The sequence below is a fragment of the Nicotiana attenuata genome, unplaced genomic scaffold (assembly GCF_001879085.1).
Source record: "Nicotiana attenuata strain UT unplaced genomic scaffold, NIATTr2, whole genome shotgun sequence".
NCBI classification, from domain to species: Eukaryota; Viridiplantae; Streptophyta; class Magnoliopsida; order Solanales; family Solanaceae; genus Nicotiana; species Nicotiana attenuata.
This window is the reverse complement of record NW_017672649.1, coordinates 97,275-169,363: the sequence shown is the minus strand read 5'-3', so window position 1 is coordinate 169,363 and position 72,089 is coordinate 97,275. Positions and strand designations below refer to the sequence as shown.

The 72,089-nt window shown below is 38.3% G+C and overlaps 3 protein-coding genes across 6 annotated transcripts; 2 read left to right on the top strand and 1 right to left on the bottom strand.

Annotated features, from left to right (window-relative positions):
- Positions 1–3,161: 3,161 nt before the first annotated feature.
- Positions 3,162–15,000, top strand: LOC109213959 (zinc finger CCCH domain-containing protein 19). Of its 2 annotated transcripts, none has more exons than XM_019377807.1 (10): positions 3,162–4,919; positions 5,032–5,111; positions 6,338–6,522; positions 7,154–8,072; positions 8,207–8,334; positions 10,560–10,619; positions 10,696–10,746; positions 11,742–11,812; positions 12,423–12,559; positions 12,662–15,000. In XM_019377807.1, exons 1-10 carry the CDS (start codon positions 3,400–3,402, stop codon positions 14,746–14,748), a joined length of 5,238 nt encoding a protein of 1,745 aa, XP_019233352.1. In that variant the 5' UTR covers positions 3,162–3,399; the 3' UTR covers positions 14,749–15,000. The 2 variants fall into 2 exon arrangements, with proteins under 2 accessions (XP_019233352.1, XP_019233351.1); XM_019377806.1 differs by having other exon boundaries at positions 3,163–4,919; positions 12,423–12,574.
- A 1,126-nt stretch (positions 15,001–16,126) lies between these two features.
- On the top strand, positions 16,127–20,321 carry LOC109213960 (pentatricopeptide repeat-containing protein At2g22410, mitochondrial). Its single transcript, XM_019377808.1, has 2 exons — positions 16,127–18,578; positions 19,533–20,321. The coding sequence occupies exon 1, from the start codon at positions 16,223–16,225 to the stop codon at positions 18,434–18,436; it is 2,214 nt and encodes a 737-aa protein (XP_019233353.1). The 5' UTR covers positions 16,127–16,222; the 3' UTR covers positions 18,437–18,578; positions 19,533–20,321.
- A 5,614-nt stretch (positions 20,322–25,935) lies between these two features.
- Positions 25,936–33,490, bottom strand: LOC109213963 (E3 ubiquitin ligase BIG BROTHER-like). 3 transcript variants are annotated; one of them, XM_019377811.1, is made up of 9 exons: positions 33,309–33,490; positions 31,873–31,967; positions 31,634–31,788; positions 30,745–30,982; positions 28,986–29,020; positions 28,529–28,573; positions 27,572–27,699; positions 26,839–26,947; positions 25,936–26,756 (listed from the first exon to the last, which is right to left on the bottom strand). In XM_019377811.1, the coding sequence occupies exons 3-9, from the start codon at positions 31,772–31,774 to the stop codon at positions 26,697–26,699; spliced, it is 756 nt and encodes a 251-aa protein (XP_019233356.1). In that variant the 5' UTR covers positions 31,775–31,788; positions 31,873–31,967; positions 33,309–33,490; the 3' UTR covers positions 25,936–26,696. The 3 variants fall into 3 exon arrangements, with proteins under 3 accessions (XP_019233356.1, XP_019233357.1, XP_019233358.1); XM_019377812.1 differs by lacking the exon at positions 33,309–33,490 and adding an exon at positions 33,184–33,278; XM_019377813.1 differs by lacking the exon at positions 33,309–33,490 and adding an exon at positions 32,120–33,127.
- Positions 33,491–72,089: the final 38,599 nt, after the last annotated feature.

Sequence of the window (72,089 nt, the reverse complement as noted above, 5' to 3'; positions counted from 1 at the left end):
TATCGTTAAGGCAATTGAAATATCTAGAAGCTTGATAATCTTTTGCTTTCATTTTGGGGTAGTTTTCAAGCTCTGGGATAAGTGAATTGTGTTAATGTTTACCTAAAATGGGAAAGTTATCTTTTTATGGGTTTATGCACAGTTACATGGGATTGAAATGCACTGTAGAGAATTTATTGCGAGTCTGCATGTACATCTTTGTGTGTTAAATTGGGGTGTATGTTGCATGTATCTCTTTAGCAATCAGAATTTATTTTGATGAGCCTATAAAATTTGCTACATCGACCATATATTAAAAAATGCTATCCAAGGTTTGCACGAACCGTTGTGCCATGATTTTAACTTAAGTCTGCGTTGTTTATGTTAATACCGTAATTAGCAAACTTAGACTCAAAATGCTATTCAAGTTTTGCACGAACAAAAGCATCAATAAATGTGATCTTAGTTTCTGGTGAGAGTTCTGTCTAAGAAAATGACTAGTGAGAAATAGTTTGATAATCTATCTTGGTTTTGAAACTATGGAGTTTCTTTATAGCAATACTATTTTCCAATCAATGATTGCAAAATTATTTTGTCTTTCTACTCTTGAAATAAAAAAGCGTATTATTTAATTAATCTCCCAGAGTAGCAGAAAAGATCTTTTCCCCTAATTTTACAAGAATAAAAATGCTATGTCAGAAGATTCATCTGTTTCTCTATACAACTTATTGGAATATGAGATAGTTTCATATGAGCTACGTTATAGAACTTGCTGTAACTCTTCTAGCAAGAGGATCAAAGCATTCTTACAAAGTGATCTATTTTGTGACGCACCAGGGATAGCCTGAAGTTATTAAACTTAGTACTCTACTAATTAACAATCAGTCCAAGTCTATAAAAAAAAAAAATGGGAAAAGTACTTTTTTATTTTTATAAAAAAAAAATAGAATTAGTCAAACAATAAACTAAATTTTCAGTTTACATAGATAGGAGACTTGGTTATCCTTGCGTAGAAAGGATTATGAAAGAGGCGATCATAATGGTGGTACTCGAATTCATTTACGATCTCGAATTTCCAAACACAATGAGCGATTGCGACAACTACGGACCCCTTAACTAGGTTTTTTTCTAATACTAACTAATAGGCTTTCAGAAGCTTTTCCACACAAAGAGTGGAGGAAGTGCTTCCAGCATGGGATAATTTCAATGGCCGATATGAAAGAAGAATAATTTGGTCAGTTCAACGTTTTATACTATGTATTCAAATTAATCATTATTATACACTGTCTGTGTTCTCTTATATTATTTATGTATTGAAGTAAGGCCAAAAAAGATAGAAACAACGTATTATCTTCTTATTGCGAGAAATTTATATTTTAAATTATTATCATCCTCTTCAATCAAGCTATTATCCCAACTAGTAGTTTTTTTTCTTCACGCTATATGATTGGATTTTTTAATATTTTTCGAGAAGACTGCTCCACTAGATCTAACTCATGTTCTTACGATTAGAATCAAAGTCAAACCTAGAATAACTAATCGGAACTGAGTGTCATTAGCGTAATATACTATAATCAATTGACCGAATTTATTAGTTTAAACATATAGTGTGCGTGAATGGGGAAAAGAAGAATTTGTTTTTAGGTGAAAATATTTGCTTAAAAAGGTTTATCAAATATTTATAATAATATTGGAAAATTGAACAATGTTTGCAAGCGTATTTGCGTATTAAAGATTGATAATAAACTCTAAAAGAAAAGATAAATAACAATTTAATGTTGGCTAGAGTAATGACAAAAAGTTAAAAGTTTATACAGTCAGACATTTCTATAACAACATCCTTATATAACAATACTTTACTATAAATATCAAGCTTTTCCGGAACCAATTTTCATGTTATGTTATAATATATGCTTTCTATAACAGCACTTCGCTATAACATCCAAAAATATTCGGAACAAACGAAACTGTTATAGAGAGGTTTGATTGTATAACTCTAAAGGAAAATGGCTTCCACCCTCATAAATGAGGAAAGTTTATTTTTCTTTTTTGGTAGAAAAATATTAGGAAACTTACGAAAATATACCAACAAAAGACACTATTTACCAACAACTAGCCATTTTAGTTATTCCACCAAAAATAACCCAACAAAATTACGAATAATATACAACATTCAGAAATATAGGCAATTCTTTTTTTCAATAGTGTTATTATGATTCGTTGAAAACATATAGATGAGGAAATATACATAATTTGAGAAAGCTTGAAGGTAAGCTAGACTAGTTTGCAAATTCATTACCAATGATATACAATATTAAAAAATTAGGGAAAAGATTTTTTAAAAAAAAACGATGAGTATGGTTGAAATTCGTTGAAATATGGATGAGGCAATATACAAATTTTTAGCAAGATTGTAGGTTACTTGGACTGGTTTAGTATCAAAATTCATAGTTAAAATCGAGTTTAAAAATTATTCTGCGACACATATATCTCGCACACAGGTATATATGGATATACATGTGATACGTATTTAATATACATATGATACATATGTAATACATAAATGATACACAAATCATCTTTTTCCATGTTCATCTTCTACTTCGAATTTTCAATTCAAACCACCTCAAAACTCCACTAAATCATCCTAAAACTGAGATTCAAACTTCTTAAGATGTATCCAATATATTCCAACAACATTCACTCAAAAGAAAGCAAAAAATAAACCCTTTTTGGCTACAAATAGCTAATTGGTTAACATTTAGCTAATATTGATAATATTTTATGAATTGACTAATGTTTGTATTATTTTGCTTATGGGCTAGCTTAACTGGTAATTTCTCAAAAATATGTTATGACCACCAAGCGCAAGAATTACCTACTTACCAAACATAAGATTTAGAAAAAAAATTAACCTAAATAGTTGCTTACCTAATATGTAAACTAAAAATAGCCGGTCGAATGTATAACATATGAATAATCCATGTATGATATGTGTATAATCACGTATAATCTAATTTATGTATATACCGGCTAGAAAAAGTAAACACTTAATTCAGCAGGCTATTTGTGTAAAGATCACATTTAAGAAATACTCCAAGTTGGGCCTTCAACTGGGCTTCATCTGTCCAAGTCTAGTCCATTTACATTTTCTTGTTTAGTCCTTTAGCCCAAACTCCATAGCCTTTCTCCCTCTCTCCCTCTATCAAGAAAACAGTTCTTCATATAACGCCGATACAAAGACAAACCAAATTCACTTTTTTTTTCAATACAATTAAATCCGATTTTATACATTCATAAACATATATGTAGTACTCTCATCAGCAGCAATTTGTAATATTTTTTTCTCTATTTAATCACAGACAAAAAAAAAAGAGTAGAAAAAAACCTAGGGTTAGGGTTTGGTTGTAATCCGCTTTCATGGCGGAAGATGAAGAATCAATTTCCAATGTTAATAGCCCAATCATGACGGACGAGCTAAAAACCGAATTTGTTGTTGAATCGAGTGCCACGTCACCGACACCGGTAGTTGAGAGTAATACGATTTTGCCGGTGCCGGAGGTGGACCCACAGGTGGTAGAATCAGAGGTTACCGGAGACAGTCGTCAGCACAGTGGCGGTGGTTATGCTGATGTGGCAGTAGCTGAAAATGTGGAGAATGGCGAAGCAGTCGTAGAAGGAGAAGTAGTGGCTGAGGCGGGCCCACCTATGGAAGAACCAATGGTTACAGGGACGGAAAATGAGGAGAACAAAGTAGTGGGAGAGGAAAATGTAACGGCGTTGGTGAAAGATGAGGTGGTAGAGGCAGTGAATGCGACGGAGGAGGATGCTAGCAGTTGTTTGCCAGCTGGTACTGTTGATGAGACAGTGGTTATGACGAGAAATGAGAATGAGAATGATGTAACAATGGGGGAGGCAAATATTTCAATTGTTGAAGACAGAAAAAAGTTGGAGGACGCGGAGAATGGTGAAACAAAAATTGTGAGTAGAAATGATAATATGGAGAATGGTGAAATGGTGACACAGGCAAATGTTTCAACCGTTGAAGCTAGTAGTAGTCTAGGGTTAGGGAAAGATGGAGAAATGGAGGCAATAAAGAGCGAGGAAGTGGAAATTCCTCCTGTTGTGTTAGATGATTTAGGAGGGGTCACTCTAGAAAAAGAAGATGAAACAATGGATGCTGATGATGAGAAAACTGCTAATGAGGAGAAAGTGGTTGTGACTCGAAATGAGGAAAATGATAAAATGGCATCAGGGATAGATATTTCAGCTGTTGGAGCTGGAATAGAGTTGGAGAAAGATGTGGAAATGGGTACAACAAAGCATGACGAAGGGACTGGTGCTGAGGGTGAGGCTGCTACTGGGGAGAAAGTGGTTGTGGCTCGAAAAGGAGATAATGAAATGGTTACACAGGTAGATACTTCAGCTGTTGAAGCTAGGATAGAGTCGGAGAAAGATGTGGAAATGGATACAATGAAGCATGAAGAAGGGGAACCTGTTCCTCTAGAGGAGGATGAAGGGACGGGTGCTGAGGACGATGCTGCTAATGGGGAGAAAGTTGTTGTGACTCGAAACGAGGGAGATGATGAAATGGCATTAGGGGTTGATATTACAGCTGTTGAAGCTAGAATAGAATCAGAGAAAGATGTGGAAACGGATGAAATGAAGCATGAAGAAGTGGAACATGTTTCTCTAGACGAAGAGGAGGACGAAGAGACGGGTGCTGAGGACGAGGCTGCTAATGCAACTACTACTGAAATAGAGACTGAAACTGATATGACAGAGTCAGGGAAAGCTTCTGGAGGAAAGAGGAAGAGAAAAATTACTAAGAGTACTGGGAAGTCCAAGTCTGGAGGAAGAACTTCAAGTAAGAAAGCTATTGGAGAGGATGTTTGCTTCATTTGCTTTGATGGAGGGGCTTTGGTGCTATGTGACCGTAGGTAAAGATTGTCTGTTTTAGAAACATATGTATGTTAAAAATATGATTTTGCTTTGTTCTCATCTCATGGAATTTGCTCACGTGGTGCCTCTTTGGTGCTCTTTACTTTCTAGGGGTTGTACCAAAGCATATCATCCTTCATGTATTGATAGGGACGAGGAATTTTTCCGTGCCAAGGGTCGCTGGAATTGTGGTGAGTGCTCTATTTTACCTCTTTGCTAAACTCATCTGACTTTATTGAGTAACATGTACCACAAAGTTCTCTTGTATTAGTTTTGTAAATATAGAAATACACATTGATATGTATTTCGCACTTTGATATATTTCCAAAGTCTTCCCTAGAAGCTGAACATCTAAGCAGACAAGACTCAATATTTGGAAATTACATATAAATGCTTTGTGGAATAACTTTTTCGACGACAAATCAAACTTCATTAATTAATAACGTACCAAGATGGTGCGAAAACTATATACAAGTTGTGAAAGTGAATCTTTTCCCCTTTTTTTCTTGTGGAGTTGTGAAAGTGATTTAACCACAAGTATCTGTCAAACTATCCCAGTCATTTATACATGTAGGAATCTTCTGCGCACCTAGAAATATATGAACACAAATACAGAAGATTGGGAATGACAAAGAAAGAGAGGTGGTATTTGGTGTCATATACAATAGAATAGAAGGGAATGAACAAAGAGAAAGGTGGATTTTTCCTTCGACAGAGGATTGTGCAGTTGCAGCTGAATCCTGTATATGATATAAAGGAAGTTTGGATAACTGATACACTTAGGATGCACTAATCAAATATCTCCATTTTTATACGAGGTGATTGTAAATATCTTAAGATGGAATGGAGCTGTCTTGAAGTTCATTAAACTAGAGTGGGGCTAGTGTCAATTTTTAAGCATAGCTGGGGTGCTATTTACTTCCGCTGGGCGGTGAACAATAATGGTTACTCTGAGTCGAGTAGAGAAATGATGACTTTTGGCAACATGTAAAGTTGTTAGAGTTGTATTGTTCACTTCTTCCATCTGGTTCATAGCTTTGCGTTTCTGTCAGTTGACAGAAACTTCTGTTGGCTTGTGCTTTTTATAGTACTGTATGAAAACAATTCATTAACACGCTATTAGATTGAGAAGTTCATTAGAAAAAAAGTTCAATCTTTGAGAACTAAAATATCACCTTTAGTCTTTCTTTATTTGTACTATTCAGGATGTGAAAGAATAAACTGCTATCTTCTATCATAGTTTATTAGAACTTTGATACGTGTTTCTTCTTTTACTTGCACCTTCTTATTTATACTATTCAGGATGTGAAAGAATAAGCTGCTATCTTCTATCATAGTTTAGTAGAACTTTGAAACATGTTTCTTCATCTACTTGCCTATTGCTTTTACATTGCAGCTCTTTTTGTACTTTTTTCAGGTTGGCATCAGTGTACTATTTGTCAGAAGAATGCTTACTATATGTGTTACACATGTACATTTTCATTATGCAAGGGTTGCATCAAAGACGATGTCATCCTATGTGTAAGAGGAAACAAGGGTTTTTGCAAGATCTGCATGAGAACTGTCAAGCTAATAGAAGGCCTCAGTAAAGAAGAAAATGATGTATGTAGTTCTACTATACCTTGCTATCATCTTGAGCTGTTGATTGGATATAAGCTATTCACAACCGAGGTCGTTGCACACCCTATGGATGTGCATATTTTGACGTTGTTTAACGTTCAATTTAAATATTAGTTGCTGTAATTGGAGTGCTTAAAGAAAGATTCGAAGAAGATTAAAGAACATAATGATTGGCGACATTGGTTAAAAAGTAAGGAAGTTGGGCATGGGACAGTTAGCCCTATCATATCCATTATCCGAGCCATTTAAGTGCATAGAAACTTTGGTTATAAACTTTTATGCTACATCGAAATAGTAATGAGAGACCAAGTTAATACTCTAAGTGGGGTTGGGTTTATGAGTGGTGTAGTAGGCATATGGTGATATAGATATTGAGACCAATTTTGGTTTGTTTGATTTAATTAAATATCTAAAATATCATCTAATATATATAAATAGAATATCAAAGTTCTCTTTTATATGGTTGCTAGCAACACGAACAATTCTGTGTTTCTAAATTTCTGTTTTTCTAGTGGTAATTGATTGATGATTCTAATTTGTTCTTTAAAATGGTGGTGATTTTTAGTCTAAACCTGTAGCACAGTTCTGATCTTGTTACTCTTTGCTGGCCCAGGGTCCGGTAGATTTTGATGACAAGAGCAGCTTTGAGTATCTGTTCAAGGACTACTTGGTGGATTTAAAAACGAAGCTATCTTTATCTTCAGATGAAATAGCTGATGCCAAAAGTCCTTGGAAAGGGGCTAATGTGTCAGCTTCTAAACAAGAACTGGTTGAGGCACAATTTGACAATAATGATGATGCAGGTTCTGGTTCAGATGCTTCTGCTGAGACATTGGAAGCCAGTAAAACTAAAAGAAGAAAGCTAAGAAAGCATTCAAAATCTGTCAGAAAGGAAGAGGATGCAACAACTACGGCTGCCACTCTTAGCGAAGGCTTCTCCACTGCTGGCACCACTGAGTGGGCATCAAAAGAGATGCTTGAATTTGTTAAGCACATGAAAAGTGGTGACACTTCTGTTCTTTCTCAATTTGATGTGCAAGCTCTGTTGCTCGAATATATCAAAACAAACAAACTGCGTGATCCTCGTCGTAAAAGTCAAATTATATGTGATTCAAGACTTGAAAGATTATTTGGAAAACCACGAGTTGGGCACTTTGAGATGTTAAAACTACTTGAGTCTCATTTTCTTATGAAAGAGGATTCTCAGACTGATGATGTTCAAGGTAGTGTAGTTGATACAGAATTTAATCAATTTGAAGCTGATGCAAATGCTGACACTCCTACAAGGGCAGTCAAAGACAGGAAACGTAAACGTAAGAAAGGTGAAAACAGGGGACCTCAGTCAAATCTTGATGATTATGCGGCTATTGATGTGCATAACATCAGCTTAATTTACCTACGACGGAAGTTGGTGGAGGACCTCTTTGAAGAGGATGACAAATTCCGTGATAAAATTATTGGAACCTTTGTGAGAATACGAATTTCTGGTAACGTTCAGAAGCAGGACCTTTATAGGCTGGTGCAAGTTGTAGGTAATTACATGTAGCTTTCAGGACATTGCTTGCTTGTACCTTTTTTGTTCTTTTTGCTTTTATGTTATCATTATGTACATGCATTTTATTTGAAGCTCAACTTCTTTTTCTGAACAATGTGGTTCTGGCTGCAGGTACAAGCAAAGCTGCCGAACCATACAAACTTGGGAAGAGGACAACTGATATTGTGCTGGAGATCTTAAATCTGAACAAGACAGAGATTTTATCAATTGATACAATCTCAAATCAAGATTTCACAGAGGTGATTGAATATGCGCTTCATGTGCTCCATCATGAAATATAGTTTAGAACACCTAGTTTGGCATTATGAAATTGGTGAAGATGAGAAAAGCCGTGGGAAAGAAACACATCAAAATAAATGAAATCCTGATAAATAATTCAAAAGAACAAAGAAAGAAAATTTTCACGAAATTGTTTTTCTTATTTTCATATCACAAGGCTTTCATTACAAATAGAGTAATTAGAAACACAATTTTTGGTAAATTTTGGGCTTACTACAAAAAATTCCTTAAGTTGGCTTAGTTTGCGTTGCCACAACTGAATTATGTGAGGTTTTGGTTATCCCCTTAATTACAATTTCTAGTGTCTATTTTCGAAGAGTGGTTTCAGTTCTTTGTTGGCGCATGATCACAGAAAAAGTGTAAATAAGCCTCCACGTGGCTATTTGTTCCAACAACTAATTGTCACATGATCATATACCATTACTAGTTGTTTTGACTGTGTATTTCTTTTTATATGTTATTTTTTCCTCTCAGTTGTTTTTTTGTTTCTTTAGAACATTGGATCGAGCCCAAAAATAAGAGTCGCAACCAAACTTGTTACATTCCAAAAATGTGCAACTATAAACAGAAAGAATAATTTTATTTAAAATAAATGCTGCTTGTAAAAAATTTATAGCTGTAGTTATGCCAGAAAATAAATGGACTTCCAGCCAAACAGATTCTCAAAAAATGAGCAAGTTTAAACAGAACAAATACTATGGTGGGAAAAAATAGAGTTCCAGTCATGCTTGTTACTTGGATTCCCAAAAATGCGCGAGCTTAACCAGAAATAAGTTAATTTGAAGTAACATGCGATGTGCTTAAAATTTAGAACTGTTACTGCCCCTAAAAAATGGATTATCGGCCAATCTTTTAATAGTTCTGGCTGGAATAGAAGAGCTCCCAAATATCTGTTAAAAAAATTAGAACTTTGTTCAATGTAAAAAATTCCACATGTGTGGAGACATTCCCACCAAATTTTTGTCCAAAGTAGTAATAGAGATAAAAAATGTAATTCAAGTGTAATAGAAGCCCCGGATACTCTAAGTGCTCAAGTTGCAAACGAGCAAAGTCTAGAAGAATTTTTGTTTATTAAGCCTAAATTTTATCTATGATAGAAGTGAAAGCAATGGAATGAAGGTGACTGAAGTTCTTATCACAATATAGTGAAGCTTGTTAAAACACCAATGCTTGGAAGGTCACCATTGGAGTTCGACTGCTGTTTGCGTTGTTGACTGGCGACTGAAGAGAGAGGGGGTTATTGGAGTACTAGAGGGTTTGAGGTTCACCCTGCTAGATGCTTTGAAGGACAGGAGAATTCATTCTTGAAGATCAAATCAGACTGCATTTTGTTGATATCTTTTTGGTGTAAACAGGATTGGATAGTGAAACCCTACTAGAATTCATACAGTCTTTTGTATAGACACAGAGGGTTTTCTTTTCTTTTTTTGTTGTTTTCTGGGATGTAACCACAGAAAACTCTCTTAGTGCTGATTTTTTTATATCTATAATACCTTACCATTTCAAAAAAAAAAAAAACAATCTCCTTTTTCCTCATGCTTTGTATGGACAATGCTGTACTTGGAATCAACCACTGTTTTCCCTGCCTTTTTCTATATTCCTATATCATCTAAACACATAAAGACCATTTGTTGGGAGCAATCACTTCTCCATTCTCAGTAGAACCCTGGAAACCGGACTTCGCATAAAAGAAAACGCTGAAGACGAGGGAAGGAGTTTTGTAGCCAGAAAGGAAAACGTGGAAACAAGAGGGAAGGGGTTATGCTCAACCAGAGTTTGCCTATTGCATTGTTGTTTGGGTTGCTTTGGAGTATGAACACGATTAAAGATCATGAATTCTAAAGCAAAGGGTTTAGATACTCCATGTTTGATTTGTTATCCAACAAAAGTATCTGTTTGAGCCCCCGCCCCCCCCCTCGCGCCCCGCCCCGCCCCGGCTCCCAAAAGGAAAAAAAAAATATTTGCCTAACTGACGGTATTGCTTCATCCATGTTGTACTTGTGCGTGATATTCTTAATATTTTTCACCTGCCTCCCTTGGAAAAAAAGCAATGATCTTAAAGCTGGTTGTCTTCTATTCGTACATATTAGCACCTTCTTGATGCATTTAATGAAATTGTACTTATCGGAAGAAAAGTATTGTCTGCTGTTCAAGCTGTTCACACGTATCTCTTATGACTTGTTAGGAAGAATGCAAGCGTCTGCGCCAGAGTATGAGATGTGGACTCATTGATAGACCAAAAGTGGTATGCTGCAGCTTGATATCGATAAATACTTCTGGGTTGCACTTATTCTCATTATGCTAAATTGGTTTATTCACAGGGTGACATTCTTGACAAGGCCATGGAAATACATGCAGCAAGAGTTAATGATGTAAGTTAAACAGAAAAGTTTCATTTGAATAGTTCTATCAATATGCATAGGATTGTCATTTACAGATCTGCCAGTGATTAATAAGGTTGAAAGAAAGTAATTCTGCAGTTGGAGTGAAGTTCCTTTTTGGCAGATTATTGCTTCTATTACTTTCTTAAAACTTGGAATGAAGTGGGTTTCCGTCTCCTTCTATGTGGCTGTCTCCTCTGTCCCTGGATACACGTGCAATCTTCATGAGTTAACTTGTGGAAATTCTATGTATAAGCTATGTGTCCCTTTTTGGACTAGCTATTCAGACAGGACTGTTTATTTGACCTGCAGTGCCTGGTTCTTTAGATGCATTTTTATCTACACGAATAGTTACTAATGTAGTATTCTTTATTTTTTGTATACCTCTTGTATACTGGGATTTTTGCCCTTATCTATCAATAAAATCTTTACCTTATCAAAGAAAAGAAGTTTTGGCAGTCAGCACTTTGCAGATTAAGCGTTGGAGATGCTACTATTGTGCTAGGACATTTAGGATAGAAAATAGAAAGGCATATTGAATGCGATATTGTAAGTGGAAGTGGGAAATTTGTAGGTTTTAGATCTTTGTTTACCCTTTAGCATTCTGAGGATTGGAGAAGTCTCGTCAACACATATACCAGCCATGGTTATTGACCTCTATAAGAATTCAGAGATACACTCATTTGTTGGCTACCATAAACCTTATGGAGTTCAGTTACCCAGTTTCAACCTGTTTAACAAGCGATAATGGTTAGGTGTCAAAATCTTTTTATTGACTTTTTAAAAGTTGATTATTTTTTGAGGGTCTTTAGCATAAAAAGTTCTATTCCTCTTGGTGTGAAAAGAATTGTGTCAGGTTATGCTCTGTTCTGATTTTGTTCTTTGGTTTTGCACTTCTGATGGATTCTTTCTGCTTTTAACCGTCCTCTATTGGGTTCCCAAGTTGTTCTAATATATCTGGCCTGGTTCTTTTTGCTCATGTTCAGTGGCTGGAGTCAGAGATACTCCGTCTCAGTCATCTTCGTGATCGAGCAAGTGAGAAAGGACGCAAGAAGGAATATCCTTTGTTCGCCAAAATTTTGTCATTTCTATTCGTTTCCCTTTCCCTCCTGCCATTATCAAACTGCAATGCAATATTTGCTTGACAGATAAATTCTTCTTTGGTTTTCATTTTTTTTCTCTGGAGCAGGACCGTTAGGCCAATATTGTGTGTAGTGCTAGCCTGCTAGGGCCTGATAACAAAATTTCCTTGATATCAGAGGATGGAATAAAGTTTGCTTATGAAAATTATTATTGTTTTTTTAAAGCATATGTACTTCAGGTTATGACTGGGTTTGCATTAGAATTCAATCCCTAGATTATGAGTGTTCTGTGCTCTTGCAGTAATTCATGTGTTTCCTTTTTTTTTTTAAAAAGTTTCCTTTTAATAGTTATTTTATGTTGTTTAATAAACTTATATGTTGTTAATAAACTTATCCTCACTTTGGCATTGTTTGAATTTTGGACATTGAACATTGTTTTGTCCAGATCTAATATGGAGAGATCCACCTACACAACAGAAAATGACACCTTTAGAAGCAATTCTCCCATCCCCCTTCTTTTAGTCTTTGCTTCTTGTCGCTTGGGCTGAATCAGTCACTCTTATATACTCCTTAACTAATGATTACACTTAGAGAATGTGTAGAGAAACTACAGCTCTTGAAGACTCCCGATGAGCGACAGCGTAGACTTGAGGAAGTTCCAGAAATACATGCGGATCCAAAAATGGACCCAAGCTACGAGTCTGAGGATGAGGATAGTGAAAGTAATGATAGACGAGGTTCTATTAGTTCCCTTTTCTTCTTCATCTGTTATAGTTAATACAACTTGCTGTGTATAATTTGGAAGTTGCTGCGTCTGCATGCAGATGTTTACATGAGGTCTAGAGATTCAAGTTTTAGCCGGAGAGGACGTGCGCCAGTTTCTCCAAGAAGCAATTTTTCTCCAAAAGAATCCTGGGGGGCTGTAGGAAAAGTTTCTTCAAAGAACTTGGAATTAAACAGGAGTTCCTCTGGTAAATACGTTTCAAGCAGAAGTGAAGATGGTGCGCATTCTGGAGGGGGACTGAATGAAGTTACATGGAATGAAGGAAGAGATAGGGAGACAGAATCTAAGAATCTGGAGAAGCCGACGTCTGCTGCTAATTCCGACCCAACTGGACGGAATAGCCAATTTTTGTCAAGAACGGAATCATTTTCTGGTGCGTCATCGGTAGGTTCTCCAGCTATACTCCAGAGTAAGGTTGCAGAAACTTCCATCAAGATCAATGAAGCTGAAAAAATGTGGCATTACAAGGATCCTTCTGGTAAAACACAGGGACCATTTTCTATGGTCCAGTTGCGTAAATGGAGCAATACAGGATACTTCCCTGCTGAATTGAAAATATGGAAAACTACGGATAAACAAGAGGAATCTATTCTTTTGACTGATGCATTGGCAGGGAGGTTTGATAAAGTGCCATCAGCAGTTGACAATATACTTTCAACAACTGTTCTGCAAAAACAAGATGGAGAGAGAGCTCAAGTCGACCAGAATATTGGATCTCAGAATTCTCGTCGTTTGGTTCCCTCTGGAGGTGGAATGACTTCTTCTGGTGAAGTTTCTGCTCTTTCTACGGAGAGTTGGAGTAACAGTGATTCTATGAATCTCCCTTCTCCTACTCCAAAGCAGAATACTGCCGGTTGGGTTGGAGGAGATGGATCTGCTGTTACAGCTGCAAATTTGTATCCTAGTGGTAACAGAGTTCTCCAATCTCCTCCCGCTCCACCAGATGGTGGGATTCATACTTCTACTTCTGTTCAGAATTCTGGTGTGCATTCAGTTAGAGGATCAGATAGTAATAATGTGAATTCTGGTAGTGATTTTGGTCTAGCGCCCACTTCTGAGCAGGTAACTGCTGCACAGTCTGGATATTCTTTGCAAAATGCTCAGTCATTTGCTGCTAGTAGCGAACAACATACAGCAGTGATGAATAGCCAACTTGGTGCATGGGATGCAGCAGCTCTCCAAGCAGAATCTCTTGATATGCAGAACCCTAATGTGGATGTCAATACTTGGGTTGCAGCTGCACCTTCCAAGGGAGAGCCAAATGTTTCTGTTCTGGCACCAGGTCAGCCCCAGGGATATGGTAACTGGGGTACTATGTCGTCATCTGTTCAGAATGTTGCTGGAAATTATTCAAATGCAGGTGCCTCAGTTTTGCCTCAACCTGATTATTGGAGAGCTCCAGCTCAAGGCAGCCAACAGAACATACAGCCTACAACTATGCCTAATGTTCCATGGGGTGGTTTGCAAGAGAATATGAGTTCTGCTTCAGCGTTAAGACCTGAAAATAACAATGGCTGGGGTATGATGCCAGGAAATCCAAATGTGGGCTGGGGTGGACCTGTACCAGCAATCATGAATGTGAATTGGGGAGCGACTGTTCAAGCAATGCCTCAAGGGAACACAAATCCTGGGTGGGTTCCCACTGGGCCACTTCCTGGGAATCCGAACCCCGGATGGGTTGGACAATCAGGGAATCCTGGTGTTCAGGGCTTGGCGCCTGGAAATGCCAATCCAGGTTGGGTCGCTCCAACAGTGAGCTCAGGATCAACTATTCAAGCGCCTACATCTGGTAATGGGTGGGCGGCTATAGGAACTGGAAATCCTGGAGCACATATCCAAGGACCATCTCAAGGAGATTCAAATCAAGGTAGGGGTGCACCTAGTGGAAGTCGGGGGACAAGAAATAATGATCACCATCAAGATGGGAGATTCTCGGGTCAGAGGGACAAAGGATCTCATGGTAGTAATTCTGGTTACAATAGTAGGAACTGGGATAGGCAATCGTCTTTTGGAAATAAAGGGCCTGGAGGTTCATCTAGAGGTGGCTTCAACAAGAATAAGCCCTGCCCATATTATCCGAGTGGTCGGTGTATAAAGGGTCCTAGATGCAATTTTCTTCATAACTAATCAGGAGGAACAAGTAGTAATAGTAGGAGAAAGGTGATTTTGTACAGTGATTTCGTCTCAGTTTTCTTTAGTATATAGGCAATTTTGGTGTTCTATATTTGTAAAACTTGTGCAGATTAGTAGCTCAGCTCTCATCTGATCTGATACAATCTTTTCCAGTAGCTAGAGTTGGCCTGCTTCCATATCAGTTTTTTTTGGTTAATTTTATGTTATCAGCTTCTAATAAAAGCCACAGGTGAGCGTTATGCCATATGTTCTCCTTGTTTCTTTGTGTCCCTGTTGTATTATGCTTTGTACTTGGAAAGTTTCGGTTAACACACAAAGTCCATATAGGTTTAAACCATGAAGTTTAAGCTAGCACAAAAAGGCAATAGTAGACTTCTCTATTTGAGAACTTATTGGACCTTTTTATTATCAACTTCTACTGCAGATTGTAAAAACATAAGAAACGCCTGGCTTATCCAAGGATATGAAAGAGGATAGACTTCTCTTTTTTCGACTTTAGTTGAGATTTCTAATTACCTATAATAGCTTCGTTTGTTCTGATATTTTTTGGCTTTTACAGTGAATAGTTATTATGCATCTATAACAACATTTGATGTTTAAATTTTTTTTGGTTGTTATAGATAAAAATTATCTAAAAATCAATTATTTTCCTTTTTAATGTTATATATAAAAGAAAGCTAATACATTATTAATAATTTCATAGCTAAACATATAAAGATATAAACTTTAAGGCAGACAACTTAAAGCTACCTAGAAAAATAAATTCTTTTAAGATTGATGGAAGAACTTTGTAATTGTAGCTTGCTTTGTAGATTTATTCTCTTACTAGCGATATAAAGCTTATTGGAGAAATCCAAATTTTCAGCAAAAAGGTATCCAATAGCTTTCCCTTAAAGACAAACTAAGAGCTTAATAGTTAAATTTTCTATCTAAGTATTTTTTGAAATTTGTCCAATGGAAAAGATATCATGTGCAAATCTTCAAATCTTATATCTTATGCAAGATAGAAACTTTGTTTAATAGAAAAGATTGTGTGCATATTTTTAAAACTGTTATTAGTAATCTTAATGTTTCTTTATGGCAGTTATAGAAGGGTAATTTTATAAAGAACGTTCTACTATAAATATGACCGTTACTGTTATAGGTAAAAAGCTGTTATAGATAGGTATAATATAACTTAAAAAGTCGATTCTAAGGAAAATTTGGCTTTTACGGTGAATGACTATTATGGTGAATGACTGTTATATAAGGACATTGATATAGAGAGTTGTAATGGTATCTTTGACAATTCTCACCAAGAGTAAAAATACCTCTATTTTCATCTTTGGTCATGTCATTTTTATTTGAGGACAATTGCAGTCCTTTTGAATATTTGTTCATCTGTTACCAAAAGTTCCAAATTTGTCCTATAAAATCTGTCTTCATTCTTCTTCCAGCTGCATATGGCTAAAGTTATAATCTTCCCAAGATGCACATCATTTCTACATCCTTAAACATCAACTGCTACAAATCACTAAACCATTTTAGACTAAAACCACTCTCCAAAATCCTTTCTTTTTATTCTTCTTCTATAATCCCCTGCTCTAAATTACCCCACTACAAAACCAAACTTGAAAAATCCCAATGCAAATGGAGAACAAATCATATATTTTCCCAAACCAATCCACTACTATCACTTTTAGAAACCAAATGCAAATACATGACTCAACTCGAACAAATTCAGTCTCAGATGATTATTACTGGCCTATTCTCAGATGGGTTTGCTTCAAGTCGTTTAATAGCCTTTTGTGCCCTCTCAGAAAACGGTAATCTTAATTATTGTAAAACGATTTTGTATAATATGGAAAACCCAAATACATTTTCTTGGAATATGGCTATAAGGGGTTGTAGTGAAAGTGAAAATTCCAAAGATGGAATCTTTTTGTATAAACAAATGCTTACAATTGAAAACACAAATACATTTTCTAGGAATATGGATATAAGGGGTTGTAGTGAAAGTGAAAACCCCAAAGATTCAATTTTTTTGTACAATCAGATGGTTTTAACTAAAGGGAGTGAATATAGTTGTTTGAAGCCTGATAATCATACTTTTCCTTTGTTGCTTAAGATATGTTCTAGATTGGATTTGTATTATATGGGTCAAGAGGTTTTTGTGCATGTTTTGAGGTTTGGTCATGATCATGATGTGTTTGTGCACAATGCAATGATTCATTTTTTGGTTTCTAGTGGGAAGTTGGAGGATGCAAATAAGCTGTTTGATGAAAGTTCTGTGAGGGACCTAGTTTCTTGGAATTCATTGATTAATGGTTATGTTAGGAGTGGGAGACCGAGGGCGGCATTGATGGTATTTGATAAGATGAAAATAGCATCTGTGGAGCCCGATGAAGTTACTATTATCGGGATAGTAGGGGCATGTGGTCAGCTTAAGAATTTGGAGCTAGGGAGAAAGTTACATAGCTATATTATGGATATAGGCTTGAATTTTAGCGTACCACTTTGCAATGCAGTCATAGACATGTATGTGAAGAATGAGAGTCTACACGAAGCAAAGGCTTTGTTTGATAGGATGGAGGAGAGGACTATGGTAAGTTGGACTACAATGATTAGTGGGTTTGCTAAATTAGGCCTTTTGGATGAAGCGAGGAGGCTCTTTAATGAGATGCCTGAGAAAGCTATTGTACAGTGGAATGCCTTGATCGGAGGTTATGTCCAAGCTAAGCGCGGTAAAGAGGCACTGGCTTTGTTTCACGAAATGCAAAACATGAATGTAAAACCTGATGAAGTGACTATGGTTAGTTGCCTATCAGCTTGTGCACAACTTGGCGCACTTGATATTGGGATTTGGATTCACCACTACATCAAAAAACATAAGCTTTGTCTAACTGTTTCACTGGGAACTGCGCTTGTTGATATGTATGCCAAATGTGGTAATGCGGAAAAGGCACTTCAAATTTTTCATGAGATGCCCGTCAAAAACTCATTGACTTGGACAGCTGCAATTGGTGCCTTAGCATTTCATGGAAATGGACGTGACGCTCTATCATATTTTTCGAAGATGGTTGACAGTGGCCTGATACCAGATGATGTCACACTTCTCGGGGTCTTATCAGCTTGTTGTCATGGAGGTTTGGTTGAAGAAGGGCGAAAGCTGTTTGCTGAAATGAGCGCAAATTTCAAAATTCCTCCTAAATCTAAACATTACTGTTGTATGGTGGACCTTTTGGGCAGGGCGGGGCTTTTGCATGAAGCTTATGAGCTTGTCCAGAGAATGCCAATGGCAGCTGATGCTTCAATATGGGGAGCATTGTTTTTTGCTTGTCGAGTTCATGGAAACGTCGAGATTGGGGAAAAGGCAGCTCTGAAACTTCTTGAGTTTGATCCTAGTGATAGTGGAACTTATGTCTTACTTGCTAATATGTATGTTGAAGCAAATATGCGGCATAAGGCACGAGATGTTAGGAAGATGATGGATGAAAGAGGATTAGAAAAAACACCTGGTTGCAGCTCCATTGAAGTAAATGGAGAACTTTTTGAGTTTATTGTTAGAGACAAGACACATCCACGGTCCGATCAGATTTATGAAAGTTTGATTCACTTAACGAGACATATGGAAATAGTTAATTATTTTCCATTTACCGGATATGACCTCCTACTTGATACTGATGTTTACTGCGCAATATGAGAAATCCGTCGCCAAACCTACTTAAACTACATAAAAGCTTGGCCCCACAGGCGATGTTCCAATGATTAGGAGGGGACAGGAGTCGGCCTGCAATCATCAGGCCATGAGCCTGACTACTTGATCAGCGCCTTCTCCTGCTGAGGTATTGTGACTTGCATTTGAACACTTCTGCATTACTCCAGGGCTCATTTTAAGATCATATTATCTGAATATTTGTTGGTATCTTGCTAGATGCAAATTTTGTTTCTTTCTAAATTAGTTCCTGTTATGTTGACCAACTCTTAGGTCAAATTTTAGCGGTTAGTTATGCAGCTCACCACACTGTTTCAAGCGTAGTGGTCATCCTGATCTTTTAAGCTGAAGATGATATCAAAATCCTACTCTTTATTCTTGCTAAGTCAGTGAAAAAAAGTTTACTCCTTATTGTATCACATCTTGTAGCTTAATTGTAGATTTGGAGAGATAAAAGTTATCAAAAGTTAGCTCGATTGTTGCTTGCTTTATTCTTAAACTCTTTCTCATAATTGCCATTATGGGTATCGTCGTCCTAGATTAGGGAAAATATATTAATGGGTCTCAAAGATTGTAGCAGCTAATGCTTGCCATTCTCAAGGGTTTGTCTGGTACAATATATCCCACTATTGTACCAAACGACCCCTTAAGAATGGGGTGGGATATCCAATTGGACTAGCTATCCCACCTTCTATATGGAATAACTAATCCCACCATTTTAGTGTAAAATTTATCCCCAGATTAGTTAATACCTCTGACCGAACATGGGATAAATACAATTTCAAATTCTATCTCGAGATTATTATCATTATCCCATGTACCAAACGACCCTTAAGAGTTGTAAGGAAAGATAGTGTCACAAGATCGTTTCGTCCCGAAGTATAATATATGATCAAACCATTCGCCATATGAAGGTTTAATAAATCTCATAGCCTTTTGTTTCTGTCCAAGACATGGCCTAAGTATTCTGTCGCCATTTTTCCCTCCCTTTTCTTTTCCCTCTTCATTGGTACCAAATGTTGACATCCCACAAGAATAATTGTAATGTGAAATATACTTAAATGTTTGAATTTCTTTCAAGCAGGAGCACAGGACCTCAGTTAGCTGTTCAGGTAGAAGGATGATGAGATGATGGATGAGCTAAAAGGTTTTGTCTGTGAACATTTTCTCAGCATATATTGGCAGCAGCCAAATACAAACCCCAGCACAAGGATTTCCAGAAGTGGATAATAATCCAATATAAAAGGGCAGCCCGGTGCACTAAGCTCCCGCTATGCGCGGGGTACGGGGAAGGGCCGGACCACAAGGGTCTATCGTACGCAGCCTTACCCTGCATTTTTGCAAGAGGCTGTTTCCACGGCTCGGACCTGTGACCTCCTGATCATATGGCAACAACTTTACCAGTTACGCCAATACTCCCCTTCATAATAATCCAATATCAGAACCTGAATTTACCATGACTCTGTTTGCAATGGGATGAGAAAGCTTGGCGGGCGAGAGGGGTCTGGAAGCTATGCGGATGTTTTTCAACACTCCATCCGCTTAGTTGTTTTAGACTCTGTTGCAGAGGCTAATTGGCAGAATTGAGCAACTGGAGAGCCTAAACGTCATTGAGGATGAGTTCATCAGTCAACAAACGAATTCTATCTACAAATGCTAATATTATGGATCGGTCGACTTCTCATGATTGATTGTCTCATCAATTAGCTCAGACAAGCTTGGAGAGGTGATCTGAATCGCTATCAGAGAGAACTGAATTTAACGTGCAAAGACGGTACTATCTACAAACTGATTTGGATTCGGGCACAAAGTTAGAGCCCAAACCTAGTGGTCATCAAAAATTTCTGTGAAAATGTGATGTGCTTCTTTTCTAGATCATGAATTTCCTTGTATTACTACTCATAGATGGGTTCTTCATACTAGTCTTGAATCCTTGACCTAGTGGAAAACTTTAAAGACAATAAGCATTTACTCAACTCCAAAACTCAAGAAAGACCAGTCGTTGTATTACTAGTCATTAAGTTTGAGAAACCTTAAAACTTAAAATAAAAAATATTTTGGAACAAGATGAATGACAAGAAAGAACAATTAGTAGACATCGGGTGAAATTTGGGTCTAAACATAGCGCGAATGCTCTTACCGATATTGTGAGGCTATAACATTAATTCGTTAGTTTTATGCTGACTGTCAGCCTATTGCGACTCTCCTCCTTCATTCGGACTTGGGATAGACAATGTGAACAAGCTCAAACAAGTAGAGTTTAGTCAAGGTAATACATTTACTTTAGATCCTATGCATTATTAGAGATACTTATGCCAGTAGGAAATATATCAAGCTTCAATACTTTTAAATTTTATTTTCTATTTTATGAATTTAAATGGGCACTATATTGTTAGGTTTCACTGGCAGAGACTAATTGGCAGAATTGACCTTGTTGATTTAGATAAGCAAAAGGAATAAGATTTTTTTTTTTTTCCGGTTTAATTCGAAAGCTCGCTAGTCTGACTAATTCTATTTTGCCAAAGTGAATCCACAAAAGAGGTAAATCGCTTCCTATAAAAAAGTTCGGGTGATTTTTAAAAAGAGACTTTTCCCTTCCTATACCATATATGAAACCTTATTACCAAAAATGTGCTGTAATACCCCGTAAATTCGGCTTAGGTGTGAATGTGGTAAATGAGTGGTAAGGTTATATTTTGTACATGTGAAGTCCCAACGGGATGATTGTGGGTAAAATAGTTGTTTCAAAAATCAAGATGGAAAGAGAGGTGCATAAGATTTGACAAAATCGACTAAGTTTGCAGAAGGTCTGTCTTCCATCAAGTTTTAGTGAAAATGTGTAAGGAATTGGGGAAAACGCAAAGCATGAAAGTTGTAGGCCTTTGAAATAGCTTTCCAACGATATATTATGGAGCCCGAACGGATCTCTGTGCAAAAAGTTATGTGCGTTTTTCAGAACAGTACGCGTATGCGCGCCCGGTAGCGCGACCACTAGCGCGAACAAGCCTCCAGGTGCGCGATCGCGCTAGTGGGAGGCAGTGTTACTGCCGTTTAGCGCGACCACTAGCGCGAACAAGCCTCCAGGTGCGCGATCGCGCTAGTGGGGGGTCGTTTTAAAGCTATATTTCGTCCCCCACAGCCCCAAAACATAAAAACTTGCTCTAGAAAGGGGAACTCTCAAAAACCTAACTCCTTAAGGGTCCTTTCACCACCCAAGGTAAGTTCTAATGGTGATTCTAAGTTAATTTCAATTTTCCAATATCTTATTAACATGGATAAACCCTCCATATCATTAGATATTCGATTGGGACATCATTGTTGAGAGAAGGAAGCCTAGAACTCGAAATTCAAGGGTTGGAACTTCGAAAAGGTAATGTCTTCACCCTCTAATTGATTCTAGCATTGGTTTAATGATTATAAACCCTAGTTCATGAGATATGATTTGATGGGTTTGATAGAAAAGCATGAACGATTATAGGTTTGGGGAGTTGAGTGTTGATTATTGGTTAAGGGTGTTGTCTAGCTTATGGGTGATAAAGAATAATATCGATTACAACCATTTGAGACTTTAGAATTTATCTAGGGGCAAGGAAATGGGTTGTTGGGTGTAGAGACACCATTAATAAGGACTATGAAGCTTTATTTTCACCAAGTGTTTGATAAAATGCTTAAGTGACCAAAACATGAGCATTATAGCTAATATGGAATCCCTTTGACTTGTATTGCTATAGATTAAAGTTCAAAGGGTTGACAAACGTTGTATTATGCTCAAGAGCCGGAAGTTAAGGTATGTAAGGCTAACTCTTTACGTTTGGGAATGTCTATGATTCTCCCTACGTCATATTCATTATGACCCTTACCAGTTTCCTCAGAAAGTAACTATGACCTAGTTCCCTGAATAGTAGTAGAACTTCTATTCTCTAGATGGCATAGTTTCATAATCATTAGATATTCTATGAGTCTCAGTTATGACAGATCAACTTATTATGAATATTCATCTCGGTCTAATCCTATTCGTTATTACAGTATCATGTCACTTGGTATGGCTCATTATTTCAGTATAATTTATTACAGTATGATTCTCAGTTCCTGATTCTAAATTCCTGAATGTTGAACACCTATATTTGGGCCTGAGGCCGTAGTTTATGCTTTATGCATGTTTGGGCCTGAGGCCGTAGTTTATGCTTTATGCATTTTTGGGCCTGAGGCCGTAGTTATGTATACGTATATTTGGGCCTGAGGCCGTAGCTTGTGCACATGTATATATATTGGGCCCGAGGCCGTAGCTTATCAGATAAACAGGTTTTTCATCATTCAGAAGAGGGAGTATTCATATCCTTACTTCCTTGTTCAGTTATCAGTTTATCAGCTAGCAGTTCAGTTTCAGTTTCAGTATTTACAGCTCTTTTGTTCAGCTATTTTACATACCAGTGCAATTCAAATGTACTGACGTCCCTTTTGCCCGGGGCCTGCATCTCGCAATGCAGCTAACGATTTTCAGGTTGACGATTCTGCTTGTTAGGACATCTCGTATCAGCTGTTGGTGAGCCCCAGTCTTTCGGGGCTTTATCTCTCTTTTGTGTTAGTCATTATAGTATTTTCGGTTAATAAGGTATACCGGGGACCTTGTCCTGGTAAACAGTTGGCATTTTCAGTATTCCTTAGAGGCTTCGTAGACTATAACCCAGTCAGTCAGATATTAGCAGGCTCATGTGTTAGCCTTGTCGGCTACTTGTTTATACTTGCAGACCTTTCAGTATTTTCCGCATCTATGATATTTCAGTCAGACTTTTTAGCAGATTATCATGTTTTACATTTACCTCTAGCTCATAGTTATACCACATGTTGATCCAGCCATACAGTTGGTTCGCTCGGTCACATGCAGTCAGGCACCGAGTGGCGTGTTACGCCCAGGCCATGGTTCGAGGCGTGACATGTGCATAGTTTCATATTTACCCGTCATGTTCACAGATATTCTACAAAATATATATCATTCATTAAATACCAATTTATTAGGAGCTGATTCCTTCCTAATTAGGCGCGCTACAAATCTGGAACTAAATATTCTTCCAGATATTCCTATTTAGGCGCGCTACAATTATGGAAGTAAATATTCTTCTAGATATTTTCTACCATTGACAACCATTAAAAAGCTTGAAAGGTTTGAATTCAAATTTGGGTTTTCAAAAATCATTATTTGTTTGGATTGGGTGTTGTTGAAAATAATCGGGAATATGGTTTGGAGTTTATATCTCAATTTTGAGGGGTTTTGGTGAAGATTAGACTTGGTTTTGACTGAATTTCAGATTGAAACTCGAAGAAGAAGAGAAGAAGCCATATTGCAGAAATTGTAGATAAATTGTAGATAAATTGTAGATTATTTGTATTCTAATTGTAGATGCTTTATTTTCTGTTTTCACAAATAAAAAACGGCTAAAACTTCTATAAATCTTCTGAAAAAACGCAATTATGTCAAAAATCACAATTATGCTATAATTGAATGGGAATTGGGATATAAAAATTCAATGTACCTAGTTTATAGATATTTTGTAGATAAATTTTAGATTATTTGTATTGTAATTGTAGATGCTTTGTTTTCTGTTTTCACAAATAAAAAACGACTAAAACTTCTACAAATCTTCTGCAAAAAATGCAATTATGTCGAAAATCTCAATTAAACTACAATCGAATGGGAATTGGGATATTAAAATTCAATATACCCAGTTTGTAGATATTTTGTAGATGAATTGTAGATTATTTGTATTCTGATTGTAGATGCATTGTTTTCTGTTTTCACAAATCCAAAACGATTAAAACTTCTACAAAATCTTCTGGAAAAACGCAATTATTGTGATAAAAATAAGAAATATTGCAATAGATTATAACATTTGATATTGTTTGAGAATTGGGACTATGAAATTGATGGCATATGTCGTGTATGCACGTGTCCTGTTGGAAATGAAACTAATTCACTATTTTTACCATTTGAAATTTGGTTTCATTGAGAGAATTCGATTAATAAGTCGAAAATCACTTTTTTTTATTTTTCTTAATTATTACGTCGAGAATTGGTAAATGATACTTCGTAATATTATTATTCTTCATTGTACAAGTTGATAGTACCGTTATAGAAATATCCATTTTATAAGAACGTATAAGTTGCATGAGCTTCTGAGTCCCTCTCAAAAGCAAAGAACTGAACACCAGAGTTGCTCACCTAAAAACACAAAATCCTAACACCATCACGTGATCTCATCACAAAATCTTTCTGATAAATAGCTCCAGGTTACCATTAATTGAAGCAGAGGAGCTATCAGTTGGCTAGCCACGGGTATGATCTTAGGGAGATATGGTACCTTGAATTAAGGAGGGATATACGTTGCATTAATTGTACCCTTAAAATACACTATGGTATAGAATTGGTAATTTGGTATACTAAGTGTAATTAAGTCAAACCTTAAACATTGAGGGTAATAAGGTTTCCTATGTGGCATAGGAATGTAAAAATTCCTTTTAAAAATAGCCAGATTTACAACTGGTCGTTCAAAAATAGCCCAATTTCAAAAGTAATCGAAATTTAGCCACTTTTTATGTAAAGATAAATCTGAGCGAAAACACTGTTCAAAACCCGGAAAATACTCCAGTATATTATGCTGGAGTTCCAGCATAAGTATACTTGAACTCCAACATATTATACTGGAGTTCCAGGATAGTATGCTGGAACTCCAGCATAATATGATGGAGTTCCAGCATAAATACACTAGAACTCCAGCATAATATACTGGAGTTCCAGCAAGTATAATGGTCCAGTATAATATACTGGAGTTTGGAGCACCAGTGCTCCAGTCTCCAGTATATTATACTGGAGCCAGCAAAGTATACCGGTCCAGCATAATATGCTGGAGTTCATACACAAGTGCACCGAACTCCAGTATATTATGCTGGACCGGTCTCTATTGCAGCAAAACGATGGCTATTTTTCATTGACTTGGTAAACGCTGGCTATTTTTGATTGACCAGTCCTAAAACTGGCTATACCGTAAAATTTTGGCCAAAAGTTCTCCATTCTCCATTTTGAAGGCTTGAACCCGAGAACTCTAGTTAAGTTTAGAGGAAGGTCAATTATCCCACCAATTCACCACAACCCTCAGTGGTAAATAAGACGATTCAGTTTGAACAACCTGTAATGCAGCTCTAGAGAGCGAAATTAACAGCTTGTTTGGATGGTTGATACATATTGTTTCATAATGTATCGTATCGTATAGTATTGTACTGTATCGTTTGATAAATACCATGTCTGCATAGATTGTATCGTTTATCGTCGTTTTATTGATATAACGTATCATCAATATAAAGAATAAACTATGACACGAGGTAGAATTATTATATAAAAAGGTAGGGTAAATGATAAAATAAAATTATGTAATAATAATGAAGGGCGAGATGAGAGAAAAAGACAAGGTAACTATGCGACCACACCAAATCGATCGTTACATTAAGTGGCACATTTTGTCGTTACGTAACTACGAATTTAACAATACGATACAATAAAATTTAAGTAACAATCGAAACAAACATCGTATTTAAAAGTAACAATACGATACAATACAATACAATACATAACAACCATCCAAACAAGCTGTAAGTATAAATGAAGTGAATTTCGCATACTGCCGTGTTTCCTCGCCTGTTAATTTATCAAAACCACATATTTACTAATACCCAACCGTTGTCTCTTTACTTTCTCCCCAATTCCTTTCATACCAATCACAGATGTTTTTGTCGAATGCTTCAGTACATCTACACAAGCCCTTGTAAAGGTCAACAGAGTTTACCCAATATGAAAAACAATTCAACTGCAAAATATCATTTCCAGAACAGATCTCACAAGAATATATTTGAGGTAGAAGAAGAAAAAGAAATGGTTCATTCATCTTTGTCTTTTTGTATTTCTCCGAGGCAATAGAATCAGGACAGTGAAAGTGAAAGTAGACATCCTTTTTGTGACAGTTCTGAGATCATGGCTAATATTCAAAACAGAACGTGTGGTACTAAGCTCCAACATCTAACGACACTGTCAAACGTGGTGTTTCTTTCTGTTCTTATTTACCACTAGACTATATTTCTCTAATGCAACACAGAAGCAACGGGAAAAATAAGATCTATAAGGAGAACGTGAACGAAAAGAAAAAAGGGAAAATGTTGTGACCAAGAAGAAAAATATGAAGCCAGTTCCCTATGGTGCTTGTTATTTGCTTCCCCGCTTCGATGTATCAATCACCACTTCCGAGTAGCAAATTGGGCAAGCCTAACACATTAATGAATGACTTAGCAATAAAGTACATGTTAAACATTTAAGGAAATTGTTTTTAGAGGGTTCAATTGATTACTTTGTTGATACTTAGCCATCTGCTGCCACAACCAGCATGATAGAGATGTTTGCAGGGAAGAGTGATCTGTCGGTCATTTCGTTTGTACTCCATCTGGCAGATGACACACCTGGAAATAAGAAGGAGAATCTATTGTGATCATTGAAAACGCTTTGATACAATACCTTGCCCACAATACTAGGCAAAGATAATCATGATAGACAATAATAGATTTTTTTGGGATATAAGTACTAATAGATAATTATGGCAAAGATGACATTTTCATTCAGTTACCTCAGAATTCAATTACCTATGGGGAATAAACAAATAAACACAAACACCGACACATAACATATATTAAACTCCACAATATGCAGAAAATAACATCTCTCAGAGGAAATCTGGAAAAGAATATGTGCAAGCGAAACATAAAAGGTTGATACCACCCAAAACTAGGTAATATAGAACACTGTAGTAAAATATCTAGATTTAACTTCAAAAGGATAAAGAGTAGAAATCTAAGCACTATTCAGATGAAGAAGATTGTTGATGAGAAACATAAAAGACAACTAGTCACATAGAAAGACAACCCACCAGCCTATTATACTTTGAAGAAAACATGACAATCAGCACAGAACAAGAAGCATACGAATAAAATTTTATCATGCCATAGCTATAGGATTATTAGACATTGTTCATTTTTCCATTAGTTTCCCTTATTTATAGGAAGAGATTCTCGATGGGTTTGTTCTACCTTTCCTTTCTTGATTTCTTTCTTGAGAATAAGCCACACTTAAACTTTGTGATTGGAAGCAAGGAGATTTGATCTTGGGAAAGACCTCTGCTTTGAGTTCCAACAGCCTCCCCCAATTCAAGTAATTCCTGTAATTCAATCCACATAGAATTAAAACTACAAGTTTTACCAAGTCGCCAACATAAATCTTCAAATACTCTAAAACAAAGAAAAACTAAAACATTACTTACGGATCATCACTTAAACAAAGGAAACAATCATTAAAAGAAAAGAATCATTTATTGTCTTCTATGAATATCTGCAGAGAATAATGTGAACACTGGACAGTATGTAATGCAGGCCCGTGAGTTACACTACTCATCAGCTATAATATTTCTAATATGATATCTAAATCAATTTGCTTAAATAGTATCATGATCATGACTGTATTCTATATGAAAAAATGGTTCAATGATGAGAACGACCTGATATGAAAACTTCCACAAGGAGCCGTGAGCATCAAAGCACTCTTTAGCAAAGAAGAATAAACTCAATAATCTCTTTCATCAAAAAAAAAATCAATAATCTTTCATTCGACACCAAGCCACCATTCTCGTCAATGATGCACATCACATGTCTACAACAACAACTAACTCTCGATCCCAAGCTAGCTGTGGCCAGCTAGATGAATCCTGACTATCCATTTCGCTCCATCTAGACTAGTAGGTGATAGAAATCCCCGAAAAAATATACGGTATCTTACAGGACTCTCATGGCAATAAACATTTCACATTAACCATCATAGCTTTGACAACTAATTCTCTGCCTCTAATATACAGGATATTACTAAAAGAACTCCGACATGAGATTCTCGATGTCTCAAATGGATCACAAGATAATGATACTATTAGATGATGCACAAGATAATTATAATACAAGTCTATTAAGTGGAGATGACAGAAATTTTACAAATCAAACCTCATAGGTCATGTTGTCAGGGTCGATATTATCTTGCCAAACAACCTGCATTAATTTACAAAATAGATGAATGAAACTAGTCAGTAATTCTAATCACAAGAGGACAATGACTTATGCTTACTTAGAAGCCAGTAGCACTTCCTGAAAACATCAGCAGGAAGAGAAAATGGAAGACTCCTCTTGTTACTATTACACTTTCCTTATTCGTCGAAAGAGTAGTTTAATACTATTTAAAACATCCAGATGTTATATCATTTGTCTGCTTTGAAATCATTATTATAGTTACAACCACAACAGAGAGAGCAGTTTTCTCGTAGTATGCAGAGAGAGCAGTTTTCTCGTAGTATGCAGATACTATGAATAAGAAAGTAGAGGTTATGGTGGTTATACTTCAGCTGGACTAATTACCATGTCATGAAAGAGAAAAGCAACATAACTTTGGAATATAACTTCATACCTCACTGTCACGAGTATTAATTTGACCCCTAGGACCTGAAAAAGAGCAAAGGGACATGCTTAGTCATAGCCTAATGTATCATAAAAGTAGGAAGCTCTTTATGAATAGGCACAAGCAACAGCAGCAAAAAACGACAACAAATGAGACTGCAAATACTCAAAGACATAAGATCCAACAGTGACATATTCCATACAATTTTTGCTGCGTTCAGATCGACCTATTTCCTTCTTAAACTCTATTCCATCACAAATTTCAGATGTATAATCGATATAGATTGCAGCACAGAATGCATAATAGAAGAATGTACTCAATACATGCTTCTAGACAGCTGCCTTACAAAAGGATACTGTCATTATTAGGTACAACTATGTTTCTTTGGGCAGTCTGATTTGCAGCTAAACAGTTATAGGCATTACAGCCAATTATTTTGCTCATTTCATCTTGTATGCTCCTTAGGTTACTTTTGTTACTCACATAACTTTCAGAAACTGATATATGGAAAACAGAAAGAACTTGTAAGTTGTAACCAGTTATTGTAAAGAAGAAAAAGCCACTGAGCTTTCTGAATAACATTTATCATTGAAGCAGCAAGGCAGAAGGTTTTAGAGACTACAGGAGAGAGGGAAGCGGATGTAGAGAGTGTAATAAAGCAACCTTAGCACCATCACTTTGACTTAGGAACGTATAATGTGCTAATATTTTGTATATTTCATAAACAAACTCATTTTATCACCCTCCACGGACTATAACATGTATTTACAGGCAGATCTTCAATTTGATAAAGGATCTGCCCAATCTAGAATGTTGGCAGTGGACCAGCAATTTCCATCGTCTATACAAAATCGGTACTAAAAGAGATGGTCTTCAGAAATCCTGTAGCAGAGGTCTCTTTTACTGAAACAGCAGAGAAACGTTCCAATGCCTTCAGAGGATCAATTTGAGTCAACTAGTGCAGACCACAGGCTACCACCAATCTCATATGATGAGCATGAATCATTCAAAGGAGTTATCAGACAAGAGGAATTTGTTTATGGTGTTGGCTGGCCTTCTTCTAATCCATCCAAGTCAAATATTGTTGATTGACTAATGCACTTTGAGTGGGCATTGCGCAAGACTTGCTCAAACATGAGGCTATAGCTCAAGAGCTTTCAAGACAGCAAGATGACAATTGGAAGGTGAGTGCTGTCACTTCACCTTTTTAACCAAATCTAACATTGAGATGCAAAAGAACAGTAGATCCCTGTCCTTGATGCTCAGAGCTATAGGAGTAAAGGAGGGGAGGTGTAAAGACATAGAATTATGGTTTTAAAGGGTTGATCCTAGTATACAAATGGCTGTGAAATTCTGTAATCTCGTGTTCGTTAAATAGTCAAAAATAATAGTAAAATTTTAAATTAAAAAAACACAGGGAGATATCTCTACAGTAGGAATGAACTGCAAGGGTGCTAACTAATGCAGGTAATTCATGGTTGTTTTTTCATCAATTAGCAATTACAAAAAATATTCATGGTAAGTGATCATTAGATCATTTCCGGTGCATTTTCCAAACAATATTTAGTCATATACACAACGCAATTAGAATAAAGAGAGAAACTGTGGAAGATGTTTCCCTACACATAGGCTTTCAACATTCTACTTTTTTTAGCATGGTAACATATTATATATTTGTAGCACAACGGCATTCTACTTTGTTGGATTTTATTTTAAAAAAACTTGTACATATCAACCACAGTAGAAAGACTGTGAAAAGGAAACTTACATTCCACAGAATTAGTGCGTGAATTGGAGCCTGAAATTTCTTCTCTATGCACATTTGCAGCTACATTCTGGAAACCAGTGGCGGTTGAAGGGTTCTCTACATGTCTATCATGCTCCTCGATTCCAGATACATGATCATTAACCACATATTCATGACCATATTCGTAATACGAGAAACTACCTGCTTCAGAGTACCCAAATTTGTATGGATTGGTACTAATCGATGGGTATAAACTCTCCTGCAAGGATCAGAGAAGTCATATGGCACTGTTATTTAAAATCTTGCTCTACATTTCCAAGTGACTGACAATTTGATATAGACGAAACCCAAGACGCATGAAGAGAATGTACAGGTTGCAGTTAAATGATATCCAAAGGTACCTCTAAGGTCCTCATATGCTTAGCAATTAGTAGCGGAGTTCCTTAGTTTGCTAGAGCAATACGAAAGCTAGTGTCCACTAAATGCAGCACAGTTGCTAATTATGCAGTTGATACATGTCGTACATGTGTACTAAGGCATGGTTCTGGATCTGCTCTTTGCACACTACTTGACAAATGTATGTTCATAATAGAACAGCACATACTTGGTAAACAAATTTCCACTTTCTCACAGTATTTCTTTTTTCATATTCATGATCACTATTTGTAATGTCTGCTTATCTAACCATGATTTACAAAATGTCCAGGGTCGCGAAGTTAATTCTACAAATTTAAAACTGATTATTGTTCCAGTTGTACCCTCATTTGTACAGATTATTTTGCACAATCCTGCATAACAAGGTTCGAGGGCAGAAGTTGGAAATGCAGGGTCAAATTGAAAGTAGGCGAATGCACAACAGGGATGTAAACCGAAAAAAAATGATCAATTGCTGTAAAACTACTGAATGTACCTGACCATATGGAGGATCGGCAAATATATAATTTACATGGTCATATGTAACACCTCCAAAGAAATCCATAAAGCTTCCAATTGAATTATAAGGCATAGCAGCATTCGTGTAATGAATTTCCATTTGCTGATTCCAGTTCATGGTGGATTACTAGTCTGCAACAAATTGGTACATTCTTCGTATCAACTCTTTAAGGTAAAGTAGCTATGAAGACTACAAGACTCCATAATCATATTTACCAATAATTCTTCAGGAAAGCAGAGAGATGAATAATCAACATATGAAACTCAGATTCCAAGATAAGCAATGTGGATCCTCTTCAGATTTGACAATCCTATTAAAACAAAACAATCAGTTTCTTTTAACGTGATCTGTAAACCAAACCAAAAAAACATTAGAAGACAAAATACATAGACTATATCCTGTAGGTGCAAGAAATGTACAAATATAAAAAAGTATAATTAAATTTTTTAAGCAGAAAATTACAACTAATGGAAACAGTTACTCTGATCCTTACTTCTCTTCAAAAACAGTACAAATATTTTCCAGCACTTTCTCAGTAACCAAAATGTATTGCAACAAGTCAACAATAATTCATTCAAAATTAACAACATAATGACACATTATACTTGAGAAATTCAGCGCTAAGAGCAAACTGCTCAATATCAAGAAACTTCAAATAAATCAAGCAGTCACAATGTAATGCTGCAAAAAACACAAATAATGCACAGTGAAATTTTCTTCTTTATTTTTATTGTTGGAACAATTTCCAGCATTTTCTCAGTAGCCAAACAGATCACAGCAACAATTCAACTGAAATTACCACCATATTGGCACATTATACTTGAAAAAATTCAGAGCAAAACCAAATTTCAACTAAATCAAAATTCTTTAAATTTTGCAAAAGAACACACAGATTGCACACGATTTTTTTCTTCCTTTTTTTAGGGAAGAATTCATAGCATTTTCTCAGCAAGCAAACGGAGGGCAACAACAATTTGAACACAACTAACACCACGTTTGGCACATTTGCTTGAGAAACTCCAAATAACAACCAAAATTGCTCCATAACCTATTACTGTTAATTCCTTGATTTTGCTATAATTAAAAAAGAAAAACATATTTGGCACATTTCAGTTGAGAATTTCTGGACAGATCACAACAACAAAAAACAATTAACACCGCATTTGCACATTTCAATTGAAAATTTTCGGAGCTCAAAAAATAACAAAACGCAAATGCACAACTTTAAAAAAAATGACGATTTCGGGTGAAAAGAGTTTCCAGCATTTTCTCAACAACCTAACAGATTGCAACAACAATTCGAACGAAATTAACACCGCATTCGGCACATTTAACTTGAGAAAATTCGGAGAAAAAACAAACTGCTCCATAACCTATCATTAATTCCTTGATTTTGCAGTAAAAAAACACATAATGCGCATAAAAAAGGGCACATTTTCTGAGCAACTAAACAGATCACAAAAAAACAATTTGAACGAATTTTACACCGCATTTTACACATTTTAGAAGAGAAATTCGGAGCTCACCATACAAAAGCAAGTAATAATAGCTAAAACTGAATCAAATCGAATGGAACCGAATAAAGATGAAAGGAAGATAAAGAGTTGAAGAAAGGAACAATATATTGTGAGAATTAATAAAGAGAACCGACATTTGCTTTGCCTTTTTTACGCAGTCGTCAAGCTCCTCATCAAAGTCACTCTCTTTCTCCTCTTCTCTCTCTCTCTCTCTCTCTCTCTCTCTCTCTCTCTCTCCTTTCCGGTTTTGCTGTGTCTCTTTTGTGTGAAAATGGCATGAGAGAGAAGATGAAGACAACGTTGCAATTGAGTTTATTTTTTCACCTTTTCTCTCTCATCAGTTCTATTAAAGATGGATATGGAATAAAGTACAACCTTTAAAGCTCAGTGTACTATGGCTGCTAATTTTTTATTTTTTTATCTTATCTCTTTTTTAATTTTTAATTTTTTTTTATGTTCTCTCTTTTTTAATTTTTAAAGAAGGATCTGTGATAGTTATGCAAGGATTATAATATAAAAATTATTTGTGTGATTAGCTTGGCACAAATTCATATTTGAAGATATTGTTATGATTATAAACATATACTATATCCGTTCCAATTTATGTGAATATATTTCCTTTTTAGTTCGTGCAAAAAAGATGACTCCTTTCCGTATTTGAAAACTATTAACCTTTATGCAATACACAAAATATATGTGCCTCAAAAGTCTTCTCATTTTTCTTAAATTCCGCACCCAATTAAATAAGTTCACATAAATTAAAACAGGGGGAATAATATTGAACACTAGCCAGGCTTCCGGGGTTGTATCCTAGTGAACAATAAAATGAGTTAAGAATCACGAGGTCAAGATTTAGTTCTCAATACTAGGTGATTTTTTCTTACTTGTCCGGATCATGGTGTACAGAGTTACCAGAGTTACCAGATACTTATGCTAGTAGAAAGATAAGATATGTTATAAAATTAATCAAAGTGCGCACAATTTGGTCCAAATATATGGCTATTAAAAAAATCTATTAACCCCATTGGATTCAACTTGTCTATCTTTAGTTGATGATGCTGATTTATATGGTAAATGAAGGGTCAAATCCATGCCCAATAGTGCAACTTTTACTTGAAAAAGTCAATCAATAAGTGGCTAAAAGGTACTATTACAAGGGAAATAAGACCTTCAACTCGAGAAATTGAGTTTGAGTCCACGTGAGAAAGGAAGATTAAGGAAAACAATTTTTCACCCAAGGATATAGGAGAACTTTTGCAAATACTCAAGTGATTACGTTAATTCAAATAATTTAACCTTAATAATTGAAAATTAAAGTAAAATATGTAATGTTATTCAACCATGCTTAAGTGATTAGATATATCTATCAAGATGTTCGTCCGGTGCATAAAGCATCTCGCATTCATGCAGGATCTAGGCAAAGGCGGCTCAAGCACATGTCTGCCCTAAAGCCAAAGTTTAATGTGAGGTCTAACTATTTTAAAAAACTATGATATATATTTTTATTTGAAGTCCATTTTTCTAGCCTTTTGAGATGCAAAGTTATTAATAACTTTTTTTATTATCGATTTCCTCTAATAATTCCTTTTCAATTGGTAATATAGCCAACTCATTTAATCTTTCTTGAAACATTGCTAAACTTAGGTATTATTAATGGAGTATAATTTTGAAAAACTTCTTTTTTTGAGTCAATTGTTATAGGAAAACTCTAGTGTTATATTAAAAATACTAAATATTATTTTTTAAATACCTATGAACTTATTATTTCTAAAAAAATGGGCCCCCAAATTTGGGAGCCTAAGGCACTAGCCTTACCTGTGATAAGGTTAGAGCCGACACTGGGTCTAGGGAAGGGCCAACCTACCCTGATGTTCAAACCCGTGACCTATAGATCACACGATGATATTTATAAATTAGTCGAAGTCGCACAAACTGCATATCCAAACACACAATTATATATAAAATAAATTAGATTTAAATTATCTAGTGTATTCATTAATTTAATGTAAGTATAGATAAATTTTCACAAAAATTAATTTCCTCTGGAAATTTATAGAATATTTCACTCTTTTGTTTTTCTCATGATGATTGAAACACACGCGTGAGCTATTCACACACAGTGCGTGAATAGTGACATATTTATGTAGGACAATAGGACTTAACAGAAGCATGCAAACTCCGTTACTGATCACGTAAAAAGAAAGTAACCCATGCACAACAGTGCATGATCAGTTAAATCACCGACCAATCAAATCACGGGTTACAAAACACGTGCCACTCTTTGGTAACGGCGTGTACTTTGTTACAGGCGGGTGATCTAATTTCATAACTAGCCCACTCTATAAACTACTATTTATATTTGTTAGACGAAAAAGTGTATAAAATTTGTATAATTTTTGTAATAACATATATTATATTTTTTCGGCTATTATTTTGAGAACAACTATACAGTATCATTTTTCAATTAATTTAATGCAAAAAACAGTGTTGGGCTCAATCAGCTGCTTTTAATATGGTGTGATATTATCTCCTTCGGGCTAAGTCCATATAATTTTTTTATAACCTCACACTCACATCATTAATAGATCCATACACCTTATATGTTGGCTCCCAATCTATTTAGTTACCAATGTGAAATTTTATTAGCATAATCAACGAAACTTTACCGGTGCCACCGGCCACATAGTAACTAAGTTCTTCTCGTGTACGTGTCTCCAAGTTCGTATGGGTGAGCAAACCGAGCCTGCCAGTTATTGGGCTAAACCAGTCCAAAGATATTCTTAACATGATGTGATGTCAAACACGTACGATTTTTTCCAAAAGACCTTACACCCAGGGCGGATGTAGCTTTTTTCTACGGGTTCAACGGAACCCATAACTTTCGACATAGAGTATGAATTTATATGTAAAAACTTACTAAAATCTCAACAAATAATAGATTTGAACCCATAATTTTAATAGTACCATGAGTTCAATACTAAAAATTTTAAAAGTTGAATCCATCCTGAATCTGCCTCTGCTCACGCCATTAAAAGATCCATATACCTTATATAGAAGTTTCGATTAAACTACTAATGTAAACTTTGTTCGTACAACCAACAAATAGTTACACTTCATTATTTTATGGTAGCACAAGAAAAAAGTAGAAGAATATGAGAAAAAAGGCAATTACCGGTTTCTTGTACTTTACTTCTTTCCTATAGTGGAAAACTATAGCTTTATCTTTTGACTTTGTCTTTACGGTTTGTCCAATATATATAAATAAGAAAATAAGATATTTTCTAAACCCCAAATTGACTGAAGAAAAGGAAAAGAGAAAATGACACTTCTATAAAACATAATACTACTAGCTTTTACTGAGGATTATCAATTCATGAAGTAAAAAAAAACCTTTGATAATACATTAAAGTAGTTATAAACCAAAAGCTTATAAGAAAATCATTTTTCCTAATTCATTATTAAAATAGAAATGAGTAAATTAAATATAGAAGAAATTAGATAGTACAATATTAAAGCGATACATTATGAAAATCGACCTTTCAAACGTAGTATTCAAATAGATAATTGTTATTTACGAATTACGAGAATTCCAAATTTCCCGAACTTATCAATAACCTATTAGTACTCATGGGTAGTTCATTTGTAAATATCACAAAAAAATCTACAAAATTTATATTTGTTTGAAATTCAGACTAATTATAATGGTAACATATTAGAATGTGTTAATCTCTTTTAAATGTAAATTTCACAATTTTGAACTTGTTATTGTCTCTTCAGTCATGAGAGCTGCTTTTAGAGAAGTCTAATGTTGACTTACAATTTACTAAAAAGAACTAAAGAGTAGTACAATCAAACATATTTATAATTAACAGTGTCCCTATATAAGAGTCATTCACTATAAAAGTCAAGTTTTTTTCGGAATCGATTATTATGTTATGTTATAGTATATGTCCTTCATAACAACACTTCACAACAAACGAGTCTGTTATAAAGATGTTTGACTGTACAACTTTGGCTTTGGAAATGGCAGCACGATGCATAAAATATATTTATGCAGGATTGGGGGAAGGATCGCAACCTAAAGGTTGTGATGTAGATAGTCTATCCTAATATAAGTATTACTACTGTTCGAACTCATGACATGTAATTCACGTACAGAAAGAATTTTACTGTTGCTTCAAGACTCTCCTTCAGTGACTTTGGCTTTGGACCCCACAATAAATCCTAGGATTCGAATAAGTAGTTGGCGTACTTGTCGCTTATTTTCTTGGATATATGGGCCATATGGTAGAAAAGGAAGATAACCAAAGAATGATTCTTGGCCTAGAAGTAAGTTAGAAATTGGTTATGGTTCGTTGAGAATTTAGCCCCACATGCCTTGATCAAATTCGAGTGGAACTTTACATACTTTGTTGTAACTAATCTCCTAATTAAGATATGACACACTATGATGTGACATATTAGTCAATCAAAACTGTTGTGATTATGTTTTTCATGAGCTCAGAGTCTATCAAAAATAATTTTTTTACCTTCGTAAAGTAGGAAGAGGCGGTTGACAAGCCTTCTTCGAAACCGGGACGGTGCGAACCCATGTCCCGATACGTTAGTTTGATAACCAACATTGAGAGGGTAAAAGCTGACTTCCGCTGGGGAGAGGCGGTGCAGGTGGAGGCTCCCTCTCGGGAGGAAGATATAACGACACACAAACCCGGTTTCCTTAGCGTGTACACATATCCCTTCACCCTAGGTCCGATAGGACCATTCTCGCCATCGATAGACCCTGTAATCCTTGACTTATGCAGCCAGTACAGGGTGACGCTTGGCCAAATTCATCCATCATTCTGGCACGTCATTTACATGATTAGGCACTTTGCAAACATGGTCGAGGGGTTACCTTTTACCCTTGATCATCTGATTAGGATGTACAGCCCCCGACTTTATCGGGGCGGCCTGATTAAGCTTCAACGTCGGGTCCCGAAGGATTTCTTTGCCTGTACCGATGAAAGCAAGGACAGGGGGTGGATGAGTCGCTTTGTCCGAGTTAGGACTTCGGTTTTAATTCCTGCTGAAAGGATGCCATTCCCAGAGGAATGGAACATGAATCATAAGTAGATACGTTGATTAACTATGTTTTTTCATTTCTTTGGACCATCTTCCCTCCTGAACTAACTTCTTTCGTTGGTGCAGCTGTTGAGTGGTACCCCTAGTACGGTTAAGGATCTTGCGGGCTGGGTTCGCCAGCTCGATTCGATCTACCCGTATGATAAGCGGGTATGGCGCGATCTGGCCAAGGATCGATGGGAAGCGAAAAATCATGGTGAGGTTTGTAAAAGCTTTTTATTGGACCATTAATTAACATGGTCCGTTTTTTCACATATCTATTTATTGAGATTTAAGAAATGATTAAGCTTGACTATCATGAGGTGATGATTTGGACTTCTAACAGTTACGTTTTAGGTAAAATGACTCAACAAATCATTAAATGTCAATTAATTAAAGTATTTGAGTGCGTAGATAGAAGAAAAGTTTATAAGGAAAAACTACTAATTACACACTATTAATTTTATTTTCATTTTTTTTTGTTTTTGCAATAGCCTATTCGCCAGCGATGATATTAAGAACTACCATAATCCTAATCCATGCATGGAAGTCATATAGCATTATAGGTTTAGAATATAAGGAAGAGAATGAAAACAAATTAAAAAGAAAGGGTGAGTGATAAATAAAGAAAAAGGAAAAAAACTTAGTGGGCGTTTGGACATAAGAATTGTATAATTCCAAAATAAAAGTGAATTTTTTTTCAAGTGAAAATGATATTTGAAAATTACAATTGTGTTTGGACATGAATATAATTTTGGGTTGTTTTTGAATTTTTCTGAGTGATCTGAGTGAAAAAATTTTGAAAATTAGTTTCTTGGAGTTTTTCAAATTTTCGAAAAACTCCAAAATTCATCTTCAAGTAAAATTTGAAAAATTTATGGCCAAACACGATTTGAAAAAAAAAAAGAATTTTTTTTCAAAAAAAAAAAGTGATCTTTTTTAATGTCCAAACAGGCTCTTAAATTTCTTGTGTGGCAAGTGTTACAAAGTGAATATAGTACGTTATTTTTAGTCTTATTTAAAACTTTAATTTTAGCTCTTCCCTCTTTGTTACCTTAGCATTATGTTGTTCTATTACATCATACCCTTCTTGCATGATTAGTATAGTACTGTCCTGTATAAAGTTATTTTTACGTGATATATATATAGATCACGAGTTCGAGTCGTGAAATCAACCACTTATGTTTGTATCAAGATATAATGAGATGCGACCCTTTCCCAGATCATGCGTGAATGCGTGGTGTTCCGTGCAGTGGACCGCCTTTTTTAGGTTTGCATCTTGCTGCTAGAATAAACTTTTTAAAGTATGGGTGTAACAAAGAAAAGCTATAGAAACATGTCCTCAAATTTTCATTTCTTTTTCAATGATCAAATGCAAACATGAGGTAGTTAAGAGATTCATTGATATTTTTAAGAGAAAAGAGTACTGGTGAAATGAGATGAAGTTTACCACTAGAAAAAAGCTTTCCTCCGACTATCATTTCCGACTACAAAATTATTTACCTTCAAAATGGTAACTACAATTATATTTGATTTTGTGGTTCTAAAAATACGTGATTTACCTTACTATTAGTTGTTAGGCAATGGATGCTAAATGTGATAAAAGAAAATAAGAAATGCAAACCAATGAGGTCACAAGGTTGAGCCTCGAGCTAGCTGGAGCAAGGCCTCGAGGTCTAGTCGGGCTAATAGCTACGAATGATTGATGAAGATCAATGATAATGATGGCCTCATAGATGGCCTTTTGCGGCTAATGATGAGCGATAAATGAAGAACAATAATGAACAATGAAAGAATAAGCAATAAATGTGAATAACAATAGTGTTAGCAAAGAGAGCAGAGAATGTTGTATTGTATTCAATGTGTAGTGTAATAATGCAGATGCCTTACAAAATGACCAGGGTCCCCTTTATATAGGAGGGGGGATCTTTGTATACTACACGTCTAATCATGATAGGGAGATACTATTAGTACAACTGTATAATGGCTCAGTAAGGATTTGTACTGCCCTTTGCAGGCTTTGTCAGTCCTCATCACGTGTCTTCATGAGCCTTCCGCCTTTTCATAACGGTCATCGTCTTACATGCTGCCTCGAGGTGCGTCACAGTGAGCCTTCGATATGCCACGCCGAGGCGAGTGCTTCGAGGGCGAGCCTTGGGATGTGCTTCGATCCCGTCGAGGTCGGTCTTCGAAACGTCATCGAAGCCTTAAAATCGGGCCTCGCTGATTTTAACCGTATACAGATAGTCCCCACGTTCTTTGGAATGAAATAACAAGGAACGTTTTGAATTCTTCAACTCTTCAACGCATTCATCATTATGCCAGTTACGTCACGCGAGCGGTTGATGTGACAAAAAAGGATGTTTAAAAGTCACGTTCGCACGGCTCTCAAAAAGCCTCGAATTGATTACGACGGTTGGCCGTCCCTGGGCTTCTCCCAGTGTGCACCACTGGCCCCTATAAATACTCCAATCCTTTGCTCCTTACTTCTATCCCCTCTTCGAACTTTAAGAAGCTCTCCTTACTGCTTTCATGTGCTCGTTTTTCGCCTAGTTCTTTTTTCTTCCTCTCTGAAATCTTTCAATAGAAATAGCGAAGACTTCTAGAACCGTTCCTCAAGGCGATAAAGCTTCTTCATCTTCAGGCTCGACTAAGGGCAAGTCCGTAACGCCTCCTAGTCTTGAAAAATGCATGCCCGGACCCTATGATACATCCTCCGCTATTACGGTTGACAAGCCTTCTTTGAAACCGGGACGTGCGAACCCATGTCCCGATACGTTAGTTTGATAACCAACATCGAGAGGGTGAAAGCTGATTGCCGCTGGGGAGAGGCGGTGCAGGTGGAGGCGCCCTCTCGGGAGGAAGATATAACGACACACAAACCCGGTTTCCTTAGCGTGTACACATATCCCTTCACCCTAGGTCCGATAGGACCATTCTCGCCATCGATAGACCCTGTAATCCTTGACTTCTGCAGCCAGTACAGGGTGACGCTTGGCCAAATTCATCCGTCATTCTGGCACGTCATTTACATGATTAGGCACTTTGCAAACATGGTCGAGGGGTTACCTTTTACCCTTGATCATCTGATTAGGATGTACAGCCCCCGACTTTATCGGGGCGGCCTGATTAAGCTTCAACGTCGGGTCCCAAAGGATTTCTTTGCCTGTACCGATGAAAGCAAGGATAGGGGGTGGATGAGTCGCTTTGTCCGAGTTAGGACTTCGGATTTAATTCCTGCTGAAAGGATGCCATTCCCCGAGGAATGGAACATGAATCGTAAGTAGATACGTTGATTAACTATGTTTTTTCATTTCTTTGGACCATCTTCCCTCCTGAACTAACTTCTTTCGTTGGTGCAGCTGTTGAGTGGTACCCCTAGTACGGTTAAGGATCTTGCGGGCTGGGTTCGCCAGCTCGATTCGATCTACCCGTATGATAAGCGGGTATGGCGCGATCTGGCCAAGGATCGATGGGAGGCGAAAAACCATGGTGAGGTTTTTCTTCTGCCGTACATGAGCTCATTACAGGAGGTACTCCTTAACCGTATTCTCAGCCTTCGTAACTCCATTTTGCGTTTATGCAGGCCTAGGAGATGCCCCTTTGATGAGGGAAAGCCCCACCGGGAGGCGGACACCTCAAGCCCTGCCAAGGAGAAGAAGAGGAAAAGAAAATCGCCGACTGAATCCTCGAAACCGAAAAAGGCCAAAGCTCAAAATCCTAAGGTTGATTCGGCGGCCCTGACTTCGGAAGCAGCGGAGGGTTTCCAAGCTGGGGCTGAAGAGGAGGATGACTCCCTGCATGTGCTCGGAGAAAGAGAAAGTGTGTCTGTCTCGGGTCTTGCTGGGCCGATGGCTGTTGAGCCAAAGGCTTCCAAACCAGAAGTTGTTGATGTTGTTCCACCTCGGGCCGAAGAGGCTCTCGAGGGCGGATCAGATAACGCCCCTGAGCCGGTCGGTGACCAAGACTTTCCTCGACCTGAGGGGCTTTTGGCAAATGAGTTAGGGGATCCCAGCTCTGAGTCTCCTCGAAGGCAAGGGAAGGCCCCGATCGATCCAATCGGAGTTATTGACGTGGGTGGTTCTCCGTTGGGTCCGGCATTATCTCCGAGGGAGATACGGGATGTCCAAAATAGAAAGGCTTCCGATGCCAGGTCATCACTCGGGGGGAATGACTTGTTTGAAGGACTTTTTACCGGGGTCGAAGAAAATGCCGAACTCAACGCCTCGCTTATCCTCGAAGAAGTCGAAAGGCGATGCAAACATGTGATCCATCGTCGATTGCGCTTCGGGTTTCAATACTCATCTTTACTGATTTTGTTCTTTGATTCTTTCAGGCCATAGTGCTTTATAATCGGGTCGTTATTGAGTCACAAGCTGAGTCAACCCGCTATGAGGAAGAATGTAGGAGGCTCTCGTCAGAGGCTGACGAGCTCAGAGCCCTTTTAGCAAAAAGGGAGGAAGAACTTCATGACCTCCAAGCCCATTCGGAGGCGGTGTCTCGAGAGCGGACTGATCTTGCAGAGCAGGTAATACAGTCCCTGTATGTTTTTTTTCCGCGCCAGTCCGACTTCGGCGCTTAACACTTTGGGTCAAATTTTGTAGCTTGAGAAAAAAGATGCCCTGATGAGGGAGGGGCTCGGAGCCAGGGATACTGAGATTCCCGGACTCAAGCAGCACGTGGATGAGGCAACCTCCGAGAGAGATGCCCTTCAAGAGAGGTTGACCTCGGCTGAGCATCATCTCCAAGACGCGAGGGCAGATAGTAGTAAGTATAAGGATCTCCATGCCGAAGCGGTCGTCGCGCTATCCGTAGCCAAATTCGAACACGACGAGCTCATGTCCTCGTATCGAAAAGATGCTGCTGCTACAAATGCTCGGTCCAGGAAGGTCTCTGAGAATGTCGATTTTGAACTGGCCCGAGCCCTGGAGCGTGCCCGATTAGAGTCTCGGCGACAGGCTCTCGAGGATGTATATGCAGGGGGCATTGATTTGTTTGCGGAGGTCGAGAAGTTGAAGGCCTTAGTGGAAGAGTCGGTGGCCTCGCTTACTTCTGATGAGGATTCAACTAGTGTCTCAGAGAGCGGTGGAGATGAAGAAGATGTCCCCGAGGAGGAAGAAGCCGTCGATGACCAGGGTGCTGAGGGTCGAGCTGTCGAGGGCGCAGCTCTTGAGGGAACTCCATCCGACCAAGTGACTCCGGTCGAGGATTAGGCTTTCTTTCTGTTTCTGTGTAAGCGCCCCTTGCGGGCTTTGTAAACATTTTTCACCAATATAAGAATTTCTTCATTTCGCTTTTCGATTTGTGCCGAGCCCCATTTTGCCTTCGTTTGCGAAGAATTCAAATGTATGACTCTAACGATTAGTCCGAATACTGTGGCCGGAACATCACAAACCCTTAGGTTATTAATTGATTGATACGATGTTTCTTAAAGTCCTTTGTTACCTTTCTGACTAAGCTTGGATTGATTTGAGCTTAGGTCATCGAGACTTCTGATTTCGAATTGGGTGGGAGCTGGATCTCATTGATGGTTCTCGATTAAGAGTTTTCTCGAACTAACCTTTGGACTTAGCTACTGGGGTTGTTCATTCGATGATCTGAAAATAAGGATAGCCTTAGGCTTTTACAAATAGTCCCCGAGCGAGGACTTACTCGAACTCGGGCAGCCTTTGAGCTTAATAGTCGAGCGAGCGTCTGTTCATACTCGAAGTAAGGATAGTCCTGAGGCATTATGAGTAGTCCCCGAGTGGGAACTCGGGTAGCCTTTGGCTTACTAGTCGAGCGAGCGTTCGCTCGAACTCGAAGTAAAGATAGCCTTGAGGCTTTATGAATAGTCACAGAGTGAGGACTGGCTCGAACTCGGGTAGCCCTTAGGCTTAATAGTCAAGCGAGTGTTCGCTCGAACTTGAAGTAAAGATAGTCCTGAGGCTTTTTAGGCTGGCCCTTAGGCTCTTATGCGTTGGCCCTTAGGCGCTTTTTAGATTGGGTCAATGCGACCTCTGATATGGCTATAGTTATTCCCTCATTTTGTCTAAAGATTTATGCCTTGGCATGTTTTATGTTCGTCCGACTCTTCGACAGCTCAAATAAGAACCTCGATTATGAGTCGATTGTGACGATAATTGAGTACCTCGGGAGGTTCTCTTGAAGGCTGATTTTTCGAAGCCTTTTTGCTGTAGGCTGATTATCGCGAAGCCTTTTCATTGTTTGGAGCTGATACGATCGAAGCTCTTTTGCTTATGCCGAGGGTAGCCTGATTAACCGGTTCTTTTCGAAGTATTTGGAGGCCTTTAATTTTGTAGCGGCAATCGGACGTCTCCGAATCGCGTTAGTTCGGTCGTGGCCTTTAGTTCGACCGTGGTCTTTATGTTTGGCCATAGCCTTTAGTTCCCATGTGCGTTGACCTTGGCGTCTATATCGAAGGTATGCCTTTTTAGGGGTCTTATAAATTTGATATATAGCTTTGGCCTTAATATTGGGGTTATGCCTTTTTTTAAGGTCTCATAAGTTTGAGCACGCCTTCTTGAGGGCTTACAGATTTGATGTTGCCTCAGTGAGGGCTTACGAGCTTGAAGTTTGCCTGATTAAGGTCTTACAGATTCCAAGTTTAGATGGCTCGATGAGCTGACTGTCGAAGACAGTCCCCGAGTGTTCGAAAGTTTTTTACTCTTGGGCCGTTTTACGTGACAGTAGTGAACTTCTTTGAGGCAAAAAGTGTTTTGATAAGCAAAGAGGCTTCCTTGATTACTTGATATATGCGTACATGTTTTTTGCTTTTGGAGGCTCGATTATTCTACATGGACACGGTTCATTTGACCGTTTGGCCCTATATAACATTCTCCTATCGAGGTCCTCCTAGGCATAGTTTGATTTCTTCGAGGGGTGACCTCCTGGGGTGATGCCCCCCGGTATTTGAGGTTGATCGAAGGGAAGCCTCGAATACTTGATGAGTTCTCCTTAGGTAGCATATGGATGTTGCCTCGTTAAAAACCTCGCCGGTAAAACCCGTTCGGGATAAAACCTGATCTAAGGGAAAAAGAGCGCAACGCATGCTTAAAAACCCAAGGTCTTCGAGCTGGAGGGTGCTTCGAGTCCTCTTAATCGAACGCCTGCAATAAGTTAGTATAAAAGATAAATGAAAAGGGAGAGGGTTATACCTTAGCAATAATAGCGTTTGAGCATCGATATGTTCCAATTGCTTGGAATTTGCTCGCCTTCCATGGTGCCGAGTTTGTAGGACCCCTTGCCCACTACTCCGAGGACGCGATACGGTCCTTCCCAGCTCGGGCCTAGTTTCCCTTCATTTGGGTTTCGAGTGTTGAGGGTGACTTTCCTTAGGACAAAATCACCGACTCTAAAGCATCGGAGGTTTATTCTCCTGTTATAATATCTCTCGATCCTCTATTTTTGGGCGTCCATTCGGACCAATGCAGCCTCTCGCTTTTCATCTAGTAGCTCGAGGGCTATAGTCATGGCCTCGCTGTTCGAGTCCTCAGTGGCATGCCGAAATCTAGCACTTGGCTCTCCGACCTCGACCGGTATCAAAGCCTCGGACCCGTATACCAAAGAGAATGGTGTTTCTCCTGTGCTCGATTTTGAAGTTGTTCGGTATGCCCATAGCACTTCGGGCAATACCTCTCTCCATTTTCCCTTCGCATTTTCTAACTTCTTTTTCAAGTTTTGGATGATGGTCTTGTTTGTGGACTCGACCTGTCCATTTGCACATGGGTGATAGGGCGTTGATAGGATTCTCTTGATCTTATGATCTTCGAGTAATTCCGTCACCTTGCTGCCTATGAACTGCTTCCCATTGTGACATGCAATCTCGGAAGGGATCCCGAATCGGCATATGATGTGATCACAGATAAAGTTGATGACTTCCTTTTCTCTTATCTTCTCGAAAGCCTGTGCTTCCACCCATTTCGAGAAATAGTCAGTCATAAACAGAATAAATCTGGCTTTACTTGGTGCCGTTGGTAGGGGGCCGATGATGTCCATCCCCAATTACATAAACGGCCATGGTGATAAGACTGAATGTAGCTGTTCACCGGGTTGGTGGATCATCGGCGCAAACCTTTCGCATTTATCACATCTTCGAACGAATTCCTTGATGTCCTTCTCCATGCTGTCCCAATAGTAGCCTGCCCAGATCACTTTCCGAACCAAAGAATCGGCGCCGGAATGATTTCCACAAGTGCCTTCGTGTCTCGAAGTACGTAATCGGTGTCCCCAGGTCCCAAGCATACAGCTAGAGGTCCGTCGAAGGTCCTTCTATATAGCGTGCCACTCTCGTCGAGTGAAAATCGAGTTGCTTTGGCTCGGAGGGCCCTCGACTCCTTTGGATATGTGGGTAGCTTCTTGTTCTTCAAATAGTCAATGTATTTGTTCCTCCAATCCCATGTTATACTTGTTGAGTTGACCTCGGCGTGTCCTTCTTCAATCACCGACTTGGATAGCTGGACAACGACCCCTTGGAGTATGTCATCTTCTTTGACGGAGGACCCCAGGTTTGCGAGCGCATCAGCCTCACTATTCCGTTCTCGGGAAATATGGGCCAGAGTCCATTCTTTGAAGCGATGCAATATGACCTGAAGTTTGTCCAAGTATCTTTGCATCCTGTCTTCTCGGACCTGGAAGCTTCCATTCACTTGGTTAACTACCAGGAGGGAGTGTCACACCTCTCTTTTGCTACTACACCCCGTGAAGGGTATAATAAAAGGGAGTTTTTCCAATTAAAGGACAATCGAATCGGGATTCGTTTATTAAGAGATTCAGAGTCGCCACTTGGGAGATTTATGGTGTCCCAAGTCACCGGTTTGAATCCCGAATCGAGGAAGGGTTTGACTTTGTTTAACAGTCGCGAACCAGAAATCCGGGTAAGGAATTCTGTTAACTCGGGAGAAGGGGTTAGGCACTCCCGAGTTCCGTGGTTCTAGCACGGTCGCTCAACTGCTATATTCGGCAAAAATCTGATTTTAATACATGTTATCCTATTGTGCAATTTCAGAATTATTTGACCGCTTTTAATTAAATTTTTTATGAAAGTGAACGTCGTTTAAGAACGTGTTTTTGGATCACGATTCACGTCACATGAAATGCACCCGGATCCTCGACACCTCTTATTCAACGTTTTGGAATTTGGATTTGGGTCGCATGAAATGCCCACCCGTATTTAAGAAGGTAAAATTATTAAAAGCGCACCTAAAATGGCTAGCGTCTTGTTAACTTTGCGGGAGGCCATGAAAATTTGCTAAATGGCACGTCCTGAATTTCTAAAATATTTTTAATAAAGCATTTAATGAGGGCCTCGCAATTTATGCGTTTTTGTTCGGCGAGGCTCGTCTCATTTTTGTTTAAAAGGCAAGTCCTAAAGTAACTATGATTTTTTATTTTTATTTGTATCTAATAATAAAAGAAAAAGTCCTAGCTAATTAATATATAAAAAATTCGGGCTTCAAGTTCAAGTCTGGGTTCAAACAAAAGGGCAAGCCTTTTAGTTTGGACCCGCTACTTAACCCGAAGGCCCAAATTGCATTACAAATTTAAAACAATGGCTTGAATAAGGTCTACAGCACATTGGGCTTCAAAAGCGACCCAAAAGAATGAGGATGCATTCAGCCTTATACGAGGTTACCCAGCACTGGGCCTCGGTTGGCAAGCTATCCAAATTTGGGCCTTTAGGAACAGGCCTGGTAGTCTACTGTTTCAATCTGGGATCCAAGGCAACCCATTTATTAGCGAATTACAGATTAACTCATCATTTCTGAATCCTCCACTTAAAATTCCAGTAGCATAGCAATTTCACAAATTCGAACAAGATTCATTCATCCGCTGGATCCTAGTTTCATGCTTAGCTTAAACAAAACTATGCGATTTATATTTGCCGTGGAAATCCAATGTAAAGAGGCAATCAAACTTTGAGAATTCTATAAGTCAAACTCAAGTTTCATTCAAAAATCTGATTAAACTCTAATGTGTTCATGTGAAGAAGAACAAGATTGTGTGAGCAAACTAAAACATTAAACTACACTTCAACTCAGCTGCAAGCAAAACTACAGGGCAGTTAAAAAGCGATAAAATTAAACTAAAACTGACGAAACTCCAACATGAATGAACCAAACTAGTAAGCATATAACCTATAACTACAAATACTTTTCAAAACCCAGCCAACCTCATCAAGGAATTTAGTAACCACCATACTCACTCTTACATGACAAAATAGAATGGAAATTCCAGTTTCAGTCATAGCTATAAACAATTATACTCAAGCAATCAGGTTGGTATGGAAAGTAAACCAAAGTTCAAAAAGATGATATAGCTAAATAAACAACAAGGGATCAGCCCCTTTTAGCTTCTCCAATTCGAATCAAATAACTCAGACCCAGCTTTTAAGACCAAACATATATACATGGTGGCATAAACAACTCATCAGAAAGCTAACCTAAAAGAAACCCAAACTAATTACAAGACACTAATAAAATGAAGAACCAATACTTTTTCAATTGAGTTACATGGCTTCATATACAGCTCAATTGAGCCTCATTTCCATTCGAGTTTGAGGGAATACCTGGAAATTGAGAAGAAATCAAGAGGTAAGGGGGTCAGTGATCTACAGCAGCAGAATTCAACACCCAGACCCAGTAAAACAGCAGAGATAGCCAACGAAAACCAATGGAACAGTAACTACCCAACAGAATTTAAACCAAAGCTTGAAGAAATCCAAATTTAAGCCATCTCAATCTCGGAAAGAATCAAAGATGTTTCAATCACTAAAGATTTCAACACTCAAAGCAGAGAAGTCAATGGAATAATCTTTTCGATTTTCAGCCGTGGGTATTTCTCAGAATTTTTTCTCTTTTCCCCTTGAAAGGCAAGAAAGGATGCCTTTATAGGCAAGAAAGTAGGGCAGCCTTAAGGAAATAATTTTTGCAATTAATCCCTTTGTCAATTTTCGTTTTTTAGCTTAGAAGTCCCTTACTTACTGACTTGCTACCCAAGTCACACCACTATAATTCTAAAATTCCAATTAGAACCCCTTCTAGGTGTTTCTAGTGGCTTCTAATTTCAGTTACCAGAGATTCTTTAAGTTGAATTACCCAATATACCCCCTAAACTCCTAAAATTACCTTACACTTAAATGGGCTATGGGTCAAATTGACCCTGGGGTTGAATCCTTTAAGCAACCAGCCCAAAATTGGGTTTAAGGGTATACCCCTCGAACCCAAAACAATCAAATGAACCCAAACTTTGAATTAAAACAATGAAATCAACAAAAGCAGAAGCAATTTTGGGCAAAATTTCTACCAATTCCAATTGATGCACTTAATAAAATTCGAAACAAATTATTAACAAATTTTTAATTACTTAAAGAAAGGAAAATTACTTAAAAACTACTGTGTATGTAATTAACACTACGAATTTTAGAAAAATAAAAGTTTCAAAGGCAGAGGAAGGAATAATTAATACTGGAAAATCAAAAATAGAAAAATGAAAAGACAGAAAATAAACTAATCAAAGGAAAAAATAAAAAAAAGAAGTACCTACAGGGCTTCAAACACTTGGAGACATGAACCTGAATCTTCAATTTACTCGGATTTTTGGTGGACTATGATATTAATCGTGTGTTCTTGAAAAGAACACACGAATAACATCACAATACGCCTAAATCTTTAACAAAACTGGAGCCCGGAATTTTGAAATTAGGGTTCAATCCTTCGATCTAAAATTCGAAGGATTTGGGAGTGATTTGAGAGAAGTGGAATTGGTATTTGGAATGAGAGGAGGCTGGGGAATTTAGGGTGTAAATTTGAGGCTGGTCAGAGGTGGCGTCGCCACCGGAGAAAATTGTGGCGGCGCTAGGGTTTTGAAGATTCGAGGGGTTCCAGTGAGATTCAAGAGGAACTGATGGTGTCATGGGCATGAGGGAGATGAAGTGGTGAATTGGTGTAATTTTGACGGTGATTGGAGACTCGCTGCCGCCGTGGGCGATTTCCGGCGGCGGCAGACGGCGGAGACGATGGAGGGGGTTGTGGCGGCTAGGGTTTTGGGAAAGGGGTTCGTGAAAGAGGAGACGAGGGGGTAGGGGGGTCGGGGTTCGGACAATTTTATACCAAGTGACACCCACTTCCCAACCGTTGGATCAAGAGACCTCGACGGCTGGGATGGGTCTTCAATGAAACGGCGTCGTTTGGACATCAAGAGGGACTGAATGGGTTGGACCCGGTTTTTTGGGCAGATTTTCGGAGAAGGAGTGGTTTGGGCCTAGTTGGGTCATGGGTGCTTGATGACTTGGGCTTGGAAAAATGAATAAAGAAGCCCAAAAATCTGAATCTCTCTTCTTCTTTTTTTTTCTTTTAGAATTAAAACTAAAAACCAAAATTAACTCTAAAAAAACTAAATTAACCTACCCAATTATATTAAGCTCTATTTAATAATCAACACTATTAATTAAATACCCATTCAAAGGAAAAATAAACAAAATTCAAAGCTAAAATCAAACCAATTTTTGTGATTTTTGTAATTTTGTAAAACCCTAATTACTAATTAATCTAAAATATGTAAAACTAAGTCCTAAATGTGCATGCGACGTATTTTTTGTATTTCCCTTTAATTAAAATAAAGTAACATGCACAAACAAATGCAAACAATTAACAGAAAATGCCACGAAAATCCACAAAATTGCAAATAATAAAAAGAAATTATGTTGTTTTGAAACTATGGGAGTAATTAATATAGGAAAAAAATCACGTGCTCACGGCTGCCCCTCTTTACTCGAAAACACGAAAAGTTTTCGTGCAAAGACAAGTGAGCGGATACGAGCGATTTTTGCCCGTTTGAATACTCCGTGTGAAGCATTTTTGAAAGATTCGACCGCACCCTACTTCTGAGGCTGCCTACATATCCTTGGCTAAAAAGGAATCAGGTCAGTGTAGTTCTGGAAGGTCTGGTAGCTGGGACTACCATGAAGCTGCGGTTTCACTGTTGTTGCTGCTGCTGCTGCTACTGCTCACTGAACCCCCTTATTACACCATGTCAAAAATAAAAGAAACTAGACTAATCTATGATCTATGAATTACAAAAGATCCTATCTATATCTTCAAACTTGCTCTTGTGGTCCTTGTTGCATTGTTGACTTGTATTCTTCTGGTGGAATTCTTTTGTTGCTGCCTTAAATTGCATTCTGAAGTGTTCTCCCTTTCCCCAAGTGATGCTTTGACCGCTAAAACTTGAAATGTTGTCCTCTGTTCTTCAGGCGGGCTCCTGACTGCTGAAACTTGAAATGTATGCCTCTATTCTCCAGGCGGGCTCCTGACTGCTGAAACTTGAAATGTGTGCCTCTGTTCTCCAGGCGGGCTCCTGACTTCATCAAAACAGACAAAAACAAAGAAAATCTCTTGCCCCAGTTTGGTGACTAGGCATCATATTACCAGATATTAATAAGAATTTGAAAACTAAAACTTGAATTGTAATACCTCTGTTCTCCAGGCGGGCTCCTGACTGCTGAAATATGAAATGTATACCTCTGTTCTCCAGGCGGGCTCCTGATTGCTGAAGCTTGAAAAGTATTCCCTTGTTCTCCAGGTGGGCTCCTGATTGCTGAACTTGAAAAGCATTCCCTTGTTCTCCAGGCGGGCTCCTGACTGCTGAAACTTGAAATGTATGCCTCTGTTCTCCAGGCGGGCTCCTGACTGCTGAAACTTGAAATGTGTGCCTCTGTTCTCCAGGCGGGCTCCTGATTGCTGAAGCTTGAAAAGTATTCCCTTGTTCTCCAGGTGGGCTCCTGACTGCAACAAAACAAACACAGAAAATTTTCTACCCCAGTTTGGTGACTGGGTACAGCACGTTATCAAATATTAAAAGCTAAAATTGGAATTGTACTTCCCTTGTTCTCCAGGTGGGCTCCTGACTGCTGAAACTTGAAATGTATGCCTTTGTTCTCCAGGCGGGCTCCTGATTGCTGAAACTTGAAATGTGTGTCTCTGTTCTCCAGGCGGGCTCCTGATTGCTGAACTTGAAGAGCGTTCCCTTGTTCTCCAGGTAGGCTCCTGACTGCAACAAAATAAACAACAAAGAAAATTTTCTGCCCCAGTTTGGTAACTGGGTACAGCGTGTGAGTATTAACTGAATTATTCTACCAAGAATGTGAAAGCCAAATCCTACTATCCGGAAGGTCCTGATAACTCCTAACAATTACGAGCCTAAGCTATATCTTCTAAAGGTATTCCTCCCACTAAATTTGTTGTCTTAAAAGGTCTTAAAATACTTCCCATTATCCAGGCGGGTCCTGACAACTTCTAGTTAAAAGACAGTTTTAACCTAAGCTATATCTACTGAAGGTACGACTTCCACTATATTTTGTTATCTAAGCAAACCTTAAAACTGCGTCCCATTATCCAAGAGGGTCCTGGAAATCAAAATTTAAGCCTTATCTTAAGTGTGTCAATTCCACAGCTGAATTATACTATCCTACAACAATGCCTTGTTACCTAAGGGTTCTTAAAACTGTGTCTCATTATTCAGGAGGGTCCTGACCACACCTAATTAAATCCTAGCTTAGACAACCTAGGATACATTTGTGCTAAATTATGCTACTCATACTTGTTTGGAAATTTAAACTAAGTCCCATTTTCCAGGAGGGTCCTGAGAGTTTCCAGTCATACCTGTTTGGGTGCTACCTTTTCTTACGGAGGTTTTCTCCAAAATGAACGAAATTTCTGCCCCTGTTTCAATCAAAGAAAAATCTTGTCAATATAAATTGGTGGCTAGTTGTTGGCATTCTTGCTAGGTACATCCCTGCTGCTGGACTTTACTCCGTCTCGCTTTCCTGGACTTGCCTTGAACCCCCTCGACTTCCTGACCGAATTTCAACCCCTTGACTCTGATGACCCAAGTGTTCTGTCCCATATTGTTGTTTTTGTGTTTCTGACCCCTCTTTTGAAACTTCGCTTCCTCCCCACAATTATTGATTGATCCACCAGTGACACTTCCAGTGGTCCTTTATGACTTACTTTGCTTTTGACATCTTTGATATACTCTGGCCCTGTCTGTACGACTAGGAAGCTGGTAGTTAGCCTTGACATTCCTTCCTTTTGTTTTGAACAGAACTAACACTGAAACATCTTAAAGATAGACCTCGAAAGAATGAAATGCAACGACCTCGAGGGTTAAGGATAAGGAGAATCCGAGAACGGATGATTTGTAAAGAAGAACGAAGAGAATGACTTATCTGAGTGGAACAGCTGGTACCATTGAGTATGCCATGTATTTGGATTGACCAGCCCAGTCTGTCCCACCAATCAACTTTTGATTGCCACGTTTGTTGTTCCGGACTTCCACAACCTGATTTTCACCCAAACCCGAATGTTGCTCGTCCTACAATGTCTTGAGCAGCTTTTGACCACAGATTTGTCTCATTTGCCTGTCTGAAAAACTCGCCTTCGCCTTACAGTGCCGTGAGGGTTTTCACCAATAAGACTCTCTCATTTTGATTTCTCTCGACTCACTTCGCCTTACGGTGCCCGTGAGGGTTTTCACCAATAAGACTCTCTCATTTTTATCATTTTTCCCTTGCACCGGAGTGTTGCCCCTGATGTGAATCACTTTTACTTGCTCGTATTGGCACTTCCTGAAGATTGATCAAAAGGTCTTTCTTTGGACCATAACGCAGGCTTTTGGATAGGGTTAGAAAGAAAGGGCATAAAAGGCTCTAGAACAATTCAATGTGGGTTCACAATTACAACTCTCGGAATCAACTTTCCCGCACAACCATAACTCCTGCCCCAGTTTTTGTGGGGACTTTTGGGATTTTGTTTTGATGTGACTGAACCTCAGGGAAAGGCTGCCTACGTGCCCTTTTGGGATCAAGTCAAACGTAGTTCAGGTCATAGGAATTACTTTGCTGTTGCAATCTTTCCTTTTCTTCCACTTTCTTTTCATTTCTTTTTTTCTTTTCTTCATTTTTCTTTTCTCTCTTTTTTTTCTTTTTCCCTTTTCCTTTTTTTTTTCTTTCTTTCTTTTTTCTTTTCTTTCTGTTGGATTGTGTTTTCTTATNTTCTACGACGGGCTCCTGACTGCTGAAACTTGAAATGTGTGCCTCTATTCTCCAGGCGGGCTCCTGACTGCTGAAACTTAAAATGTGTGCCTATATTCTCCAGGCAGGCTCCTGACTTCAACAAAACAAAGAAAACAAAGAAAATTTTCTGCCCCAGTTTGGTGGCTGGGCACATATGTGAGTGCTAAACTGAATCATTCTACCAACTATTATTAAAAATTTGGAAAGCTAAGTCCTATTATCCAGGGAGGTCCTGAAAACTCTTAATTAAACGTCAATTATAGATCTAAGTTGTATCTTCTAAAGGTATTACTTCCGCTAAGTCCTGTTATCTAAGAGGGTCTTAAACTACATCCTATTATCCAGGAAGGTCCTGACAATTCCTAATTGAATCCTATCTTAAACATGCAAACTTTGAAACTAACTTATATTCCTCGGGGTACATTTATGCTAAATTATGCTACTCATGATTGTTTTGAAATTTAAACTCGGTCCCATTTTCCAGGAGGGTCCTGAAAATTTACCGTCAAACCTGTCAGGTGCCTGCCTTTCCTTGAGGTGGGTTTCTCCGAAACAAACGAAATTTCTGCCCCTGTTTCAATCAAAGAAAAATCTTGTCAGTTTAAAATGTGGTGGTTGGTTTGTGGCCTTGACTTTGAGGGAGATTGCTCCTTCACTTCCCATGATGATTGGTTTCCATTCGAAGACCTTGCTTGTTTACCACTTTCTCTGTCACCCTTATCACAGAAAATACCTCTTCTCCTGTTCAAATCCAATATCCTCTATTTGTTGCACTGCATGAACTGGTGTCTCCCCAACCTTTGTGTCTCATATGAATCCCACAGCACGTCCACTGCCCCCACTCTGTGTATATGTTGTTCTTTCTTGGCTTAAACACTGGCCTCAGCCTTGAAGCCCGTTGCTCCTTCACTTGTTATGATAACTGATTTCTTCTTGGAAGTTCTTGCTAACCAATTCCTTTATCAAGCTTCTCACAGGAAATACCTTTGATCTGTTTACCCTAACCCTTCATTTGTTGCATCGTTCATGAATTTACATATACCAAGCCTTTGCATTTCACAAAGATCCCAAAGCATGTTGATTGTTGCCAACTCAGCGTGCCTACCGTTCTTTCCTGACTTATGACGCTTTGATGTGTTCACCAGATCCCGTTTTGTCCAATTAGAAAGCTTGGTGGCAGATTTTGAAGTCATTTCTCACTTGTGCTGACCAAACAGACTCAGGAAGAGGAAGTAAACAAGAAAAAAGGAACAGAGTTGAGGATAATGGACAGAGAGGATTCCTGACAAGAGAACTACAAAGTAGAAACCTATCGGATGTGGGTACTAACTCTAATGACCATGACATGCACCTGCGGCCTATTTCGTTAAGCAAACATGATGTTCAGCTCTTGTTGTACCTTTTTGCCGTGAAACTGGGTTTCAATGCTCCGCTTATCCAATCTGATTCACAATCCTTATTCGACTTGTAGTGCCCGAAGGGTTTTCACCATCAAGCCTCTCTCATTTTGGGTCTTTCTCTCAACTCACCGTCGCCTTATGGTGCCCGTGAAGGTTTTCACCAATAAGACTCTCTCATTTTTTATTTCTCTCAGCTTTCATCGCCTTGCGGTACCCGTGAGGGTTTTCATTGATGAGACTCTCTCATTTTTCCCTTTTTCTACTTGGACCGGAGTGTTATTCCTAGCATAAATCACCTCTTCTTGCTCGACTTGGCATTCTCTGAAGACTGATCAGAAGGTCTTTCTTTGGACCGTAGTGCAGGCTTTTGGACGGGGTTAGAAAGAAAGGGTATCAAAGGCTCAAAACAATTCGACGTGGGTTTAAAACTACAACTTTCGGGATCAAACCTCTTGCACAACCACAACTTCTGCCCCAGTTTCTTCCTTGGGGACTTTTGGACTTTTATTTCGGTGTGACTAAACCTCAGAGAGAGGCTGCCTACGTACCCTTTCGGGATCAAGTCAAACGTAGTTCATGTCATAGAAATTACTTGTTGTTGTCTTTTTTTTCTTTCTTTTCTTTTCTTTCTCTGTCTCCTTTTGTTGTTGTTGTTTTTTTTTCTCTCTTTTTTTCTCTTTTCTTTCTTTTCTTTTTCTTTTCTCCTTCCTTTTACCTTCTTTCTCTTTTCATTCTTTTCTTCTTTCCTATTCTTCTTTTTTCTTTTCTCTTCTCTCTTCTTCTTTACTTCTTTACTGAATTTCGCTACCGATTCCAAAAGAGGGGTATGAAAGGAAATAATAAGGCTCAAGGGGGCAACAAACGATAAAGTGTTTAGATAGCAGAACAAAATGCCTTCATCATTCCAATCTTCAAAACATGCCAAGTACAAATAACACAGTTAAACAAACCACAGAAAACATTCGCAACATCTTTTGATTGTACCAGACTTGGTAACCATATCCACACATCCGCCTTCTACATCTGTTGGATACAAAGCACCATTGGACAACACTCTCACTTTCCTTACCACGAACGGCTCCTAACAATTCAGGCAAACTTGCCTTTAGCTTCAACCTGATGCAGCATGATGCACTCCAATATGGTCTCTCTGTGTTTTATCCGCCCCAGTTTCACATGGTTCGGGCTTCAAATGATCTCAAAGTGTTCAAATCTGTTCTTATTTCCTTCAAGTGCCCCTGTCATCTTCAAAATTGTTTTAATGTTTCATGACTAAACTAACTTTTGAGTTCAAGATAAGAGTTACGCATGCATGTCATGTCACTAGAACCAGCACGAAAAGAACTATAAGAGGAGAAGAAAACTAAACAGAAATGACTAGAAATTACAGAAAACAGAGAATTGCATTAGACTGACGGTGAAAGAATTTGGTCAACAAAACAAACACAACAAACTGGGGTACAACCCTTAGAACAAGCCTAGACAACACTACATGAGATACTACGATCAAAGGAACAAGACAAAATAAAAGGATGGAAGGGTTTGAGTCACAAGACAATATCCAGATTACAACCCTGAAATAACCTGGACAACAGAAATGACAACAAACTAAGCCACCAAAGCTCCTCTCTGGCTGACCAAGAAGTGGAGCGTCTTTCTAATTACCAAGCACGGTATCTTAGCCACTGAATTCTGCATCAACAATACTAGGAACTTCACAAGTCTTCATCACATTGTTCTCATCAAGCTGCTTTTGGGTTCCTTTTGCCGGCTCATTCTTAAGATCAACCTCTGATAGTGCTGAAAGCTTGGTAGCCCTTGGACCTCCGAGGCTCCCAGAAGAATTCTCGCATTCCCTTTCAAAATAAATCATGCCCACCATATGCATCTCATTGTGCACAGGTGATGGACTTTGGCTAGTGTTTGCTGCATCCAAATTTTGTACGACAATGTCGCCTGCACCAATAAGCTTCTGAATTGCTTTCATCAGATCCCAACACTTCTCTATGTCATGCCCTGGGGCATCCGAGCAATATGCACACCTTTGAGAAAAATCAAACTTCTCTGACAGAGGGTTTGGCATTTTTATCTGGATTGGCTTCAACATGTCCAATTGCTTCAGCCTTTGAAACAAACTGGCATATGATTCTCCAATATGAGTGAAAGCCTTTTCTTTTTTCAATAGCCTCTCATTCTTGAACGCTTGATTGGGCCGGAAACCCGATCCAGGGGGTTTTCGGTATGCTCGTGGGGGTGGATAGGCATTTTGTGGAGCTGGGTACGGGGAAAGTGATGTACGATTTTGGAGTTTTTGTGGATAGAAATAGCATTGGGGAGGATCATCTGGTACACAAGGATATCCACGGGGACGATGTCGAAGCTGGAAGTGTCGATCAGGAAAGCCCATCGGATCATCTTTTCGATTTCTCTTTCTTTTACCCAAACTTACTTGGACGTTCTGAATGATTTTGCCTGACTTGAGTCCTTTTTCTACTAGCTCCCCTATTTTTAACACATCATTGAAAGGCTTTCCCAAGGCCGGGATCAAATGACTGAAGTAGGTAGGTTTCTGGGCTTGTAGGAAAAGCTCAACCATTTCTTCTTCACCAATCGGGGAACTGACTCGAGCGGCTTGCTCCCTCCCTCTGAGCCCAAACTCCCTAAAGCTTTCTTCCGGCTTCTTTTCCATTTTAGATAGGGAGGAGCGGTCTAGGGTAACGCCTGATTTGTATTGAAAACGTCGCACAAAATCTTGAGCCAGGTCCCCCAATGTATGCCACCTACCAACATCCTGACGAGTGTGCCAGTCCAAAGCCACCCCAGTCAGGCTCTTACTGAAATATGCCATCATCAAGTCATCTCTCTCTCCAACTATTTTCATTTCATTGCAATAGACCCTCAAGTGGGCTACCGGATCTCCACACCCATCATATAAGTTAAATGTTGGCACTTTGAACCCCGCGGGCAGGCGAAAGTCAGGGGACGCAGACAGTTCTTTGTAAGCCATACTACCCTGGTCTCCCCTTCCTTGTTTGTTCTCCAATGATTGTGCTATGCCTTTCAGCCTCCTGGGTATCCCATATATCCCTTCTCTTCCTGTGAACCTTTCATTTTTAACATGTGGCTCATTCCGCGGGCCCTGATTCTATGAGTCAAGAACCATGTGGGTGACCTTGGAGGGGTAATATTGGGCATCACCATCTTTGAGTGGGTATTCATTGTTGGGGATAGTGGATATGACAGGAGGGCAATTTTGGGGAGAGTTAAGTGGTGGACGAGTGATGGAGCTACTGGGTGGTTGGGAGAGCTGTGATAAGCGGGTGTATCTGGAGAGTATGGAGAATCATCTGGCATTGTGTCCGAAATTTGGGTAATGGCAGCATTTAGGAAGCTAGGTGGTGGCGGGGGTGGTGGCTTCCCAGTCATCCAGGCTTGATACATGTCTGCCGTGTGTTGTCTTAACATCTTTACCTCTTCCACCATCCTATTGTCCTGAGCACACATATCAACCAGCCCAGTTCTATTGTTGTCTGCCATTGCCTTTTGACTTTGTGTTGTAGAGAAGAGTTAATGATGATAGGCTATAATTACGTATTTTAGTCGCTTATTACACTCTAATTTACTGCACTTTAATTGAGTTTGAGCTTTAATCGCTAGTGTTTTGCACTAATTGTATGTTTTATGCCTTGTAGGAGTGATTCCGAGCTATATAGATGTTATGAAATGAATTCAAGTGATTTGGAGATTTAAAGTTTGAGTAAAAGTTCAAGGAATTAAGCCGGTATCGTGTTTGGGGGTCAACGGATGATAGTTAGAGCGAACGAAAACTCCAGTAAGCAGATTGCGCACTGTCTAGTAAAATGGACATAACTTTTCGCTCGGAACTCCATTTTGTCTCCACAATATATGGTTGGAACGCTAACTTAAAGGGCTACAACTTTCATGTTTTTCATGTTTCCAAATTCGGAACGGAACAGGGTGAACAGTGCGCGCCCAGATGCGCGGCCGCGCTAGTTTTAGCGCGGTCAGATGCGCTGCAGCGCTAGTTAAGCCCGGGAAAAGTGTCCTTTTTCACATTGGAGAAGGTATAATTGTTTGGGCCCAACCCTACTTGGTATATATGCATAGGAGAACGTTTTTGAGAGCAATTTTTGACCAAGGAAGAGCACAGAGCCGACGTAGAGGCTGGGTTTCATCTTTTCTTTCTCCAAACTTAGTCTTTTTATGTTTCTTTGTATGATTTGTTGTTTTGCTACCATGTCTATGTGGAGCTAAACTTCACGTTCTAGGGTTGTGGTTCTTTCATGACTATTGTTATTCGAATATTGATTTTGATTGCTTAGTTTATCATATTGGTTTATTTATTCAATCCTGCACTTAATTATTTGATTGCTTGATCACCAATTGAATACTATCTACGAATCTTGAATTGAACTCGAAAGTGGGAATTTTAGATTGCATATAGGATGGAATAGAGCAAGTTCTTGAACCTGGGCATCGGGGAACGGATTCGCGGTTAGGATAGACATATACCTAATTGCCTTGCTTGGTTGATTTACAGGAATTATAAATGCGTTCTTGTTCTAATTCCATAGACATATAGGAGTTAGGTTAGCTTTAATAGGCGAGTAAGAACTCGACAGATTCTTATGAGCAATATTAACCCTGTTAACCAATAAACCAGATAAATTAGTTAGTCAATTCAATTGAAGAATACAATAGAAATGTTAGATAGCCCATAACCCTAGATCGTTTTCATTACATTGATATCATAAAAATCTTCTCTTTTTCTGTTTAGAATTTATTATTTATATTTCTTTATTTAATTAGTTTAGAATCAAATATTTCTAGGTTTAATTCTTGATTAGATAATTATGATCGTCTAATTTAGTTAATAGCTAATCACAAGTCCTCGTGGGTTCGACATCCAACTTTTAGTCACTTTATTACTTGACGATCGCGTATACTTGCGTGTGCATTTGGCCGCAACAAGTTTTTGGCGCCGTTGCCGGGGACTTAGAAATTAACTATTCTACTAGATTGGATTTTTACTTTTTGCCTATTCAAGTTTTTATTTTTTTATTTTTAACTTAGTTTAATATTTTATTATCTTTGTTGACATGGCATCTTGGAATGAGAATTGGTCAAATATTGGTTATTCTTATTATAGTGATCCTTGTCCATATTGTGGAGGACCACACTTGTGGCAAAATTGTGCATCTCAATTTGATGTGTGGAATTTTTGTAATATGTGTGGTGGTCAAGGTGGCCATTGGGATGGTTGTCCTAATTCTTATTATCCTTCTCAGAGTTCTTATTATAATATTTCTAATAATGTTTATGAGTTTGATAGGAGGAAGGAAGTGGAGGATATGGAAAGCATGGCTCATATTATGGACATGATGAGGCAAGTAGTCGAGCTACAAGATAAAAATCGAAAGGCTGCACAAAGAATTAGTGCAGCAATCATGAGAATGAAGGCCGAGGCGCAGGAAGTGGCTGAAGAGAGCGAGTTCCCACCAGAAAATAATTTTGAAGAAGCGGATATAGTGAGCCAATCTTGGCTAGAGGAACAAGCTCAACTTATAAAATCTCATGAGTTTCTCCGTGATGGTCTTTCAAATATGACAGAACAACTAATAGAAGCAAGAACTGAGCTCAGGCAAGAGATAGACCAATTTGGCTCAGATATCCATGACTGGCATGCTCAATTGAATAAAAAGGTTGAGGCATCTGATGCCCTACAACTAATTTTTGTGGATACTGGCCAGCTTGTGGAGCGGAAAGAGGAATTCCAACTATTCGACCAAAATATTATTAATGACGCCAAGGTTGACGAAGAGCTCAAAATTGAGGATGTCAAAAATAATGCAATTTTGGAGTTGGAGCGTATTGGACCTCATTCTAAACACTTTTCAACATTATGTTTGGTTGGTGACATGGAAATTGATCCATTCGAGCATATGGAGGAGTCAATAGATGAGGAACAAAGTGTTTATATTCTGAAATTTGCCACACCAAGAAGACAAAACGACATTCCTCACTTAAAGGCCAAGAAGTGCAAGATGCGATACCTACTACTTGGGTTCTTTATTTTTACACCACCGCCCCATGAACGTGACAGAAAATTTGATGCAAAATTGGGGGCGCAATTTATATCCTCAAAGTGGAAGGAAAAGTGATGAAAGTGTTGGCGTCGTATTGCGACGTTAAATCAAGCACCTGTTGGGAGGCAACCCAATTTTATTTTTTATTTTTTCTTTTGTTTATTTTTTTTATTATTGTGTTATTTTTTTTGTAGTATTATTTTGTGTTTTGTAGGAGTACGAGCAGGAATCAAAGCCAAGAGGCATGGGCAAAAGCGAGCAGGTGGTTGAAACTTAGTGTGAGGTACCCGCACAAGGGATCATACCAGGGAGAAGTCTGAGTATCCCGTGAGCTGCTAATTCTTCGGCCTTTGGCCTACCAGGGAGTCTCTTTTACCCTCTTGTTATTTTTAGTGTGCATTGAGGACATTGCACAATTTTAAGTGTGGGGTGAGGAGATTTTCTGGGTGATTTTCTGTGCTATGTTAGCTTAGTTATAGTACTCGTTCTTAGTGTAGTAATTTTTTTTAAAAAAACTAAAAAACGAAAAAAAAATTTGAAAGATTTGGACTTTTCCCGACGATGGATCTCCTAGACAGTTTTCTTGAGGGATTAAAGTCTAAACAAAAATCCAAAAATATGTCTTTTATTTTCTTTAGGTAGTAATAATCCCCCGTGGTTTTTTTTGTGCCTCGGTTCTTTTCCATGGGATGTAGTTTGAACCGGGTAGTAGTATTTTTTTTATATTTTTAGAGTAGATTAGAATTTAGGGAATAATGGAGGAAGAATGATGAACCTAGGCGCCCTTGACTTGTTTGATAGTAGCATATTTAGGCTTTGGCATGTGTAGTATCTTCCCTATGATTTGAAATTATTGATGATGCCTTGCTTAGTTGTATAGCATGTTTTGTGACGCCTATTTCTCGTTTTCTTGACTTGTGTTCACTTTGTGCTTAATGCTTAATATCTTGTGGCTTTGTGAATATTTGCATTTGTTTGAGAGTCGGAATGAGACCGTTCTTAGTGAGTCATGTGCCATGTGTGGTGAGATTTTTGTATAGTCTATGTATTGTACTTGTGTCTAGAACTTGCCCGGTATGTGAGTTGAAGCGAAATTTTAGGTGATGTTCGGTTTGAAAAGTGACTTTAGGCTTTCTTTGATTTTTTTTGAGCTTTATTGCTTATCACAAATAAAATCTATCCCTAGTTATCCCTTTTGAGCCTATAGACTTTTATTTGGCACCCACATTACAAGCCTATACCCTTTTTATTCTTAATTGATATTGTTTTGATCCCTTTTCCTCTTAAAGCACTTTAATTGTGAGATGAGCGCTAAAAGAAGTAAGAAGGAACTAAGTGTGGGGTGGCTTTTGAGTGAAACCAATAAAAGGAAGAAAGGTGCACTTATTTTGTAAAATAATACACACTAGCAGAAATTGAAAANGCACTTAATAAAATTCGAAACAAATTATTAACAAATTTTTAATTACTTAAAGAAAGGAAAATTACTTAAAAACTACTGTGTATGTAATTAACACTACGAATTTTAGAAAAATAAAAGTTTCAAAGGCAGAGGAAGGAATAATTAATACTGGAAAATCAAAAATAGAAAAATGAAAAGACAGAAAATAAACTAATCAAAGGAAAAAATAAAAAAAGAAGTACCTACAGGGCTTCAAACACTTGGAGACATGAACCTGAATCTTCAATTTACTCGGATTTTTGGTGGACTATGATATTAATCGTGTGTTCTTGAAAAGAACACACGAATAACATCACAATACGCCTAAATCTTTAACAAAACTGGAGCCCGAAATTTTGAAATTAGGGTTCAATCCTTCGATCTAAAATTCGAAGGATTTGGGAGTGATTTGAGGGAAGTGGAATTGGTATATGGAATGAGAGGAGGCTGGGGAATTTAGGGTGTAAATTTGAGGCTGGTCAGAGGTGGCGCCGCCACCGGAGAAAATTGTGGCGGCGCTAGGGTTTTGAAGATTCGAGGGGTTCCAGTGAGATTCAAGAGGAACTGATGGTGTCATGGGCATGAGGGAGGTGAAGTGGTGAATTGGTGTAATTTTGACGGTGATTGGAGACTCGCCGCCGCCGTGGGCGATTTCCGGCGGCGGCAGATGGCGGAGACGATGGAGGGGGCTGTGGCGGCTAGGGTTCTGGGAAAGGGGTTCGTGAAAGAGGAGACGAGGGGGTAGGGGGGTCGGGGTTCGGACAATTTTATACCAAGTGACACCCACTTCCCAACCGTTGGATCAAGAGACCTCGACGGCTGGGACGGGTCTTCAATGAGACGGCGTCGTTGGGACATCAAGAGGGACTGATTGGGTTGGACTCGGTTTTTGGGCAGATTTTCGGAGAAGGAGTGGTTTGGGACTGGTTGGGTCATGGGTGCTAGATGACTTGGGCTTGGAAAAATGAATAAAGAAGCCCAAAAATCTGAATCTCTCTTTGTTTTTTTTTTCTTTTCTTTTTCTTTTAAAATTAAAACTAAAAACCAAAATTAACTCTAAAAAAACTAAATTAAACTACCCAGTTATATTAAGCTCTATTTAATAATCAACACTATTAATTAAATACCCATTCAAAGGAAAACTAAACAAAATTCAAAGCTAAAATCAAACCAATTTTTGTGATTTTTGTAATTTTGTAAAACCCTAATTACTAATTAATCTAAAATATATAAAACTAAGTCCTAAATGTGCATGCAACGTATTTTTTTGTATTTTTCATTAATTAAAATAAAGTAAACAGCACAAATAAATACAAACAATTAACAGAAAATGCCACAAAAATCCACAAAATTGCAAATAATAAGAAGAAATTATGTTGTTTTGAAACTATGGAAGTAATTCATATAGGGCAAAAATCACGTGCTCACAGGGAGTCGCATTTTGCTTCGACGATTTCTGCTCCTAGGCTCTTGGACAACTCGAGACCTGCAATCATAGCCTCATACTCAGCCTCGTTGTTAGTGAATTTCGGAGTTTTTATAGATTGCCTAATCAGGCCTCCTGTAGGCGGCTTCAGAACGATGCTTAGACCGGACCCTTTTACGTTCGAAGCTCCGTCGGTAAATAGGGTCCATAGCCCCGATGATGTGCCTGCTTCTAGCAAGAGTTCTTTCTCTACCTCGGGCACAAGGGCAGGCGTAAAATCAGCCACGAAGTCTGCCAAAATTTAGGACTTGATAGTCGTTCGAGGTTGATATTCGATATCATACCCCCCGAGCTCGATGGCCCATTTGGCCAATCTGCCTGATAATTCAGGCTTGTGCAAGATGTTTCGAAGAGGGTATGTTGTTAAAACACATATACGGTAGCATTGAAAATAAGGTTTTAGTTTCCGAGATGCACTTATTAATGCAAGAGCTAATTTTTCTAAGTGGGGATACCTGGTTTCTGCATCTCCCAAGGTCCGACTCACGTAATAAACAGGGAATTGCGTACTTTGTTCTTCCCGAACCAACAAACCACTTACTTCTACTTCGGATACGGCCAGATATAAGTATAACGTTTCATCCTCTTTCGGGGTGTGGAGCAAAGGCAGGCTCGAGAGATATCGCTTTAACTCTTCTAAAGCGTGCTGGCATTCTGGAGTCCACTCAAAGCTGTTTTTCTTTTTGAGCAAGGAGAAGAAATGATGACTCCGATCTGACGATCTTGATATGAACCGGCCTAAGGCCGCTATCCGCCCGATCAGCCGCTGCACGACCTTCACATTGTTCACCACTGTGATTTCTTCAATGGCTTTGATTTTGTCGGGGTTGATCTCAATTCCCCTATTTGATACCATGAACCCCAAAAATTTGCTCGATCTTACCCCCAAGGCACACTTCTCGGGGTTGAGCTTCATGTTGTAACTTCTGAGGATATCGAATGTTTCCTGCAAATGAGTCAAATGGTCCTCTGTGCGCAGGGACTTGACTAGTATGTCATCAATGTAAACTTTCATAGATTGGCCTATTTGATGTTCGAACATCTTATTAACTAGGCGCTGGTATGTAGCTCTTGCGTTTTTTAGCCCGAAGGGCATTACATTATAACAGTATGTACCATACTTTGTGATGAACAAAGTCTTTTCCATGTCCTCTGAGTCATTTGAATTTGATTATACCCGGAGTAGGTGTCGAGAAAAGTGAGGATCTCGTGGCCGACCGTGGCATCGATCAAGCGATCGATGTTGGGCAATGGGAATGAGTCTTCGGGTCATGCTTTATTCAAGTCTTTATAATTAACGCACATTTTTAATTTATTTCCTTTTTTGGGAACCACTACCACATTAGCTAACCATTCGGGGTACTTTACCTCCCTAATCGACCTATTTTGAAGAGTTTTGTTACCCCGTCTTTGATGAACGCATGTTTTACCTCGGATTAAGTCCTCCTCTTTTGCTTCACTGGTTTGAACCTGGGATCGACACTTAGTCGATGGGTGGTTATTTCCGGCGGGATCCCTGTCATGTCTAAATGGGACCAAGCGAAGCAATCAATGTTGTTAATAAGAAATTGAATGAGTTTTTTCTGAGTTCGGGGGTCAATCCCGTTCCCAGGTATACCTTTCGATCTGGAAGTTGCTCGATCAGGACGGCTTGCTCGAGTTCTTCGACCGTTGATTTTGTTGCGTCCGACTCCTCGGGGACAACAAAGGTCCGAGGGGTGATGAAGTCTTCTTCGTCATCCTCATTCGAGTGTTCACAGACTACCTGTTCCTCGGGGATTAACCTCTTTCCTGACTCGTCCTGAAAGGGGAGAGTTGATGCTGGTGTCATGTCGCTTACCGCGAACATCTCCTTAGCTGCATGTTGTTCTCCGTACACCGTTTTTATATCGTCTTTTGTTGGGAATTTCATCATTTGGTGAAGAGTTGATGGTACCGCCCTCATGTTGTGTATCCACGTTCTTCAAAGTAAGGCGTTGTATCCCATGTCACCTTCGATGATATGAAACCTGGTGTCCTGCACTGTGCCGGACACGGTGACTGGGAGGATGATTTCCCCCTTCGTTGTCTCGCTCGTCATGTTGAATCCATGGAGGATTCGAGAGGTGGGCGCGATTTAGTCGAGCAGTCCGAGTTGCTCCACCACCTTCGATCTTATTACGTTGGCCGAGCTACCTGAATCCACGAGCACACATTTGATTTGAACGCTATTCCAAAGGAAAGAGATTACCAGCACATCATCATGTGGTTGGGACAAGGCCTCGATGTCTTCTTCTCTAAATATAAGGGCGTCCTCGGGTATACAGCTCCGAGTTTGTCTTTCCGCTGCGATGGACGCTTTAGCCCGTTTGAACATGGGTCCCTGTGGGACGTCGGTTCCTCAGATGATCATGAGAATGATGTGTTGAGGCTCTTCTGGTCCGTTCTTTACATGAAGCCCAACACCATTGTTTCGTGTGCATTTGCTGAGTTAGACATTTTGCCCTGAAATCAAAGATTCTTGGACAAGAAAAAGTGTGAAGGATAACTTGTGTTTTCAGAAAACTAGCACCAAAACAATCACTATTATTTTTAGCCTCACGGTGGGCGCCAAACTGTTTACCTTGAAAATGGTAACTACAATTATATTTGATTTTGTGGTTCTAAAAATACGTTATTTATCTTAATACTAGTTGTTAGGCAATGGATGCTAAATGTGATTAAAGAAAATAAGAAATGCAAACCAATGAGGTCACAAGGTTGAGCCTCGAGCTAGCTGGAGCAGGGCCTCGAGGTCTAGTCGGGCTAATAGCTACGAACGATCGATGAAGATCAATGATAATGAGGGCCTCATAGATGGCCTTTTGCGGCTAATGATGAGCAATAAATGAAGAACAATAATGAACAATGAAAGAATAAGCAATAAATGTGAAGAACAATAGTGTTAGCAAACAGAGCAGAGAATGTTGTATTGTATTCAATGTGTTGTGTAATAATGCGGATGCCTTACAAAATGACCAGGGTCCCCTTTATATAGGGGAGAGGGAGGGGAATCTTTGTATAGTACACGTCTAATCATGATAGGGAGATACTATTAGTACAGTTGTATAATGGCTCAGCAAGGATTGTACTGCCCTTTGCAGGTTTTGTCAGTCCTCATCACGTGTCTTCAGGAGCCTTTCGCCTTTTCATAGCGGTCACCGTCTTATGCTGCCTCGAGGTGCGTCACGGTGAGTCTTCGATATGCCACGCCGAGGCGAGTGCTTCGAGGACGAGCCTCGGGCTGTACTTCGATCCCGTCGAGGCCGGTCTTGGAAACGTCATCGAAGCCTTAAAATCGGGTCTCGCTGATTTTAACCGTATACAAAAATGTCAGTTGTAAATTTCCGACTACAGTAGTCGGAAAATTTATATTTATATTTATAAATTTTTTTTAGAATTTTGCCGACTATGTTTTCGACTACTATTATCGTAAAGTTTCGCGGAAAAATTCCGCACATAACTGTAGTTGGAATATAGCACAGGAAAGTCAAATCACTTTTGACCACATGATCCTGACAGTTTCCGACTACAATAGTCGAAAATTTTAAATAAAAAATTAATTAAATAATATACATTTTCCGACTACTCTAAATTGATCGGAAAGTAATCGAAATAGGCACTTTTCCGATTATTTTCTGACTATTTTAATAGACGAAAATAGCGAATTTCTAATAGTGAAATGGCTTGGTATAATTCAACTTTCTACATCGATCATTTGCTTTATTTCGATTATATTTCATAGATTTGTCACTTCCCCAGCTAGTTCCCTATAAACTTTCTATTTTTTACACATAAAATTCGTTAAAAGGCATACAAATTGAAATAAAAGATTTCCGACTGTTTTCTGGTCGTTTGGCAAATAAAATTGTGCAAGTCGAAAAGTTTCGACCACAGTAAACAGCAAGTATTTTTGACCTACTTTGTGATAGTGTTTTGTATAAGACTACTAACGGTTTTTGTTCCATCACACTTTTTTATTTTATTTTAATTTTTATTATTATCATCATTATTGTCCTTCCACTTATTTGTTGTCTTTTACTGTGCTGATATTATTTTTCTGGTTTCTGTTGTTGTTACAGATCTTTTGTCTTTGAGCCGAGGGTCTCCCAAAAACAGTCTCTCTACCTTCCGAGGTAGGGGTAAGGTCTGCGTACATTACTCTACCCTCCCCAAACCCCATTAATAGGGACTATTACTGAGTTGTTGTTGTTATTTTTTCCGACTACTCCTAGATGGTCGGAATGTAGTCAAAAACTGAATTTTTCGATTATTTTCGGGCTATTTCAGTAGACGAAAAACGATATATATAATTTTCTGGTAGTGTTAAAATTTCCCCAGTAAACTAAACGAACGAAAATTGGAAGCATGATTTCCTCTTTTGAATTTTCTTTCATCTCCATTCAACTCCTCTCTTCTCTACAAAAAAAAAAAGCCAAGTGACCTACATGTGATAGATAATATAAATCAGACAATCAAAAGGCAAAAGTTACCTGCGACGATGTGAATCATTGTCACTGTGGAAGAGAACAAAAACTGTCGTGCAATGGAAGGAATGTTTGTCATGTCATGATTATATTCCCTCATTCCTTTTGTCGGCAGACATGGCTGTGACTGTGTATGAAAGTTATGAAATCACATGTATATCATATGCAACTCTAGATACAAGGGAACCCACTTATATTCTCTAATACTTTATTTGATTTCCCATTCAGTTTTTGGTATCCGCATTAAAATCTGATTAAATAACAAGTGAGGCTTGCTCATGGTAAAAGTACCTTCATCCACGATCATTAGGTCCACTACAAGAAAGTCGCTATTTTTCGACTACCAAAATAGTCGGAAAGTAGTCGGAAAAGTACCTATTCCGACTACTTTCCGACTGATTTAGAGTAGTCGGAAGAAGATTGGTCGGAAAATATTTTCCGACTACTATAGTCGGAAATTTCCGACTACAGTAGTCGAAAAATATTTTCCACCAAAAATTAAAAAAGCAGCTATTTTTCGACTGAAGTAGTCGGAAAATAAGAAAAAATATTATTTATTTTAAAAAATATTTCCGACTACTGTAGTGAGGATATTATACAAATAATAATTATTTATTAGTTATTTTATTGTGTTTTCCGACTACAGTAGTCGGAATCTGTATTATTCTAGCCTGGGGCACACTTTTCGACTACAGTAGTCGGAAAACTGGGTTGAAATTTGACAGCATGCTGCCATTTTATTAGCACATCACCTGTCAAATGCAAAATATTATGAACAACCAATTCAACAAGCCAATTCCAACTAAACAACCAACTCAACAAATCAATTTCAACTACACAATCAATTCCAACTAAACAATCTAATAATTAAACCAACCAATTCCAACATCAACAAACAAACATTCAAATCCCATAATGTCAAACCAAAACATTACTTAACATCGAAATATTTAATATAAAGTCTGAGTAGCTAATACATATCGACACTAATATAATAAAGTCTAAACATATATATACCACATCATTCAAATCTACCATAAAGTCTAAATATAAAATTTAAACATCCAAGAACAGTAATCAACCTTAAATCACTACTACACATCAGAATCAGACTCTTCATCATCATAAAAGTGGGGCATGTATTTTTTCATGTATTTATCCATTCTAGCAATGTGAGCTTCGGCCGTCTCACATCGTTTTGAATACAACTCAATATTCTTTTGCATTGCTCCCATTTCTTCCTGATTAGGAGCATCCGAAACTAATGGCGATGGACGAAAAGAGGAAGGCCGTTGTACTCCAAGCCCGTAAACTCTTCCTTTGGATACACCACCTGCTACATACATCCATATCGAAGTCATAACATCGGGTGACGGTTGGATTGGGGTACCATCATCAGAATCAGGCTGCATCTGACACCATTCATCCAAGCTTCTATGAAATCCATCCTGAAATAAAAGTAATAAGGATTATATAAATAAATCAATATCAAAGTGAAAATAGTGAGTTATTAGCAAAAATTATCCCTTATCTTTGGGAGTAAATCTAATTTTGTCACTGAAGATTTAAAAGGCGAGAACAGAAGGCTAAATAAAGAACTGCAAGAACTGAAATCTCTGAAAATGGCAGCACCCTTTCGTGTTCAATTATCGGCTGCCACCCTTAGCATGTGCCCGTCGTGCGAGAGAACCTACGGCGGCGGCGGCGGCGACAACTCAGCCACCAAAATCTCTTTCTCAATCGGAGATCAAAATCCTAACTTTTATGGTTCCTTCGCAAATTCATCTGCAGTTTTGCTAAGCTAAAGGATCTTAGTTAACATGAACACTAGCTAATATAGGTTTATGTATCTATTAATTAGTTAAGTATACTGTCAAATACTTAGCAATTAACAGTTAATTGTCGAGATAAACACCACAACCTTTCGAGCTTAGTGTGTCTATAAACATCTCTAGTTAATTCACTGCTATGACAGATTTAGTTATGAAGCAAGATATACTGATGCTTATACTGTTATATACATGCATGTGTACAGTTCTTCAGTTGAATAAACTTTTCAAGTACAATCTCAGGTTCTAGGGTAAGTAATTGACATGGAACTAAAAAATCTGAGAAACTAACGTCCAATAAAAAGTATGATTTATTTACCTTTGTTTATTTAGTTTTGATAAAATTTACTATTAACCTGAAAGAGAGAACAGGTATAAAAAAGCTTGAGGTGCTTGGTCAAATACCAGAGAGATGTATAACGTTTCTTGAGCCATAAATCAGTACGGCAAAACAGGTAATTTGTATATACTGACATAGTGAGCAGAATCAACAACTAACAAGGTACAGAGAGAGAGAGAGAGAGAGAGAGAGAGAGTATCAGATATTAGGCAGTAGAACTAAAAGAGAAAGCCATCTTTCAGAATTTCATATAAACTAAAGACAACTCTAACACTTTCAGGAACATAAGAGTTACACTCATCTATTCATATAAACATGACTAGAGTTATGTCCTAACATAGTTCAAAGAGCACTACTTAACTCATCACAAGATTGACTGCAACTTTTCTATGTGTTTGATGTCGCACCACTTCCTAAAACTAGTAGTTTTGAATACATCTTCTTCTACATTTCTCAACTAATACGGAATAAGATTGTGCAACCATGTAAATGAATCAAGTTCCCACAGACATATCTCCAATAAAAGGAAATAGATATAGAGGAAATAAAAAACCACAAATAAAACTCATCCCCTAAAAGGTATACACTACACTAGTGCACCAACACTAACCTCAATTTGCTCCTATATTCAGTTG

What these genes read in the sequence shown, in the direction of transcription:
- LOC109213959 (XM_019377806.1), top strand. Translation starts at nt 3,400, where the DNA reads ATGGCGGAAGATGAAGAATCAATTTCCAATGTTAATAGCCCAATCATG. An exon ending in TAGGCTGGTGCAAGTTGTAG is followed by an intron (nt 8,073 to 8,206) that starts GTAATTACATGT and finishes TTCTGGCTGCAG; the next exon opens with GTACAAGCAAAGCTGCCGAA. An exon ending in TCATTGATAGACCAAAAGTG is followed by an intron (nt 10,620 to 10,695) that starts GTATGCTGCAGC and finishes GTTTATTCACAG; the next exon opens with GGTGACATTCTTGACAAGGC.
- LOC109213960 (XM_019377808.1), top strand. Translation starts at nt 16,223, where the DNA reads ATGCACATCATTTCTACATCCTTAAACATCAACTGCTACAAATCACTA.
- LOC109213963 (XM_019377811.1), bottom strand. Translation starts at nt 31,774, where the DNA reads ATGAACTGGAATCAGCAAATGGAAATTCATTACACGAATGCTGCTATG. An exon ending in TTAATACTCGTGACAGTGAG is followed by an intron (nt 28,574 to 28,985) that starts GTATGAAGTTAT and finishes AAATTAATGCAG; the next exon opens with GTTGTTTGGCAAGATAATAT. An exon ending in CTGACAACATGACCTATGAG is followed by an intron (nt 27,700 to 28,528) that starts GTTTGATTTGTA and finishes ATTGAATTACAG; the next exon opens with GAATTACTTGAATTGGGGGA.